This window comes from Varanus komodoensis, unplaced genomic scaffold (assembly GCF_004798865.1).
Source record: "Varanus komodoensis strain SLA01 unplaced genomic scaffold, ASM479886v1 scaffold1, whole genome shotgun sequence".
In the NCBI taxonomy this organism is placed as follows: domain Eukaryota; kingdom Metazoa; phylum Chordata; class Lepidosauria; order Squamata; family Varanidae; genus Varanus; species Varanus komodoensis.
This window is the reverse complement of record NW_025335268.1, coordinates 7,725,977-7,798,065: the sequence shown is the minus strand read 5'-3', so window position 1 is coordinate 7,798,065 and position 72,089 is coordinate 7,725,977. Positions and strand designations below refer to the sequence as shown.

General features: G+C 42.1%; 1 protein-coding gene across 1 annotated transcript; it reads left to right on the top strand.

Moving 5' to 3' along the window:
* Window positions 1-21,078: 21,078 nt before the first annotated feature.
* On the top strand, window positions 21,079-68,838 carry PARP1 (poly(ADP-ribose) polymerase 1). The gene is made up of 23 exons (XM_044436141.1): window positions 21,079-21,289; window positions 33,826-33,988; window positions 34,371-34,489; window positions 35,672-35,886; window positions 40,963-41,059; window positions 41,816-41,932; window positions 43,101-43,277; window positions 44,034-44,175; window positions 45,714-45,854; window positions 47,762-48,004; window positions 49,383-49,451; window positions 49,767-49,899; window positions 53,336-53,531; window positions 54,763-54,891; window positions 56,824-56,907; window positions 59,422-59,544; window positions 60,682-60,810; window positions 62,180-62,278; window positions 62,952-63,104; window positions 64,558-64,685; window positions 65,036-65,097; window positions 66,767-66,881; window positions 68,320-68,838. The coding sequence occupies exons 1-23, from the start codon at window positions 21,170-21,172 to the stop codon at window positions 68,399-68,401; spliced, it is 3,036 nt and encodes a 1,011-aa protein (XP_044292076.1). The 5' UTR covers window positions 21,079-21,169; the 3' UTR covers window positions 68,402-68,838.
* Window positions 68,839-72,089: the final 3,251 nt, after the last annotated feature.

Below are 72,089 nucleotides of genomic sequence, written 5' to 3'. Positions count from 1 at the left end.
CGAGTTCTAAAATGATGAAGAATAAAACAATTTTTATTCAGCCAGAATAAAGCAGAAGGGAAGAAGACAAAAATTTTCAGATGTGCATGTTTCTGTATTCTTATGTTGAACACTAAGAAATTATCACAGTGACTGGTCGTGAGAAAGACCCTATTTAGGAACAGTGTAAAGACATGCTGGTTAACATGCTGGTGAGGCTGGGGTCAATTTTAGTCCTGGGACAAACCATAGATCAAATCATCAAATTCAACTTCAGACAGAGATCAGAAGCACAGTATTCCCATGAAAGGAAGTCCAAAAGCAGAATCTAAAGTAGGATTAATCAAGCACAAGCAAGCTGGCCAAATCAAGCCCAGTCTAAGGAACAGGATCTGGTCAGGACTCCAGCAGTTCGCCACAAAGGTGTGTGGCCAGAACTAGGTTGTGGGAAACCAAGGGCTGAAACAAATGTGTTGTTCTAGTAACCAACAGGTCTCAATTGGGAGCTTGAATCAGGGATGGGCAGTTTGTGATCCTCCAAATGTTTAGGCCTACAACTCCCATTAGTCTTTGATAACATAGCAATGATGAGGGCCAAAACATCTAAAGCACCACAGGTTGGCCTTGCTGCCTCATATAACGTCTCCCAACCCACATGTAGCTCATTAGTCCTTGCTTCAGAGTCCCCCAAGCTCTGGGGAGACCCTTGCTTTAAAGTACAGCTCCACTCTTAGGGGTGTGGTTCTTGAGAATCTGGAGTGCATCCTTCACCTCTGAGCAACAACTTGTGGTGATGCCTCCACCATCCAGGACTAGTGTGATCTAAGGCTGGATGGATGCTCAGCTTCCCTTTCTGAGGTGGCTTTCCCTCCCTCAGAGAGCAGCCATTATGGTTCCTACCACAGTAGTTGTGAGGAACAGGGGAGAGGGATCCAACTCCCAGCTCTGAGGTTGGAGTATCCAGGCTCAGAGCTTGGACTCTATACTATCGTATGGCTCCTCAGACAATGTCTAGGGTGCCATGGGTGTGTTTCCTCCAGTGCTGCTTCATACTTCTTAGAAGAATCAGTTAAAACTAATCCACAGCCCATGGATCCAAAAGGCTATTTATTGAACACAAATTCTATTACCACAAGTATTACAACATTCCAGAATGCAATGCTAAAATTGGTGTAACATCGATAGTTGTGCTATTGTTGTTGTGCGTCTAAGATTGAGAACAGGAGGAGGAGAATTATGTAAGCTGCCTTAAAAAGAAAAGAGGTGGGATATAAATATAATAAATAAATCCAAATGAGCTTGCACTGCAGATTTGTATAAAGGCATTACACAGGACTGAATGGATCACACTGTTTCTGTTCTTTTATATATATATCCATTTTGTTATGCTTCTTTCCCATTTTCAATCAACCTGTGATTTGTATTTCATATTAATCTGTATAATTTTAATTTCTTTCACAAAAATACACATTTATAAATATGCAATTCTAAATGTATTTTTATAGATGTTGGTTAAAACAAACATTTCAAGAGATCAGCACTGTCAAACCTCTTTCAGCCTGAGGGATGGATTCAGTGGCAGAGAAGCACTCCAGGACCAAATTCCAGTGTTTGTGGGAGGGCAGGCAAAGATGAAAGGGGATAAGGCCAAAGAGGCTGTTGCAAAAATGCAACCTTATTTTAGCTTAAGACTCTTACTCCCAGTAACAGTTAATTACTGCCTTGATAGAGGCTTTAAAATCTTTTCAAACAAGTAGGCCAGAAGTTTGATGTTCCCACCATAGATGGTGCTAAAATTTAAGGATTTTTCTGGGGGCGGATGGAGATTTTATTTGTAGACATAGAATTGGTCATGATCTCTTAAATTTCTCAAGTATAGCTCAGGAGCCTGAAAGGTTAAGCTTCTGGAAATGGAACTCCATCCCATTTTTAAAAGGAGTTGGCCTGCTGATGTAATATTGGTAACTAGAAGAGGAAGTGGAAGTAGAAAGGACATTTTCATATATTGCTTTAATTGTGTGGTTAGATTTTAATTGGATCATCTGGCTGATTTGGACTGCTTTCAGAAGTTTTAGATGTTGTGTGATATTTTAAAGGATGGTAAGAACACTTCCAGACGGCTGCTTCCCCCGCAATGGAGGAACCAAACAGGAAGAGAGGGGGATGCACCTTTAATCCATGATCCAATGATCCAAAATCCAGTAATGATTTCATTGGGTCTACTGTAAATAAGCCTAGAATCAACCCTCTGACTTGCACTTCAATTGATGTGTCACCTTGGTTGAGTCTTCTGGTTCATTTGGGCAACTGGTTATAAGCATATGGTTGATGCCAGGCTTTCTTACAGTACACCCATTGAAATCAATGGGATTTCAGTTACTGTGCCTAGCCTAATAAATGGGAATTAATAGAATCCAGCCTGTAGGACTTGCCATTGTCTAATTAAAGGCACTAAACAGGAGTCTTCTGAGTCTTCTATCTCTTGCAAAACATCCATGTAGAGGTGACTTAAGGAAAAACAAATGAGGCACCGATTGTCCTACCCCAGGGGGAAATGCATACCTTTTCCTCATTGGAATCCTCTGCTGCACCTTGGAAAGCCTGAAGGCTGGTGGTCAAGACACCAGGTTGCAGGTTGCGGGTATGATGATTCTTAGGGCATTTACCCAGTGCTTAAAAACACAAAATGGTCAAACTTAGGCCTGATTCAGTTCTAGCCACCTAATAGGTCCCAGGTGCAAATGAGTACTCCCAGGTACATCAAAAAACATGGGACTGAGCAGAAACATCCAGATGTGCATTGGCACCCATATTGACCTGAATCACACCTAGTGGATTGGGGCACCGCTGTTTCTGATATTGATAAAAATGATGTGCTATCTGTGGATGTGCTGGATGAAAAAAATGCAGGGAGTGAAACTGTAGGAGTGAGTCTCTCCCAGAGACCATGTTGACCCCTGAGAATGCAGAAAAATTTTGGATTGAGAAAACAAGTTCTACCTCTTATGCTAAGCCCAGGGGTGGGTGAGCCTTATGGGCCCTTCCCTTGGCAGCCAGGGGCATGTCAGCACATAGTTGCAGGGACTCAGAAAAGTAGGCCTATGTGGCAAGCCACCCGTGTCCCTTCAAACCTGGACCTGAATTATGTGCAAAGGGTGCACATGATCTTGCATGTCTGTTTGCCAAACTGAATCCCATCCTGTAGCATCATTTGACGAGTGAAGGACCAGGCCCTGATGGCATGCGTCCCAAGCCCAGTTCCTCCCACAGAATCCCAGGACCCTTTAAAGAGACAAGGAATGGATTAGTCTCAGAGGAGATGCTTCTCCGAATACAGTAACAGCTTTCTCTCTTTAATATATACATTAATGCATATAATAAGGCAAAGGGAACACCAACATGTATACATTTGTGAGAAACATGTCTTAAATGCACCTATTTGGGAAACAACATGTTAAAAAGTGGATGGGGTAAAAATGATTACAAAACCCATCTATTAGAAGAAATATCAACAGATGCATGAAATTTTTAATGTGAATTGAAACAAAAACTCAGGGCAAACTGAACTCAGGATTGAAAAGATGAGAAACTGAAAGGGACAGATATGTCTTTCTGTAACTCACCTATTCTCTGCCTCTATATTTGACTAAGTATACAGCTCAGATAGTACAAATCGTTAAGTCTGCAGTGATCTCTCCACCAAAGAAAGCTAAGTGGAGTTGCCCTGGAGATTCCCACACCCAGAAGTGGGGAGCACATCATGATATACTTGTGTTTTAGTCTGGGGCTGCATTTGCAGGGTCCCGTAGATCAAAAAAAGGGGAATGAGCCGTTCCTCCTTTTTTAATCCTTTCCTTCGTGGTGCCTCCTCCTACCATGTTCAGACTCACTTGCAATTCTACTGCTATTGAACTGTTCCAAGGAGCCATGCACAAATACTGGGCTCTGATTTAAGCACGCTAATATTTGAATATATGATACTAAATAGTTTTGGTCTTGGTACCTAATCAGCCACCTCCTTCCCTCTAAGAACCATGTGGGATCAGGCCAAGCATCTATCTAGTCCAGCATTCTGCTGATGCAGTGCCAGCCACTTGCCCCCAGGATCCTACAAGCAGGATACAACAGCCCCTTCCTGCCCGTGTTCTTCAGAAACAGGTATTGTTGGGCGACTCCAAATACATCTTTATAAAGGTTGCTTATAGGTGCCTTTGTGATATAAAACCAAACCTGGAGTGTCCCTGCTCCTTTTGCCTGGAAAGAACCAGAATTTTCAGCCAGGGTCCTTTTTCCCCTGAAGCTTTATTATTCATCTGTCCCTTTAAGAGACTCCTAGTCTCCACTTGCCTGAGGCAGTTGCTATATTTAGTTTCAAAGCTAAACTAGTTACATTGTTAGTGCCCCCATTTCACTGCATTGAGGCTTTTATTCTGTTGATCTGCTGGGCTGCAGCAAACAGCCCTGACTGGTTTTCTTGCATGTCAATACCCACAACCCAAACCTGTTATGACTCATGTGCCTTTCTCTTTGCCATATCAACACTCTGTCATCACTGATATTTATGTATTAAAAACTTTTGTATGCTGTCCTTTATATAAATATTTCAGGACGGCTTACAGCAATTTAAAACATCTAATAACATCCCATAGCAGATTGAAACAGTAATAATATGTGAAACAATAAGTAAACATCAGATGAATCAGATTGAAGCAAAATAAAGCAAAGCAAAAGCGACTGGAAGAATCATTAAAACTATTAACTTTTAAAATACCGCTTAAATAAAAAGGTTTTGACCTGGCACGGAAAAGAGTATAAGCTCTGCACCAGGCATACCCCTCTGGGGAGCGCATTCCAGAGTACTGTATGTCATGGCCCCTCTGCAGTTAACTCATACTGTTCTGTTTATAGATGCATTATCTTTATGTAGGAAATGTTCCTATTCTTCCCCCATCAACATCCCTGCTCCTGCGTACATGACTCAAAACCTATAAAACACTCTGTATATATTCAGGAAACTTGTAGCTGGTTTGTGCAGTTCTGCCTGACTGTGCTGTTGTAGATTTGTCTCTGCAGAGGGGTCTTTCCTGGATGTTCTCACTGATAAAACTCTGAGGTTTGTAAAATAGAGGTCTCCCTGTGGATCCGAGTGTACATTCTCATGGGCTGCAAACCCGGGATTCCCTGACAATGCACATAGGTTTACTTCCACTGAGACTGGCTGGCCTTTGCCTCCAAGAATTTGTCCAGACCACTTTTAAAGCCATCTGCCACTAATTTGGGTGGCTGTCTTAGGGCCTTCTCAGTGGTGGCACCTGCTTTGTAGGACGATCACTTACACACTGCTTTAAAAAAGGAGCAAAAGAAACTTATTAGCATAAACTATGTATATGCTGATTTATATGTATAGATGCTGGTGTCAGAACCTGCATGAAACAGACTGAATAGAAAGAAACCAACAATATTTATTAAGAATTCAGCATGCAGGGCTGTCAACATGTTATTACACGTGTTAAGGCAGAACTCCTTGGAATGGCACAGTAGACAGAACAATGCTTGTCTAGTTTACCTCATCCTCTGACAACTGTTCCATAGGCCCTGCTCCCTTCTCAAGGCTGGGACTTTTCCTCCCTCCTTTCATGCCTTATCTATGGACAACCTTTTCAAATTGCAGTTCAAACACTCATCCTTGGCCTGGCTATTGAGGAGCAGTTCTCCTACAACTAGATACACACACGCATTCTCTTTAATCCTGTATTTGTACAGCATCTTTTCCAACTCTGGGAAAGCAACAGAAACACATTTATCTGAGCTGAGGCATTATCTATTGAAATTAGTACAAGCTCAGTGCTCACCTCTGAGGGTACTTCATGTGGGTGTTTCAGATCCTAAGGAACAAACATGTATTTGAAATCAGGGGGTTCTGCTTCATCAAGAAAATCCTTGGGGCATCTGGGTTTTTCCACAGCAGGTGTTTGTATGAGTCAAGATTCCCTTTGTAAATTGTTGTAGAGAATTCTGAGCCTGACATTAAATATTCTCTTATTTTTTCAAAAAAAGGAAAGGCTGGGTTTGACTGATGATAGTCAATTAGAGCCTCTTGCCGGAAAATGGTCTATTAACTAAAGTAGTGACATTTCCTTTCGTCGAAAGCTGGTGTTTCCAAGACTCTGTGATAAAGACTAACAGACAGTAATCTAAGAATAAGAAGAATTGGGTTTAATGTAATTCTCTTCCTGTGAATTTAGTAAAAATTGCTTTGCCTTATGGTTGAATATCTGTGCTATCAAGTAGAAGAGGCTGGGCTAGTTCTAAAGTTATAGTCCCCCAAGGCCAGAATTTTGAAAGGTTTTTGTTCATTTGTATGCACAGTTCTGCATTGGACTGTCACTCCCCATGAATGCTACCGGAATACCTACTGGATACACGTGCACAAGGCTGCTCCGTGTGAGGAGATCCTGGCCTACTCAGGGCCCTCACTTGTGTGAAGAACAATATGAGCATACATTAGTATGTGTGCCAAACAGAGATAGGTGGAGGGAGCTCAAGCTTCTTTGCAAGGCCTTGTAACTCCCCTAATGCAATTTCAGAACCCTCTCTATATTCTGATGTGCATATAGGTTAAAAGATGCAACTGCCCACATTCTGTTCTCAGCTACATTTCTCACTGCATTCATACCTGGCCAGCCATGGTGTAAGAGGGGCTCGTACAATCCTTGCCCATAGTTGCAACATGTGAGTGGGACAGCGCTCAGAACCGTACGCAGTGCTGGCCACGTCTTTCTGGGAGCCAGACAACCAGCATTTGTGCGAATACCAGGGGTGCAGAACCTCAGGACTGGGGGCAGAAGCCAGCCTGTGTGCAGGAGTCTCCAGTTGGTCCTCTGGATATGCCCAGAACTGGCCCCTTTCTCTGAAATAGCAATCTCTAGTTCAGAGGTCCCCAGTGCAGTACCCACAGGCAGCATGGTATCCACAGGAAGTTCCAGTAGATCTCACAATGCACTCCATTCCCTGCTTTCTTAAAAATTGTATTTTTCTTTTTAAAAACAGCAAGTTTCACCTTCCTGTTCCTGATTTAGCTGCTGAGCTGCTGTTCTGTGGACAGGAATAGAAGGAACAATTGTTTTCTGCCCCTACCTGATCTGCCGTCCTTACAGACCTTTCCCCTTGTTTCCACCTCTGCACTTCCAGCTTCTAGCCTTGCTATTTTTCTCTGCCCAGCCCCCTTTTGCCAGCTATCCACCCCACAGCCTTAGTTCTTTCACTTCCTAGCCCCTGGCTTCACTTTCTCTTTCCCATTCACCTTTATATCTTGCCGTGTCTCCTTCACCTTGTCTCTATCTATCCTTGCTATTTCTCTCCCTCAACCCATTTTGCTTTGCTTTTTCCCTCTCCTAGACTTTTGCTTTGTTAAATGTTAAATAGCACTTTCCAACTACATGTATAAAAGCCCTATTTTGATTTGAATTGGCTCTAGCTTGTGTTTATTTCCTCTAATATTAAATGCTGTGCAATCATATTTTCTTTGTATAAAGCAACTCTGCAGTAAGTCACAGGCAAAGCCTGAAAATGCTTCTGCTAAGACCTAGTTACTGCCATTGCCTCTTTCTCCTCCAGAGTTCAGGACAAGAACAGTTTTAATGAACAAGCTGTATATGATAAACTGCAAGCAAGTGCAGGGTTGGGTTGCAATAACGGAAGAAACTAGCTGTATTCATTTGTTTGCTTTCTGTAGAAATAGTTCATTGTATTACCCAGCTGAAAGTAGACATCAGACTAATTAGAATTACCCCTTCCCTTCTTCCCTTCCCTTCCCTGTCACTGATATCCGCAAAACCAAGCCCTCAAGGCCATAGCCATTTCTCACAAGCTCCTAGAAGACCAACAACTTCTTGTTGTGGGACTTCCCTCCTTAGCTGGCATTCCTTCCTTGCATTTCATATCCCAATTCCCTCTTCCTCCTGCTCCTCCTCAGAAACACTCTGGTGACCCAGGATTTTAAAAGCAGCTTGACTCTCTCGTTCCTCTTCTTGCTCTATCCCTTCAGTGTTTGTTTCTTCCTCTCCATTCTCCCTACGCCCTCCACAGCTGAATCAGGTCCCAGGCCCTTTGAGGCTCCTCTGCAGAGTTAGTGGGCCCAGAGGTATTTTGGCCCCGACCACTTTTGCCCCATTCACCAGTGGAATGAAGCTGGAACAGAGCTGTGTTTCTCCAAGACACAGAACTCCTGCAATATAAATATGCCGTGCCCTATCTCATGCACAATGGTTAGGTGTGCAGGCAGCAGGTACATTGTCCCTGGGGACACAGCCAGTGGGTATAACCCCACTTTCCCTACATACATTTACTATATGCATGAAGGGAATATAGGGTACGCCGCCTGGAATTTTATGATAAATAATAAAATTATCCCTATGAGTTATCCCTGTGAAAATTATCCTTAAAGAAGAAAACAGCTGACCATGAGTTATCCATGAAACACTTCCAAAACTTTGGTCAATATTATTATGCCCTTATTTCAGCAAGGGGAGGAGCAAGGCTGAAAAAAGGTGACTGTCCTCACTAAATTCACACACGCAGTCCTGGTCTGCAGCATCTTGCTTTGGACCCACCTCATATTTGGAGAAGCAAAGAGAAAAAGATGAAAAGGGGAGTAGAAGGAGCTGAAGGAGCTCTGGCATTATGTGCCAGAGAGTGACATTTTAACATAATATCAACAGCTTCCCATACTGCAAAGAAAGAAGCAGGCCAAGACTGTGTCCTTCCTAGGCCTTCTCTCTCTCTCTCTCTCTCTCTCTCTCTCTCTCTCTCTCTCTCTCTCTCTCTCTCTCTCTGTCTACTACTGCTTTCTTTGAACAAGTCAGCTATGGTGGGTGACTTTGAGTGAAAGGGCTTTTCTATAGTGGCACCCTTTCCACAGAGGGGTGCCTGGCTTCAGCTACAAAGTCCTTTCAGTGCTTTTATCCTTAAGTTACTTACTTAAAGAATATTAACTCAGCCTTTCTCAGCCTGTTGCCTTCTAGATGCATTGGACAACATCTCCCAGAATCCTCAAGCAGGATAGCCAAATTGTTGTCTGCTATATTCAGATGGAACCAGGTTGGCAAAGGCAGATGTAACTTTAGTTAAACATGTTTTAGTTCTGATGATTTTCTTAATTCTTTGTTCTCTAATCTTTTATATATTTTGTTCTTCTTCAATTTCTCCCTAGCGATGTGTTTTATTTTATTGTATTGTTGTATTTTTAACTTCTTGTTTTTATCCCATGAGCTACCAGAAGACTTTTCTGGCGGATGGCCAATAAATAATGTAAGTAAGTAAGTAAATAAATAAATAAACCCAGAGAGCCTTAAACCATCTTTGAAAGGCAATATAATGCTGCAATTGTAAGGGATATTTCATTGCTTTGAAAAAGAGCAGTTTGAAGTCTGATTCAACATGTTATATGCCAATAAACCTTCAACGAACAGTAGCAAAGATAATGAATATTTGACTGAAAGGACTGGCAGTGTTCAGTTCAGTGAAAGGACTTGCAGTGTTCAAAGAAGGGTGGCTTTCTGTCACTTTTCTTTATCCACACTGGCTTTGTATTTTACCTGAAAAGCTTAGATGTCTTCCCAGCGGGTCTGCTAAGGCATTTCAACTTAATCTGATACATGGGTTTTTCACATTCCATGCAGTTGATGGCTTCTGAATCAAACAAAGAGAATCACACTGATTATAGTATCCAAAATCAGATAATTGGGAGCCAACACATGCAAATGATGCTGAGCACAGCCTCATCCCTTGCCGACAGTAATTTATTGTGCTTTTAATAAATTGTGAAGATTAGGTATAGTGGGTGATTAGAGAAAGGCTGAGGATAAGCCACTGTTCACCTGCAGAGATAAAGGAAGTTCAGCATCCTTTACAGAGTCTCTTAGGGCCAGGCTTCTGGAGCTTGCTGACCCACTGGAAAAACCCACTGGCTCTGCTACTCCATTGGAATGGGAACAAATCCCTCTTACCTGTCTGACTCTTGAGGTAACACAGCCTTCTCCCAAAATTAGTCCAGCTGAGTTTAAACTAGGGCTGGCTCTACCCTTAGACAGAGTGAGACAACTGCCTTGCATTGTCAAGTCTGCATGCCATGAAAAGACAGCAAGTTAATGATAATAATGGTAACAGTAGTAAAAATGAGAGTAATACAGTGCAGCAAGAACAAATTTTATTATTGCTTTACTGCCCAGGAGAGATGCTTCTAGGATTCTCTGTCTCAGAGTCAAAATAACTTGACCAGCTATGGGACCTGCTCACTGGATCTTTTTATTTTTTATTTTTATAGGTAAAAGGAGGGAAACAAAGAAAAAGTAAAATGAAAAAGTAAGAAAAAGATACCAAGAGACCTTACAAAAAACGGTTTACAGCACTAAGTGCTAAATGCAGGAAATTACACAAAAAGTCAATCCTTATGACTTCTATCAACTTTGTAACTACAATTTTGATATAATAATACTTGGTTATTACAAAAAGAAAGCTTTAATTATTTATTAAAAGCTTTTCTAACCCGTCTTGAGATGGCTTACAATAAAAAACAAGCAGAATAAAACAAAACACCACAGCATACAATAATTTGAAATAATGAAACCCCAGTTAAAATCAATTAAACATTAAAATGATAGGAAAATAAAAAGGGTTTTCTCCTTACACTGAAAAGAATATAATGTCAGTGCCAGGCAAACCTCTCTGAAGCGTATTCCACAGTCAGGGTGCCACCACAGATAAGGCTCTCCTCTGGGTAGCCACCCTCCTAATCTCTTCAAGGAGGGTTCCCGGAGCAGGGCCTCTGCCTCAGATCTTAAGGGGTGGGAGGGCATATAAGGAAGAAGATGTTCCTTCAGGGAACCTGCTCCCAAGCCATTTAGGGCTTTATAGGTCAACACCAGCACCTTAAATTGGGCCTGGACTTAAATTGACAGCCAGTGTAGTTGGTGACCAGTGCTATATGAGAATAACAACTGGTCCCCGTCAACAATCTGGCAGCTCTATTTTGAACCAATTGAAGTATCTGGACCATCTTCAAGGGCAGCCCCACAAAGAGTGTGTTACAATAATCCAACTGGGAAGGTACCAGAGCGTGTGTCAGCATTACCAGGTAATGCTCATCTAGGTAAGGATGCAGCTGATGGATCAGCCGAAGCTGAAGGAAAGTGCTCTTCCCCACCGCTGTTACCTGAGCCTCCAGAGACAGCTCTAGGTCAAGGAGCACTTCCAAGCTGCAAACTCTGTCCTTCAGAGGGAGTGCAAACCCATCCAGGACAGGGCTAAAATCACTTACTTGGAAAGCCGAACTGCCCACCAAAAGGACCTCTGTCTTATCTGGATTGAGCCTCAGTTTACTGGCCCTCATTCAGCCCATTACCTTGGTCAGGCACTTGTTAAGGACAGCCACTGCCTCACCTAGATTAGATGTAAAAGAGAAGGAGAGCTGGGTGTTGTCGTCATACTGATGGCTCCGCAGCCCAAACCTCTGGATGACCTCTCCCAGCGGTTTCATGTAGATGTTAAAAAACATGGGGGATAAAATGGAACCCCAAGGCATTCCATGGCAAAGTTGCCATGGCACAGAGCCATGATACCCCAGTACCACCTTCTGGAATCAGCCAGACAGGTAGGAGTGGAACCACCACAAACCAGTGCCACCAACTCTCAACCCAGCCGGCCTAACCAGAAGGATACCATGGTTGATGGTATTGAAAGCTGCTGAGAGATCCAGGAGATTCAATAGGGACGCACTCCCCCATCCCACTCCCTGCACAGGACATCATACAGGGCAACCAAGGCAGTTTTGGTTCCACAGGTGGTCTGAAGCCAGATTGAAATGTGTCTAGATGGGCAGTTTCCTCCAAGAGTGCCTGGAATTGTCCTGCCATCACCTGCTTGAGCACCTTGCCCAGAAACAGGATATTGGCCACTGGCCTATAGTTGGTGGCCATCTCTGGTTCCAGGCCTGATCACCATCTCCTTCAAAAGGGCAGAGACCCAGAACTCCTTCAGAGAGGCGTTGATGACCTCTCGGACCCAAGCACTTATCCCATTTTTGGCTTTGATGAGCAGCCACTATGGGCAAGGGTCAAGTAGACAGGTGGTGGGTCAGACCAATCCAAGCACCTTGTCCACATTCTCAGGCCACAACAATTGAAACTCATCCAACAAAAGTGGACCAGATGGCAGTCAGGACCAGATGGCACTCCCTGTTCTGGAACTGTATCAACTGTGGAGTCCAACTTGTGGTGAATCTGAGCAATCTTATCCTTAAAGTGCTGGGCAAAGTCATCACAGCAACCTATGACCTAAGATCCATTTTAGGGCCAGAAATAGGCCATGCACCACCCAACAAAGCTCAGCTGGATGGCACTGTGAAGATGCAATGGAAGTGAAGAATTCCTTCTTTCCACCCTCACCGCCACAGCATAGGCTTGATAATGAACTCCAAGGTCAGATTCATCCCAGGATTTTCTCCACTGACACTCTAGTAGTCTCCCAGCCTGTTTTATTGCCCGCAGCTCAGGTGTTTACCATGACATCAAGCGAGCTCTGCATGACAGGAGAGGATGTTTGGGAGCAATCATGTCAATTGCCCTGGTTATTTCCCCATTCCACAAATCAACCAGGGTATCGACAGGAGCACCAGTCTTATCAATTGGAAAATTCCTCAGAGTCCTCAGGACTGCCTGGCGACAGTGACCCACGTGTTGGTAACTTCCCGACTAGATTTCTGTAATGCGCTCTATGTGGGGCTACCCTTAAAGACAGTCCAGATACTTCAATTGGTGCAAAACAGAGCTGCCAGGTTGCTGACGGGGACTGGGCGTTGTTCTCATATAACCCCAGTTCTCCGTCAGCTTCACTGGCTCCCCATTGAAGTCCGGGCCCAATTCAAGGTGTTGGTTATGACCTATAAAGCCCTTAACGGCTTCAGACCTGGTTATCTAAAGGAACGTCTGCTTCCATATATGCCTGCCCACCCCCTACAATTGGCAGCGGATGCCCTTCTCTAGGAACACTCCATGAAGGATATTAGGAGGGTGAGTACCCGGAGGAGGGCCTTCTCTGCGGTGGCGCCCCACCTATGGAATGCACTCCCCAGAGAGGTCTGCCTGGCGCCATCGTTATTTGCTTTTTGGTGCCAGGCGAAGACCTTTTTATTTAAAAGTTATTTTAACTGTTAATTTACTATTATTGTATTTATAGATTTTAATATGTATAGCCGAGATGGCACCGGTTTTTAAATTATTGATTGTATTGTTATATTTACTTTGGATGTTGTGAGCCGCCCCGAGGCTTTGTTGCAATGGGGGCGGCATAGAAATGTTTTAAATAAATAAATAAATTCATCTGGATCCATAAGACTCCAGAAGTGGACCGTTTTCATAGGGTCCGCACCCTTACAGAGGGAGGAAATGGCCCACACAAGGAAGTGATCTGACTATGACAAGGGGGTTAGAGTCAAATCCCCCATTTCCAGATCACCATCTTCCTGTCCTGTTGAGAAAAGCAAGTCCAGAGTGTGGCCTCTTTTGTGTATTGGGCTAGTGACATGTTGAGACAGCCCCACGGCTGTCATGGTGGCCATGAAGATCTGAGCTGCCCTGGTCAGAACAGTCTTGAAGTGGAAATTGAAGTCCCCCAGGACCAACATCCTGGGGGTTCCCAACACCAGGTCTGAGATGATCTCCATCAGCTCAGGCAGGGATTCTGATGGGCAGAAGGGTGCACAGTACACCAAGAGAATCCCTCATCTGTCTCAATCACCCAGCGCCAGTACAAACACTACAGACCTGGCCTCGAAGGGACAGGAAGCCCTGCAAGGGAGATTGAGTCGTGATAAATTAGGGCCACACCACCTCCCCTTCCCTCAACGCAGGGCTAGTGCTGCACCAGATACCCAGGAGGGCACAGCTGGATGAGCAACACGCCCCCCTCTTCTCCCACCCAGGTCTCCATAATGCATGTCAGGTCGGCTTTCTCATCCACAATTAAGTCATGGATGAGAGATGTTTTGTTCTGGGCCAACCTGGCATTCAACAGCAGCATCACCAATCCTGAAAGCCGATTGATATTACTGCCTGGAACTTTAACATGAGTGTCAAGTAAATTATAATTCACCTTCTAATATATCCACAAACCCATCAGCTATTAATAATTGCCACACATTGTATCTTGAAGGGGGTTGGTCACCATCTGCTCCTCTGCTTCAGATAGCAAAATATCTTAGGCCAGCACTGGGAGTCTCTCTTCTGAGTGTTTCTATGTGAATAACATTCTGTTATGAATCTGGGAGAGGAGACAGTTTTCCTCCTGGTGCAGCCATTCAGGATTTCCTGGAAAAAGCCGACGGACTGCCACCAATCAGGAGAAACATCCTGACACTGTCCTCCTGACACATCCTTGTTGGTCTCTCCTTCAGCACAGCCCTGGGGCACAGGGGAGGAAACGAGAAAGGCAGATGCGGTTTTTGTGGCCAAAGCCCAGAAATACAGGTCTTAACAGATTTCATGTGAAAATGCTATGAACACAGGGAGGTTTTGCAACCATGTGATTATTCACATGTGGCCAAAAGGTTTAGTAAGCATTGTCTTTTGAACACCACGCAACCAAATGTCCAAATAAAACAAAAGGAATTCATCCCAGTCAATTGACCAACAGAAGAACTGTTGAACCACAGCAGAATATATAGGTTTATTACACATATAACCTATATCAAAACCCACTGCTACAAAGAGAGTCAGAGTGGCCCTTTGCCTTTAGGAGCAAGGTGGGGTATCTTTATGTGCAGACATAAAAGAAAATAATGTTTATTTCACTTGCTGATTTCTGCCAATCAAGCCACTGTTGACACTACAAGAGGAGGCACTTTACCCAACAGGAGGGGGCTTTCTCACATGACCCTGATGTTCTTAATACTGTTGCTTTATGCTCAAACAGTAACACAAGTCATGCAGTGGCCCATTTTCCAGATTTCTCAATAGATGGCAGGACACAGCATTATGGGTGGAACATCATGTAGGTGTAAATCTTGGTCAAAATTATTTACTGTTGGTCAAAGTAGTATATCCACCGTGCAGCACTCTTACTTGCACTTGCATTGGTCCCCCACTGGTCCTAAGATTTAGTGCAAAAAAGTATTGATACTGCAGTAATGCATGCCAAATTGTCCATTAGTTTCCAGGCTTTTAGCATGATACAAAACAGGTCTTGCTTTCCTTTGACTCTCATTTACTTCCCAGTTTGTGCAAACATATTGAACTGAGCGCAGGAGAATGTTCAGCACAGGACAGAGGTGAGCTGTTGGTACAGCCACCCAAATAAATGTTTAAAAGCATGACACACTGCAGCTTCCTAACAGCTAAGCAGCATTCAAATGGATCGGTTTAGCTTGTTGGCAAAGAAGTTTGGCTGGGAAGCAAAGCAGGAAGAAAATCATCACAGGTCAAACCATGTTAACTGAAGCTTCAGATTTTTCCCAACTTGGTGCTCTCCAGATGTTAGACTACAATTTGGCTGTGCTGAGGCATGTGGGATTCAATACTTCTGGAAGGCCGTGGGTTGAAAAAGGCAAGGCTGGTGGATGCTGCCTAAACTTTAACCAAGCCAATCATCAAGTCATCTGCCTGGGCATGGTGCAGATGGAGTTCTCTGCCATGTTGGAGCCTTTCCAGGTAGTGAACCTCTTTGCCAAGTTGTGGTTAGACTCTTTGATTGATGTTGACATTCAGTCAGTTCTTTTTAATTGTTTTAGAGATACTATTCTGATATGTTTATTTAGCTACTATTTAGCTACTATTTAGTCTATTTTTTTCTTACTGTGAACTGCCTTAACAATTTAAAAAGCATAATGCACCAATAGTTAGAAAAATGGTTATTGCTACAAGCATAAAATGAAGTTGGTTCAAAGACCATTAATTGCCCATCTGGGTTTCTATCCTCATTGTTGGTTTGTAGATTTGCAATCAAGCACAACTTGTAAAGTTGTCCTATATCTCAGGAAGGTCACAAGAAATATGACCTTATTAAAAAGTTATATTGAAACTTTCTTCCTGGGCTGAACTAAATAGAGCACTAAACCGTCTTTGGAGAGGGAGTGAGGGAGGGCGTGCATGTATGCCTTAAATCGTAGTCCTGTATGGTTCGGTCCAGTTCAGGACTATCATACAGGAGAATGCAGCAATGCTTTTTACTACTGTGTTGTCATCCTGTGCAAAGTCTCTACCTACCCCGTGTCTATTTGCCCCCAAAACTGCTATTTAAGCTGAGGGAGCACAGGCCAAAATGCTACATTACATGAGCAATTACTGTCCCCCGTTTCTCCTTTCTGCATCCCTTAAATGTGCTCTGAAGGGTGCCCCAAGCCTCTGGACCAGCTCTTGAGGGTTTATAGGGGGAAGCAAAGGGACGGGAGAACACTTCCTCCCGTTCTGTTCTGCTGAGGACAGCCATTCCACTAGCAGGAGGCTAATTGGATACAACCCATACCTGCAAATGCAAACTTACATGAAGCAGTTTAACTGTCTTCCATTTCTAGGTTTGGGAGTGTTGCAGCCTTTTAACTCTGTCTATGGTGCCATCTAGTGTAGAGAAGGTAAAATTTATGGCTGGCCAGATGCATCTTCTTTAAATTCCCAACAGAGCCCATATTTAAGGAATTGCCATCTAACCAGACCAAATGTCTGAAGTGGTGCTGCATTCACACAGCAGGGGCTTCCTTATGCAAAGTGGGAACGTGCATGCTAGCTCTGCCACTGCTCTTCTTGCCCTCCAGGAGCTGTCCTCCAGAAGCTTTCTCTGTTGGTGGAGGTTCCTCACAAGATGTAGATTCCTTGAAATTCAGGGGTTCCAAATTGCACGGAGAGCCTAAGTGGGGAGAAAGCCCACTCTGCTGCAGATGGACGTCATGCCTGCCCTGGACACATGTTTGGCTCACTCTTCAGGGGAAAAGCATGAACTCACAGGATGGAGGGCATCATGGCTTTAGCAAAAAGCTGGGCCCCTCTGGCATGAGTAAGGATTTGGCAAACACTTCTGCAGCAAAGGAATTCCCCAGCAAATCCCTGAGGACTGTTCTTCACTCAGGGTATCAGAGGAGGAGGCCAGATGTTCACATGACCCTTGAGCATGCTGGCTTCAGAGGTGGGGCACGGGCAGCTGCATGGAAGTGTGCGTCTTAAGAGCCATAAGCAGCCAGATTCCTCATGAATAAAAGTCTATTCAGAACTAAATGCTTCCTCATGAACAAGGTCATCTTCATCATACCTCCTGCCAACGTGACAACAGCCTTTGAGAAACAGGGCAGATCACATGTGCTGAATTTAGGTCACTTTATCCATTCAAATTATGTTCAAGCACCTTTGGGAACTGTATGTTTTTTTCAAGGAGAAAGTAGTTAATAGAAAACTGCCAATTAATGTGATGATATGTTCTTGAATTATACACAGAGTAATACAATCCATTACAAAGCCAGGGCAGGCCTATAAAGGGACACCCTTGACACTAAGCACGTTCATTAATCATTTCTATGTAACTATTTACTTACCCATTTTTTTCTTAATGGTTTTACTTCTATACATTAAACCTTTAAATTCAGGAATATTTGAAGAGGGGAGGGTAAACCTAAAGGGGAAGGAGGTAAGGGGGAAAGGAACAAAGAGGGACTGGCTAAGAGAAGTGCTTATTGCTTACTGAAAAACAGGTGATCCAAAAAAATTAATAGAAACAGGCTAGCTGTCCAAGGCAGGGGCAGTGGCGGACCAACTGACCCATTTTTGTCATTGCAGGTTTAAATTACTTTCCTCAAATGGAATGCCTTCTAGTAGCCACTGGTCAGAAATAACATAGTGGTATTCTGTGCCCTGGCAAAGTCCAGATTAGACTCTGTAACACACCCTAATCCTCTTGACTTTCCCTTACTTTCATTTTAGGAGAGTTCTTCTTTTGAAGTCAATTGGAATGTGTTGACTTCCTTGCAAATTTTCCACTTACCTATACTATGAAGATGGTTCAAAACCTGTAATAGATACCCAACAGGAAAGACGGGAACAGAAGCTGTGGCTTCTCAGCACTCAATTTACTGCAGAATCTACTTTTGTTGTATCAGGAACATTTCATTTACAAAAGATGGCTGACAATTTTGAAATACTAAAATCAAATGGAAGTTTTACAATATAGAACTGCAGAATTCTTTCAGGCCACTGGATGCAGATGCTTGGGTGTGTAGAACCTTCTTGACTTATTCTGGAAATGGGGGCGCAGAGATCATTGCTCTCAGAACACAGAGAAATGCAAAATGTCAGTTGAGGCAATGAAGCAGTGAGTTTGGCGGGGGGAAATCCTTCTCTCCCCCACTCAGAACAGAACAGAAGCTTCCTGGATCCCACTTCACCTTTCTGCCTTCCCTCAGGGAAGACAGATCTTCAGGTAGCTCATGGACAGGGACTGCCCCAATATTCCTCTCTGCCCACTGATGACCGTTCTCCACATTGTGCAGGATACAATGGCATGGGCTTTTTCACCTGGGCACCTGTCCTTCCCATTGCTGACTCTTGCCCTCATTGGCACCATTTGCCTTGCAAGAGTTTTCTTGAACCAGCCACACTCCCTTCTGGGCTGGCTTGTTTTGCAAAAGCACACTGCACGACTGCACGTGCCGGAGGCAAGCCTGCATCCTCAAGTATGGGCTGCTGCCAGATACCTGCAGAGCTGCAACACCAGCTCCAAGTGCGAAAGGGGCAGGCAGCAGGAAGCCAGTGCTGTCTTCCTATCTATTGAACTCCTAGGCGTGAAATAAGCAGCAGCGGGAGAAGCACCCTGAAGTGTTGCAGAGGGATGTGGCTTCAAGAAAAAGGTTCATCCCCTTTTACCCAAGGCTTCTCTCCTAGAAATTATCCTTTTACTACTTTACACTTCTCTGGCAGAGATCCTGTTTGAAAACCATTTCCCTGTGTTAGTAATGATATAAATAATGGCTCCAGAGATAATCTTGCATGGGAATGAACATCACCCTAGCTGTGTGAAAATCAGGAAACCTCTGGAGGGATTGTAATGCAGTGCAGGGAACAGCAACAGCTGGAGAGAGCTGGGCAGAAGTAGCACACCATTTGCTTTTCACCAGCTGACACCTTGGCCTGATCCTGAGTTTGCCCTGTGAGTACAGAAAGCTTCTATCATCAGGGATGTTGCTGCAAGTTTTGAAACTTGCAGGCACTTATCATGACAGTCACCATTGCTGTTGTCCTGGGGAAAGGCTAAAGATTCAGACAGCTCTGCTCAGACTAGATGGCCTGGGAGGCCCCTTCTGACTCACTCAGTTTCTATGTTTCTAAATCCACAAACTGATTCTAGTGATTCTCCTCTGGACCAGGAGCAGGTCTTCTATAAAGCTAGTGGATCTTAATTGCCCATTCAAGACCAGTCCATCCCACAATACTTTGCTATATGGAAACAGAATATTCTGAGGCTGGTTCAAGAAGAGGTCGGCATCCCTGTTAATCAAAGAGTTTCAGAACCGCATCCCTGTGAGATTAGGTCTATTATACTGAAGCTCAAGAACAAATTGGTTAATCTTAAGGTTTCACATGACATGTGCCATTTTGCTGCAATGGGCAAATAGCCCAATTCTATACCTGTTTACCTGGAAGTACTTCTTACTGGGTTGGATCCAGATATATGTCAGTTCAAACGTGCTGATGAAACTAGACTCCTCCAACCCCCTTCTATGGCAGCCCCTCTAGCTTTCTGAAAAAATTTCAAGGGGCAGATTTATATGATCAGAGGGGAAAATAAACCATGGTGGCTTATTTTTCCTGCCCACACATGCTAGTTGTGAGCTGCCTAGTCAGTATAATGGCCTATCCCAAAAATCAGGAATAAGGACCTTCCATTCTGATTGCTTGCACATCTGGAAGCCCAATCCTGGATCTAACCTGTGGTTAAATAACCATACTGTGTCATTAAATCTGCAGTATTGTACACAGCTGACCTGAAAGCAAGCCTAGAGTATGAAAGCTAGTGTGGCATGGTGGTTAACCGGCTGGACTGGGGAAACCTGGATTCAAGCCCCACTTGGCAATGAAACTCACTGCATAACTTAAAGCCAGTCACTGATTCTCAGGATTGTCTACCTCATAGTGTTGTTGCAAGGCTAAAATGGGAAGGCCATGTAGGCAAGCACGGAGCAAAACATGAGATATATTTGTAACAAATGAATAAATACAGCAATCCTATATATGATCCTCCCAGAAACTCCAAAGTAGTGTAGCTTCTTGCCTGCAATCTCTAAATAATAATAATTATTATTATTATTATTATTATTATTATTATTATTATTATTGGAACATTTCTATGCCGCCCCTTGCCAGATTACTAAAGAACATAAGAGGAGCCATGCTGGCACAAATAAAAAGTTCATCTTGGGCAGCATGCTGCTTGCACTGTGGCCAGCCAGCAGCCCACAGCAACCTACAAGCAGCACCTGTGGAACAGCAGCCTCCTGTGTATTACCCCCCGATACTGGAGATTGCACAGAGCCATCGGGATTAGTAGTCAATAATAGCCCTTTCCAAGGCTTAACTATGCGCTGTGTGAAGAAATACTTTCATCTGCCACGCATCTCCCACCAATCGGCTTCCTGGGATGACTCCTAATATTAGGAGAGAGGGGGTGGGGGGATGTATCAACTGCTTTTTTTCTTGCCCTTGGAAGCACTTGGATCAATTCCCCCCGAGAGCCGGTGGGCATGATCCGCTCGGGCCGGTGACGGGACAGGAGCGCTTTGTAGCTGCAGAACCAAAGACTTCTCCATAGCGGACGCGGCTTGACCACACGAGCGAAGAAAGCGCGGCAGCACGGGCGAAACCTTCATCTTAACCTTGCCGACGAATTCCGATTGCTCTCGAGACAGACCAATGAGCCCCGTCGACCCATACCGAGGTACGCCCAATCAATAGCCGACACCATGAGGACTCGGGCAGGCCTGTGCAGGGATCGAGTGCTCTGCGCTCGGCTCTGAGGGGCGGGAGGCTGCCAGCGCAGAGTCTTGGCGCCGGCGCCGCCGCTGCTGGTACTGCCACCTCCCCCTTCCTTGCATCAGCACCAGTCCGTTTAGCCTCGGCGGCGCGCAGTTCTCCTTGGGGGGCGGAGGCGGCGTGGTGCGGCCATGGCGGAGCCTTCTGAGAAGCTGTACCGGGCCGAGTATGCCAAGAGCGGCCGAGCCTGTTGCAAGAAATGCGGCGACAACATCGCCAAGGACTCGCTCCGTTTGGCCATCATGATGCAGGTACTTTCCCAGCCACCCGTTCATTGCAAGCGGGCGCGCCACGTTGCCTGCTGCAGCGGGTAGGCGCCTTTGTGGCTGGCTGGGCTCTGTGCATCGGTGGAGGGACTGCCTCTGCCTTTTGTGTCCGACACCCAGAAGCAACCGCCTTCCCGATCCCATCCCCACCCCCATTCTCGGCCATGTGCCTCCTGCAAAGGGATGTGGGGCGGCCAGTCGGAGGAGCCGCCCTTTTCGTGCATGACTTCGCTCGTTGCAGAGTCTCTGCTGGCTTCCTTCTTTGAAAAGGTTGCTCTGAGCAGGCCCCAAGGGCTAGGATGCACAGGCAGCTTGGGGTGCAATCCTGTGTCTGTTTATCTTGGGCGCAGTGGTTTTTACTTGTGAGTAGACCTAGTGAGTAGACGCTACTCAAGTACCCACACGCCCTCTTCTGGAGGGCAAGATTTTTCGTCAACGCAAAGAAGCTTTTGCTGTTGTTCGCTTGCAGGGGCTTTCCCGTAGGTGGCCATTCGCAAAGTGAAAACCAGAATTGAGTGTTTTTAAGATCTTGCTTGGCTTCTCAGTGATCACCTCGGCAAACGTCTGCATAAATGTCCGGAAGCATTGAACTAGATAGATCTCTATTACAGTGCATCCTTAACGGGCCTTGAATGCTACGTCTGCAAACCTTCGTGCATCTGCTTCGGAGTCCCATTTATCTATTTGGAAGCGCGGAATGCATATTCGATATAAACTGACATGAATTGACAAGGTGTGGCCATATGTTTTCAAGCGCCTCTGCAAAGATAAGGGACTAAGTTTATGTTTACTTAGTCTTCCTTAATCTAAGTAATACAGCTTTGCAACAGTGGCCAGTGTTTCTCTTTTCTTATAGGTATTTGGCTGAGGCCTGGTGCCTAGATTTGTTTTTTATTGATTTACTTCCATAGGAAAAAGCCTGGAGATTATGATTCTCTCTACCTGACACTGTAGTAAAATAGCACAGCTATTGATGATGTACCACTTTTAGTGTGAAGTTCTGAAATGATGCAACACTAGTGGTAATAGTGTATGTACAATAAATTGCTTTTTGGATCCATGGGTTATGGATCAATAAGTTGTAGCCCACCTTCTAAGAAGTCTGTAGCAGCACTGAATGATCCTATGGCCCCTTAGACATTGTCCATAGGGCCATAGGATAGTTCAGATTCCAGAGTTAGAGAATGCGCCATCACTGTAGCTAGGCATTCAAGTTCTCTCTCCCCTGTTCCCTCACAACTGCTGCACAAAGAAGAATGTTGATTGCCTGATGAGGTTGGAAGAGCAAACCAAAAATGCGCATCCTGCAAAAATGCATAGCAAGTCTCTGCGGTTTATCCTGTTCTGCATTGGAGGAGTGTTAGCACCTGAGTTTGGAGACTAACACTCATCTCCATAGGCGTTTGCATCATTGAAGCACTTTTCAATGTTGCAAGGTAACAAGAAGTGTACTTCTTGCTCTTGCCATAGAACAGTCTCTCTGAATCTGATGGCCTTGTAGGTGCGGGATGCTGCAAGTTGTAGTCCACCACTGGATATTACTGAAAGGGGGATGCTGCCAAAAGATTGCCCCTCTCTCTACTGGCTGTTGTAGGGCCTCCCCATTGCTGTTGTGAAAGCCTTAGAGTTTAGGTATCTGAATAGAAAAGGAAGGTCCAGTTTTGTTTTCAATCAGAGGTGTCATAAGTGACCATAAGTGAAATTGTAAACCTTGTTATGTTCATTTGTTTGAAGTGCTTTGTATGGCTTTGGGCAAATCATTCTCTCTCAGAGCACTGATCTGGTTGATTGGGAATTGTAACCAAGTGATACCTGACTGAGATAAATTATTTGTGTAAATGGCAGTTTAGCTTTTTTAATTGCACTTATGGTGGGATCTCACATAATTCTAGATATGAGGGCTCCCTGTGTCCTATGCATGAATGACATTCCCACCTTGACATGAATGTTCCTCTAAACACCATTTCCATATATGTCTGAACTGTGAAAGTGCTGTTTAATCTCAGATTACACACCAGGACAGTAAATTACGTTTCCTGCAGTGAAAAATTAAGGTTTCGAAAACCACCTAAATATTACAGCATGTGCAAACCCTGCCTATTAGATTGAGATGACATCTAAATCAGGGCAGTAACTTACCACCAACAATGAGCAGATGGATAAACCAAAATTTGAACCAGATTAGTATCCTCTCACTGTGCCCTCTGTGTGGGTTTATAAGAACCATTTTCATATACTGGTATATTTAGATGAGTATTATCATTAAAACTGAATGATGTAGAAAGAGATGTTAGCAGAACAATAAAATTGATATGCGTTTTGTGTGAGAGAGTGTGCATGCATGCTTGTCTCTGAAGCTTGATACTAAAATTGAATTACACAGAACATTTAAAATAATCTGATGTAACAGCGTGTTTGCTGAAATGGGGATAGCAGTGGGGCGTATAATGAAATCTCCAACATGGCATATGTTAATGAGTTTTTAATGAGCAGGAAAAAGATGCAACCACTGATTAGTTATTATGTTGTATTTTAACTCCTACATCCTATTTTTGTTGGAGAATTGAATGAATTACGATTGTGAAGAAACAGATGCAAGTTAGTAGATTAGGGGAAAAGATGTTCTCAACCTCAGTCTTGAAAACCATCTGGCCAATGCATTCATTGATTTGGTTCTTGCCTGAGAATTATTTATGGTCTTGAGGGTTTTGTTAGGGGTGTGTTTGTGTGTGCACATGTGCACACACATATATAGAAATGTTGGTTTCTGGAAACTTACTAGAATAACCCATCAAAGTCAAGGTGTTAAATGCACTGTTTCAGTTGTCTGAATATTCAGCATAATATTTATTTATTTATTTATTTATTATTTAAAACATTTATATGCCATCCTCTACGACAACATCTCAGAACAGCTTACAACATTAATTGATATCCATATATTTAAGCTATTATAAATCCATCATACTTATCCAGTATATATTTACCTAGTTTGCAAAACACAACAGCTCGTCATGGATTAATTTAGCCCTGGTGGCGCTTGTATTATGCCAAGTGACTGTGGGTGCCATTTTTGTGTGAACCCAGGCAGCCCGCTTTGTTTGAGGGTGACACAATCCTCAAGTAATCTATGGCTTCTTTTAGGGTTCTTTGAAAGTTTTCTGACTTTCAATCTATGAGTGTTTCCTACTACACATGACACCATAGGCGATGGCAAGTTGGGTGCTGAAGAAAAGGTATCTATCTCTTGATGGTAGCTGCAGCAACAATGGGCTGACATGATGTGCAAACAGGCCCTTTATTTTTCACTATTGCAAATGCTTAGACTTCATTGTTATAGGAACATTCCAAGTTAACTGTTATTGCCATATTTGCTTGGTTCAATCAAATAGGTTTTTCATGGATTGCCTTCCAGTATGCAAATTAGTGGTCGCTCGCCTTCATATATTAGTCTGGAACTTGAAGACCTCTATATGGAAACGACTCTAGAAGAGGAAATTTAGTGTTCCATACAACATCCTGCTGGAGGAATTTCATTTTGTTCTTGGTTCCTTTTTTGTATGTATTTGGTTTCTTAGGCTTTCTCTTAATAGATTTGCCTCTGAGATGCAGTTTTATGGTGTCCTGACCTCATCTAGGAGGTGCCTAGGATTCGTTGGTGTGCTTTTGGAGCTGTAGCTCCAAGAACCGAGCACCTGCCCTGTCCCTTCTCAGTTGGTGAGGAAAGAACAGTGCCAGCTGCTTCCCTGAGGTTTCAGCTGGCCCTGGGGGTGGGCATGCAGACATGCTGAATCTGGGTCCTGAATGAAGATGGCCAAAAACAGCTGTTCAGAGAAAATGCAAGATGCAGCAGTGGGTGACTCTGCCTTTGGAAGCAACCTGCCATGAGGATGGTAGGATTGTGCCTTCAGACAGTTATTTCTTAGTAACCTAAATCTGTTGTTAACTACAGCAACATGTGGCACATTGAATCCATTTTTAGCTGCTAATTTGCCTGTGAACAGAAGTCTGAATCATTGCCACTGCAAGTATGTCTTCACACCTCGTTCAGTCAGGCAGTTTCTGGCTAAGACAATCTGGGCTGTCATATTAGTTAGATCAAACTTTAATACACTCATTTGACATAGGATGATCAGGAGGCTTCTTAGGTGGAAAGCTGGGTCCTCTCAGCCTGGAAACTCAGCCTGTAACTCCAGAGGAATGGAGGAAACATCCTGTTCCTTCTGATTGGCAGCTGCTGAGTGTTTCCTTGGCAGTTTATTACTTGTACAGAAAAATCCTGGCTCACGTGTAGCTCTTATTCTAGAGCTCATATCAGTTTTTTGGAATTGCTGTTTACCCCAGGCTGTTTCAAGTAGTTGACCTGTTCACATGAACAGAAATTAAATTTACAGTTTCTGTGAGAGAAAACTCTTAGGATGCATAAATACTCTATTAATATCTAAATTTGCATATTTTGCTCTTGGAGGCCTGATGCTGGTAATGTAGTAGACCTCTTTTTAACATATTTATATTATTATTGCATTTTATATTTAATCCTTCTTTCTGTTGCAAAGAGCCCAAGCCAGCATCCTGTCCATTTTATTCTCACAACAACCACCCTGTGAGATAGGTTAGGCTAACAGTCTGTGACTGGCTCAGAGTCAACCACTGAGTATCCTGAGTCCCAGTCCAGTGCTCTAAACCACTACACCACACTTGTCCTTGGATCAAATCAATTCGAATATTCCCACACATTTTGCTCGCATCCCAGATGGCTCATACCCCTGCACTTACAAAAATCTATGGCATATACCAGCCTTCTCCAACCCAGTGCCCTGCAAATGTTTTTGAAAACAATTCCTAATGTTTCTGACCATTGTCTGTGCTGGCTGGGTGTGATGGGAGTAACAGTCCAGCATCATCTAGAGCAGTGGTTTTCAACTGCTGGTCTTTGGACCGGCTCCAGTCTGCCAGAGATTTCCTGCCAGTCTTTGTGGGGGGCTGCATCCTGCTTGCTGTGGACCGGTGCGGGGACTGGCTGTGCTCCACCACATCTTCCTTGATTGGCATTGCATTTGTGGGGGGTTTACCAGTGCCATGGGGGGTGGGGAAGGAAGAGATGGCTTGTTAGGAGCCATGCCACGCCATACCGATTTCAGTATTTTGTTCTTTTGTTGACATTTTTTGTTGCTTGGTTTTGGTTGTTTGGAGACTTTTTACTTTTATTTATTTATGGTATTGTGTTTGGAAACTAATACACAGAATACTGTATCATGTGTATGGTGCTTTTTGTTTCTGCCTCAGCAGTCCCTGAGGTGGTTTTCCTGTGTTCCCTGGTCCCCCCAGCTGTGGAAAGGTTGAAAACCACTGATCTAGAGAACAGAGTGGGCAAGTCTGGTGTTTGCCTATGAGTGAATGGTGTAATTCTCTATAAGAGATGTTGGCCTTTTCCACTTCCTTGTAGCATAGCTGAATGTCACCATTGTAAGCATCTTTATTTGCTCCCATTTCATATTAAAGTCTGTGGAGCAGAAACAAATGAGGAATTGCAGTAGCCTTGGGGGGTACTGAGATATGAATAAAGAATAACAAGAACCTGTTCATTAGAATTGCACATGCTATGGATGTATATGGTATTTTACCAAACGAATGTCAATCTCACTATTCCCTGTTTTTTTCTAGAGTAATTTTATTAAGCCTGTTTCAGCAAAAACAACCAAGAATCTTGTGGCTTCTTAAAGACTAACAAAGCAGAACCCACTTTCTCAGATGCATGGAATGTTATCCTGAGCTGGCAGATGTATACACACCTGGAAATAGGGAGGAAAAGTATGTTAGCAGTGAGGCTGTGGGAAATGAAATGTAAGAAATATGGACAGTGGCCAGGTTTGGGCACAACAATAATCCTGATCTTTTCTCTCACGAGTGGGGAGCAGTGAAATAAACCACATTGTCCATTTGCCAAGAGGAAGCCCCCCTTTTGGGGGGGGGCAAACAATACTCTCTTTCCGGAAGCAACTTTCTCTTTTTCATTTTCACTCTTTGTCTTCCATGGGAGAGAAACTGTTCCCCTTTATTCTGAACCCCTATGGATTTGCACAAGGGTTATAGTACTACTCCTCCCCTTTTAAAGGAAAAGGGAGCTGAACTGTCAGACTCATTTCCCTGTAAAAAGTTTATCAAGGTGTCCTAGCTGATAAGGGTGGGCAAATTTCCTGGACTGTTAGATCACTTAATTACTATGGATTTGTTGTGTGGGGATGAAAGGGAAGTTGTGGATATATTTTAGACTGTGCACCCACTTCTTGGGGCTTGAACAGGAATACCAGTGCTTTGGACAATTTTGACTCCCACCTCACCTGTGTCCCAGAATTCTTTGTAGCAGTTCTGTGGCAGATGCTCAAGTGCAGATTCCATTCTGTAGCCGACACATGCATTTCTCGAGATAGAAAGATTTTGATTACCTTGTTTTAAACTAGTGAATCCTTGGCTGCAATTCTGTGACCATATAATCAAATTGCAGTGGAATTGAAGTATAAGGAAATCTGTGAACAGTTTCATAATAGTAAGAAGGACAATGTTATGATTAAAAGTATATGAAATAGTTATATTAAGTAAATGAAGTATTCCTTGATTGTGCATTTTCCCCTCTTCTTATACTCTTCTCATGTTCTCATTAAAGATTCTGACTGCTTCTGTGAAAGTTGGCTGACATTTTCTTTGCTGTGATGGCAGGAAAAGTTCCAGTAAAAGAGCTCAGTGGCTGTGGTGGGTGTTTCCTGGTAGCCACTTTGTACACAACTAAGCCTTTTATATAGATTATTCCTACAATATTAGAATGTAAGCTGCTGAGGAATGGGTTGAGTAAATGCCTCTAATGAGTCAATAGGAGGATTGAGACTAGTTCAAAGAGATAACCTCTAATTCTTTTGTGATATAGTAAAGTAGCTGTGACCTCTTTGTGTTGCATTTTGCACGTAAAACCACTTGCCGAGATACAAGGTGTAGGCTATTGCACTATATGATCTTATTATAGATATCTGAGGATAGGAACAGCCTTGTGACCCTGAGGCCTAGCAGTTGTAATATAGGTTCTTGTTCATCCCAGCTTTGAAAGTGTTGGGACAGGACTAGGGAGTTTGGGTTTCAGAAGTGATAACTAATTCTCAAAGTGTCTGTTGTCTTCAGGAAGTGTAGTTCTGCAAGATTACAAGTACTGGCCTAATCTTCCACTTTTGAGCAGGGTTTTGAAACAGATGCTCCTAAATCCAGATAGTCTTGGAAGACATTGATTATTGGATCTATTCCAGTCTGATGTCAGGCCTGGCTTTTGAAGAAAAGCATCCTTAGTTGACCTGCTGGATGACTCATACCGGGAAATGGATAGAGGAGGTTAACCCTGTTAGTTTTCATGAACCTCGCAGTGGCTTTCTGTACCATTAACTATAATGAAATCATCTGATCTGAATAGAGGGATCCATTTGGTATTCAATGGGGCTGCATTTCCCCTGAAGCATTCATAAATGAGTGCTATAGTTTAAATGTAGTCATTGTTAAGTTAATCCAGCAAATGCATACTCTTAAATATAAATTTTATCCACTCAAAATAAAATGGTATACAGTAAATGTAATGTTTTTATTACAGAATATTTCTTAGCCTTTTTGGATCTGAACAGTGAGCTTGTATCTCATGGGAACATAGGAAGTTGCTTTATACTGCATCAGCCCATCTGCCCAAGTATTGTAAACTCTGACTGGCAGGACTGCCTCTCCAGGGTTTCAGACATTAGGTGGTAACAGAACTGCAGCCAAGGATTTACTAGAACAGAGTTTAAAATATCAGTAGCAATGTAACTGAAAACTTTCCTATTTCAGGAAACACTTTCAAAATGAATGTGTCTGCTGCAAAATGGACTGTTCCCCTTGTGCATCTGCCATAGAATTACTACAGTGTGTAAAGAATTCTGCAACCCAGTTGAGGGTGTAAGTCAAATTTGACCAAGGCACTGGTATGGCACACTGGGTTATTCACCTTCACACTGTAGGAGGAAGACCTCAGGACATGCTGGGGATTGAACCTGAGACTACGTGCAGGCCAAACATGTGCTCTGACACTGAAGCACAGTCCCTTCACCCTTTGGGCATGCCTGACACTTTAACACTAGAGCTTTATGTGGTTGATCGGTTTTGGGAGTTGTGTGTATAATTGTTTTTTAGGGAGCTGTGTGTTTAAAATATTCACAAATTAAAATGTATTGATATTTTATTATGTAACAATAGGAACTCTCAGAGCTTATATAACATGTTATACTGTGTTGTGGTGGCGGAAGACAGCTCATAGAGGTGATTTCAAAAGAAAAGTATTAACCATTCAATTTAATTTATAAATCCATAGGGAATTGCGCAACTTAACTATGGCTTATTTATCTGATGAAATGGTGTCAAAACAGAAGATAATTGAAGAAGATCGCAATATGTTAAATAAGGAGCACTTCAGGCTTTCAGTAGAACTTCAGCACTTACTAGCTTGCCTGCCCACATACTGCTTCATTAGTCATTTTGCGTTAAGTTGACAGCCTAAAAGAAAAGTTAGTAGCTGAACTTCCCATAGGTGATCTAACAACTGGACATTTTCAGGTCTGAGCTAATTTGTTGTTCCCACTCTAGGCAGGAAGAAACTGCTACTACTTTAGCCATTAATTAATTAGGTGTTATGATGGCTTAAAAACAAACAGATAGCCTAAACTTCCTCTCAGGTTTGTTTTGAGGATAAAATGAAGAGGAGGGTTATGTAAGCTGCCTTTCAGGAAAGAAGATGGGATATAAAAATAATTAAATATCCTCCAAGACTGGACAGAGTCCTGAAAGACCATTTTTGCCCTTCCCTCAAACATTCATGATATGGCTGTATTCATTTTTGGGGATGAATTTTTGAATGTCCTCATGACACTTCGCTGTGGTGGCAAGTTGAGCTGATTCAGAGCTTCTTGGAGGCAGGGATGTGTGTGTGCATGCATGCATACAGATAAGAGAGATACAAGCTTAAAATTACATGGGGCAGAATATTAATATGGTAAAAGATTGTGGGTTAGATTTACTTGGTCAGGTTCAGTGCTGGAGTGAATAAACATCATAACTTTGCCCTGTTTCAGGGCAGTGCAGGGAAACATGTGGACCTACAGATGTTGTTGGACTGCAACTCCAATCAGACCTAGCCAGCATAGCCAGTTGTGAAGGATTATTAAGTCCTACAACATTTGGAGATCCATAAGATTCCTTGTTTTTGTGTTCCCAGAAATGCATCATGGTTGGCTGTTGGCTTTGGTACTTGGGTTATTTACAGTCTGAGTCAAGTGATAGTGAAACAACCCCCCCCCCCCCCCCCCCCCAAAGTCTTTACAAGTATGAATTCTGTGGGTCCTGGGCAAATTGTACCTAAATGGCTGTGCTGTGTGTGGTGTTCACTTTTAACAAACTTTATCTTTGTATAGTAGGTCTGTTACTATATTGATTACATTTTTAATCACACCTTTCTACCTCTTTCAAGGAACTCAAGGCCTTTTACATGGTTCTAGAGAGCCACTGTAGTTTAGTGGCCCAGAGCATGGGTCTGGAACTCAGAAGATCTGGGTTGTAGTCCCCACTTGACCATGAAGCTCATTGAGTGAATTTAGGTCAGTCACAAACTCTTAGCCCAGCCTATCTCAGAGGATTATTGTTGTGAGCATAAGATTGAGAGCAGCAGGAGGAGAATGATGTAAGATGCTTTGATTTCTTAAAAGAAAAAGGCAAGCTATAAATCAGTCAAATAAATAAATAAAGGTTCTCTCCATTTTATACTCATAACAACAACCCTATGTGGTAAGGTAGGCTGAGAATCCACGACTGGCCCAAAGTCCCCCTGTGAGCTTCATGGTCAAATGGAGAGTAGAGCCCCAGTTTCCTGAGTCCCAGACCACCACTCTTAACCACCATGCTGCAGAGCTGCTTCCTCCTTCGCAGGAGAAAAGAAGAGTCTCAGTGTAGGGAAATGTAGCTGTGAATAAGCTGAGGGCTGCTTTTACATGAGCACTTGAAATAATTCTCTAGTTAGAATGGAATGTGCCACTACATTCAGCTGTAATACCCCAGGCTCTTCATAATGCGCCTAACTCCTGGCTGAAGAGTCATTTATTGGCTATATGAGATTACATTCCTGCAGAGAGGGTTTCAGTAGCTTTAATAGCAGATGGGATGTTTCAGGGGGCTTTAGGCGATCTGACTCTAAATGCATTCTGGTTACACATGATAGATGGGGGATTCTAGTTAGGCTGGACATTTATACTATTACGGCTTTCTTCTGCACTCACATAGTTGATGCAAGCATTTATCTTCCAATCTGTGCCATTTAAAGATGAGTATGCCTGGAATAATCCCAGAAAAAATGGCAGGCAAGGAAAGGGACTGGGGGAAAAAACATGAGAAAAGCTCCTCAATGTTGTTGTGGTTGTTTTCCTCCAGGGATTTTTGACTAATTTAGGGGAAAACATTACAGATGGAGGGAAACATTTTCCCCCATTTTCCCAAGCTGTAAAACTATTTCCCTTCATTTGCCCTTATACTGAGGTAAAAGCCTCCTTCCTGCATCTTTTATCTACCTGCTCATTAGACAACATGTGCTTCCAGATGACTCTGACTAGTAATCAAAGGGCTACTCAGACTTCTCTTCCTCTATTGTTTTGTTTTGTTGTTGGATGAAAAATGCACAGAAAGGTGATGTGCAAACATGTGAGGGTTCCAAAGTGAAGATGATGCCCTGGGCCCCAGCAGCCCTACATAAATGAGGCAGGGAGATGTGTGATCAAAAAGGGAAAAAAAGCCTTGATCACAAAGTACCCTAAAAACAAGATGGAAATGAAGGCTGTATCTTAGGGATGAAACTGGGCTCCTACCTCTCTATAAATAATAAGTAATCTGTCCTCTTAAGTTGCCAAGGAAATAAATTGCCATTTCTCTGTTTACAGAAATGGTATTGTATTCCCTGCAGAAGTGCCTTTCTTTTAAACTCTCAATAAATAGAGACACAATCCAGCGGGGATGCCTGTAAGCCTCTACACTTTGAGGATGATGGGCTTCCTATGCAGGGAGGGGAGGAATAGAGAATGCCTCTTCCTGTCCTGGAGGTCAGGCTGTCTAGAAACAGAGCACAGTCGGGACATGTTGCATCCTGCAGACCCAGTTTCCTTTCCCGCTGCCCTTGGAGGTGCAGCCAGTGTGGTTCTTTTGGTGCTGGCTGTGCAGGATCCCCAGCTCCGAGGCTGGAGCTCTTTTCCATCTTTGGATCTGGTCATCCAAGCAGTTCCGTGGCCCCATGCCGCTTCCTGGGGGCAGTAGGATTTCTCCGTGGGTCATTTTATGCATGGTGGATGGAGACATCCTGAAAATGCCTAGAGTGGCCCCAGTCTGGTAATGCTTGCATGAACAAAAGGGATTAGGTATGCATGCCTCACTTTTGAATAGAAATCTGTGCTCCTACTTTCTCCTTGGTTTTCTTTCCTCTAATTCACATCAGTGTGGCTGTTCTCAGTGTGTGAGACAACTTCATAGATCACAAGCAGTGGGTCAGGTCATACATCCGCCACTCAGGAAATCCCATGGGCTGGACCACCTTTCGTATGGCCTGCACATGGGTCAGTGGGTGCTTCCTGTTGTAGGGGTGGGGGAGGCAGCCTGGCCTCTTCTGCTGATGCTGCCTTTTTCTGTGTCCGCTGATAAACTACTCTGGAGGGTTGGGATCCTGTGGAACAGAGAAGGATGTAGCATGGGGAGAAGCTGAAATCACCAAAAATCAGTCCCGTCCAGAAATGGAAGGGACCATCTGGTTGGGACACTCTACATCAGGAGTGGGGAAACTCGGGATTAAGAGCTAAATATAATATCCAGGAGTTCCTGTCTAGCCCTTTGGATTTCTGCAGATGGCTCCACCCAATCTGTTTGATGGCTTCCCAGTTTTTGTGTAGTTTTTTCTCCATTCTAAAAGGTTGGCATATACTTCTGAAAGTTTATGCACTGGCAGTAGGAGCTTAAGGGAACAATCCTATGCATGTTTAGGCAGGAAGATGCCCCATAGCTGCCTGGCATGCTTTTTCCTGTTTAAATGTGCATTGGATATACAGTATGGTCATATGTGATATAAAAAAAGAGTCAATTTAACTGTAGTAATTGTTAATGTGAATGTGACCAAGTTAGTAACAACATATCCTCTGTGCTGCTTTTTCATCCTGTCAACTGGTAGGAACTTGCTGCCCTCCAGATGTTTTGGACTGCAATTCTTCTATCCTCAGTCAGCTTGACCTGTGGTCAAGGATTATGGGAGTTGTAGTTCAAAGTGCCTGGAAGGCACCAGGTTGCCTGCATTTGGGAGGTAGAGATGCAGTTGGGAGGCAAGGCAGGAGTCACCATTAGCAAAGGCACTGTAGACTTGGACATAATGTCATTGTTTTTCTCTACGTATTGGTCTTTATGCCTGAATTCTCCCCCTTTTTGTTATGCCTTCTTAGTCCCCCATGTTTGATGGCAAAGTACCACATTGGCACCACTATGCTTGCTTCTGGAAGCGTGTGCGACTGGTGTCCCACGCAGATGTGGAGGGCTTCTCAGAATTGCGTTGGGAAGATCAGGAGAAAATCAAGAAATCCATAGAAAGTGGCAGTGCTGGGACAGGTAGGTGAATTACAAATGATGGTGAAAAAAAGACAGCCACACTTGCTATCTGAGCCAAGGTGATGTTGGGGGTGTAAACCTGTGGATTCTACACTGAGGACTGGCTTTAAAAATTGCAAGACTCTCTTAAAGAGGTCTCTGAAATTCACTTGTTCATGAGAGTGGTTTACAGAAAGGGCTTATTGCTGCTTTCCCTAATATGGTTCCCTCTAGATGTGTTGGACTAAAATGCTCGTCATCCTTTTTACTAATGCCTGGGCTTGGGGAACTTTACATAGTAAAACTGTTTTATATTTGATATGCCTCATCTGTGTGTTCTTCAGTTCTCCAAGGCCAGGAATGAAATCCGATTTCAGAAGTCAACCTCTCTTCTCTTTTTTAGGCAAGAGTGTTGAGCAAGAGGAAAGTAGCAAAGGTGAGAAGAGTTTACATGATTTTGCCGTAGAATATGCAAAGTCCAACAGAAGTTCCTGCAAAGGCTGTAAACAGAAGATAGAAAAGGTATTTAGAAATGAAACACTGTGTGTGAAATACAGGGCTGTTCAGTTTATTGAGCCTATCATGTTCTGTATCTTGTTTTCTTCACAACTATTTAGAAGTCATGTTAGAGGTATACAACATAACTCATGATGGAAGAAAGTAGATAGGGAGAAGTTATTCATAATACCAGAGCCTGGAATCATCCTATTTCAGCTGATTAGTGGAAGATTCAGGTCAGATAAAAGGAAGTGCTTCCTCACACTGTGCATGATTGCTTTGTTCTTACCTTTGAACAATACCTTTCTCTCTTTCTTAAGACTACCCAAGGCACCTGGGATGTTCCAGCTCCCATCTTTTGTCCACATTGGTTTCAAATTCCTTTTAGGTGTAAATCACTGGTGGTCATTCTGAATACAACATAGAAATTGGAATTACTATTAAGACCAAAATATTCATATACTTGTCAGATCTAAAGTTCAAGCATCTGCTTGTCTAGAAAGAAAGTGGCAATTGCACCATCTCCCTTCTCACACTGGAGGGAGTGTGTGAAACAGGAATAGTACATACAGTTAGTACCTACCAGTAGTACCTGTAGTACCTACTAGTTGTAGGTCATAGAGCATTTAAAGCTCCCAGTATAAAAAAGCAACCTTTACCTAACCTTTCCCTCGATAATGCTATTATTCTGTATTTTGGGAATCATCAGTGCTCCTGTCCTTTTTTTCTCATTTCTAATGAGATAGATTTTAATCTGCTCAATCGGTCAAGTACTCGTATCACTTTATGGAATTGAAGAGCTGATGTGGACTTCAAAATATTTCTTTTATCACAGTATTTAACCAGTGACTTTTTAACCACCCTCAAATTTTCATTTCACTTAACACAGTTTTCAGAAATACTATGCTTTTGTTGCAAAACTGCATATTTGTCAAGCAAGAGGGATATGCAGCCTAATTTACTTGGGAGGTGGGGGCAAGAAGGATGGATAATGGTATTAAAAGAGTAAACCGAAAACATCATTGCTGGATGATAAATATTGTTAATAAAGAAAATTTGGGAACTAATCACTTTAACTATCACAAACCTGTTTTGTTTTTGTTTTTTAACCAAAATGTGTTACTCTGAATTGGTTTGTAAAAGTTTGCACTGAAACAGCAACATACAGAATTTCAGGGTTTCTTTATATCTTTTTATCCACCATAGGGGCAAATTAGAATTTCAAAGAAAATGGTGCATCCAGAGAAGCCCCAGTTGGGGATTATAGATAACTGGTACCACCCGACTTGTTTTGTCAGCCACAGAGCAGAACTGGGTTTTCTTCCTACCTTTAGTGCCTCTCAACTCTCAGACTTTGTCCACCTGAAAGCTGAAGATAAAGAGGTTCTGCAGAAGCAGCTCCCTGCAGTCAAGAAAGAAGGGTATGTTCAATATCTTAAAAGGAAGCACAGTGTACATTGTGGAGCAGCGGCACAGGTGGTTGTGGGTCAGGCTGCTCTAAAACACTGAATTATTGATTTACAGATTGATTGGTAAAATGTTTGTAGTGCTCCGTATCTAACAAGGTTCCTGAGCAGTAAACAATAAAAAGGAAGGGAAAAGAACCAAAACACAGAATTGAAATGCTTGCAATCTGATTATGTAAGTGAGACTGTGTGTAAATAAAAATGCCTTCAGCAGACTGCCTGCCTGGCATCAACGGCTATGGAATGCGCTCCCCAGAGAGGTTTGCCTGGCACCGACATTAATATGCTTTTCGGAGCCAGGTCAAGACCTTTTTATTTACCCGATATTTTAAAGTTTAAATATTTTAATTATGTTTTTATCCTCAGTGGTGGGTTATTATGATGTATTTATTGGGTAAATTATTGTAAGCCACCCAGAAATGTACAGTAATGGATGGGTTAGAAATATTCTAATAAACAAACAAACACACAAACAGATGAGGAGTTCCATGGACAGAGAACTGGTTCACTGAAGCCTTTACTCCAGGCCAGCTCCATTGGACCACAGGGCCATGTGGGGCCACCGGAAACACCCCATCCAATGATCTCAATGACTGGACAGACTAGTAAAGGAGAAGGTGTGCTCTCAAATATCCTGGTCCCAAGTTAGTGTAGGGCAGGGGTCCTCAGACTTTTTCAGCAGGGGGCCAATTGAAAGCCGGCAGGCATGGGCCGTGAGGCGGGGGTGCCTGCGGGTGCGGGCCGGTGCAGCAGTGGTGGATGAGGTGGCGGCTTGCTCGCTCGGAGATCGTTTTCTCCAAGTGAGTCCAAAACGATCTCTGAGCGAGCAAACCGCCACCTCGCCACACGCATGGCAAGGCAGGCACGGGCGTGGGGATCCAAAACCTCTTGAGGCGGGCCAGATAAATGGGCATGGCAGCCCGGATTCAGCCTGCATGCCGTAGTTTGAGGACCCATGGTGTAGGGATTTGTGCACCAGTGACTCAGATTGTCAAAAAATCTGCAACACATTCAGAGGAGCTCAGATTTCCATGAATTCAACTGCAGTTTAGCTTTTTCTGAGTTACATGGGCTTGTAAGCCACTTTCAAGGGGGATTTGTGCTAATATGCACTTGTGCAAATGTGCTAGTGCACATTCTTTAATATACAGTACCACCGATTTACAGTAACTAATGCAGATTGATGCTAATGTGAATTAACATTAGAATGGAAATCTGGTTTTAAATTTTGATATAAGGAAACAAATCAGTGGGAAAAGAACAAAAAATGTCTGAAAATCCACAAAACACGAACAGACTGGATTTAACAAAAACTGTGATGTCTCTGTCAGCAACAAACCCTTTTTAATAGTATTTTCTGTCTGTCCAAAGAAGGAATATTCAGGGATTGTGGCTGGGACAAAGGGCACTAATTAAGCAGGCTCAGCAGAGCTTTCGGAGAGTCTGTAGCTTGCAGCAACTTAATCTGCCTTGAGAGGCAGTTTGCTCAGACTGAAGAGACCAAGCTCTGTACAGGCTTCTCCAGTCAGTGGAGAAGATGGTTGCGTAGTCTTCGAAGTTTCTGTAGTGAGAATGCTAAGAAGAAAACTGCAAAAAAGGGCAAATGCTATTTTAGGCAGCATTAATAGAAGTATCACTTTGAAATCACATAAAACACTAGTTCAGCACAGGTTAGGCCTCACCTGGAGTACTGTGTCTATTTCTGGGCACCAGGATTTAAGAAAGATGCAGACAAGCTGGATAAGGTTTGGAAGAGGGCAGCAAGGATGACTGGAAACAAAGTCCTATGAGGAGAGATTGAAAGAAGAGGGCATGTGTAGCCTTGAGAAAAGAAGACTGAGTGGAGATATGATAGCACTTTTCACGTACCTGAAGGGCTGACACAGGAAGGAAGGACAGGATCTCTTCTTGTTCCGTCCAGAGCGCAGGACATGGGATAAAGGCTCATGCTACAGAAAGCCAGATTCCGGCTAGATAGCAGGAAAAATTTCCTGACTGTTAGAGCAGTACGTCAGTGGAACCAATTACCTAGGGAGTTTGTGGGCTCTCCCATAGTAGAGGCATTCAAGATGCAACTGGACAGACATCTGGGAGGGATGGTTGAACTCGGTGTCCTGCACTGAGCAGGAGGTTGGACCTAATATTTATTTATTTATTAAAACATTTCTATGCCGCCCCATTCGCCGAAGCCTCGGGGCGGCTCACAACATAAAATAAAATACAAAAATAACAATATAAAAATAACAATATGAAAGAAGTTGCCCTGGCCAAATAAATAAGCAAATACTGTTAACAATTAAAATGACGCTTAAATAAAAAGGTCTTCACCTGGCGCCGAAAAACAAATAACGACGGCGCCAGGCGGACCTCTCTGGGGAGCACATTCCATAGATTGGGCGCCACCGCAGAGAAAGCCCTCCTCCGAGTACCTACCCTCCTAATTTCTTTCACGGAGGGTTCCCAGAGGAGGGCCTCTCCCGCAGATCTCAAGGGGCAGCCGGGCATATATGGATGTATATATGTATATATGGCCCCCTGACCCCTTCCAACTCTACTATTCTATGATTCTGTGAATGTTGGCGGGGAGAATATTGGCAGGGAGAAAGGGAACGTTTAGGGAAAGTTTAACCAATTTTATAATATCCTTCGTTATCAAGCCACAGCTACTTTCAGTTGGTAAGCCAGAACCAAACCACAAACGTGGGGTCTGCCAACATTCTTCTTAAAAGCATGGGGTTGTCAAAACTTTTCCTGTGTTCTGAACTCCTGGAAAGTTTTGTGGAAACATTGCTTTGGTATCTGGGCAGTTGCATGGCACCAAACCAGCTTATTCTCTGCTGGCCTCTTGTCAGAGAAGCGCTGCTGAATCATGTTTGCACTTGTCAGCTGTTGCTTATGGCAGAGAGATGTGATTTGCCTGCATTCCTCTGTGTGTCAGATTGTTTGAGACTTGTTCTTTGCTATGCTCAGGGCAGATATGAAATTGAAGCTGCATAAAACATTTGCTGTGGTGTCTGGATCTCATTGGCAGATTGACTGTGTAAATGTTCTCTTTTACCTATTTTGCTTTTACTTACAAGAAGATAAATTTTAAATAAACCTGCATTGCATGAAAGACGTGTGAAATTGGACTACCATTGTTTTGCCCATGGTACTTTTTTTAAAAGGCCAGTACAAATCATTGTGTTTGTTATAGGTTTGGGGGGTTTAATTTACTGTTTTTTAATTTATTATTTGTATCCTTTTGAAAATCTTTATAAACTGCCCTGAGTGGCTTGCAGCAAGACAGCTGTAAAGCAGATAAGCAAACTAAGCAATCACAGTGGAAAACAGCTTTAGCTTGGTGGCAGTGCTTCAGCAGTCTCATTTGTCATATCTTTGCTGGTTTGAAATTACCTGGATCTGTGGTTTTTGCTCAGGTAGCCATTAAAAACCTCGAGCACATTGGTGACATACACAGGGCTTAAAAATGCTATACTGCGTAAGCAACAGCCTTTCTGATAGGCAACATTTTGCATCCAGGACCAGATAAGGCATTGAGAGAGACTCTGTTGCCCTGGTCACCTCCTTCTCTTTACCCTCAGGTCTGTAGAACAAAACTCACATTCCCTAAATTTTGGTGGGTTGCTCAGCCTGTTGCATTTTGATTAAACAAGAAATGGTTATAGTCTATTTGGCAAATGTTTGTAAGTGATAAAAATTTGCGGGGACATCTTTTGATTTCACTAGCAGAGAAGAGACTTCACACTTAATGGAAATAATTATTTTATTTATTGTATTTATTTATTTAAAACTTTTATGTGCCATCCTTATGCATGGCATCTCAGGATGGGTTACAATAATTAAAATCAGAATATAATAAAACAATCCATACCAGTAAAAATAATTAAATAAAAAGCTACTGTTAAAACATTAAAATTCTAATTTTTAAAATAACGATTGAATAAAAAATCATGGTTTGAAAGTGACAAATCAAATAATGCTTTGAAGGAAAGGGCAATTTTGCTGAGAAAGCTGGTTGTGAGATTCACTAGAATCTGATGCCTTTTAGGTATTGTTACAGAATCCTTCCAAGCACATGCCTGGACTGTAACTTGGAGGAAGGGAAGGCACCAGTGAGGAGTAGAGTTTCCAAAGCTGCATTTCAGAACTCTTTTCATGAAGGCCTTCTGTTCTTGCAAGGCTGGCTTGTTTTGAAAGTTTTCCTTCCAACTTTAGACTGAAAGAAATACTCTCTATTTTCTCCACCTGAAGCACACATGTGTACAGCCACACTGCCTTTTCTTGGGGACACCTTTGCATAGAGAATGTAATATGTGCTTTATGACTGGAGGCTTAGAAAAGCGCTTCTGCTCTTGAAAATGTCATAGCCAGGAAATTATGGGTTGTATCCCATGTTCATCTAACTTGAGTAACATTCATTTTAATGGACCCATTCTTAAGCAGCACTAATTGAATTCAACCCAGTGACTGTATCGACAGAAGGAACATGTTGCATAATGCGTTCTTACACAAGGTGTTCCTGGGGAAACTCATAGTGCACTGTAAGAAAAGGAATGTCTGAGCTAGCTATTACATCTGCCATTTATGAGAGCTTTCAGACCTTGATTGGCTCAAATTTGAGAGCTTTCAGACCTTGATTGGCTCAAATATGAGAGCTTTCAGACCTTGATTGGCTCAAATACAGGTCTTTCCCAGTGTGATCACCGCACACGAGGCATTGATGAGAGTGACAATGTTACTGCATCCTCTGATGACCATCCAGTATGATATTCCTAGTTTGTACATTTTAGTTAGTCTGTTCTCTGTGCCTCAGGGTGTTCAGAATATGATGCTCTTCCTTGTGATGTGAAGGAATTGCTCACAGGTTAATATAAAATCTTGCAAGATAGAATGGAAAGAATGAACATGGAGGTGTGAAAAACAAAAAAGAGCCAGAGCTTGAGTATTCAGTAGATGAAGATCTAGGAAATGTAATTTACAGCATAACTTTGAGTAAGTACTTAGTGTATGTTTTTTTTCCTCTTTCAGAAAGAGAAAAGGAGATGATGTAGATGCCAATGCGGTTTCAAAAAAGAAACCGAAAAAGGAGAAGGACAAACAGATGAAACAGGAGAAGCTGCTGAAGGTTTGTTTGTTGGTGGCTAACCAGCCTCATAAAAGTTTTTATTTATTTATTTAGCGTCTTTATATGCCGTCCCAGTTGCATAAGAAGTTCTTCTGTGCAAAAAACGTGACGTGTCACAACTTGTAATAAAAAACAAGTGACCTCTGCTTGAGCGCCCCTGCTGGCATCCCCTTTCAGCAGGTGCAGTTCAGCAAACCAAAGAATCTCCATCCAGGGTTTGTTTGGTGTTGCGTCTCGGTCAAAGTGTGTTGCTTTCCTGATAGCCAGAATCATAAGCCAGAGATTGCTTTATTAATGTCAGGTAGATGGGATAGAGATGGGTTTCACAAGTACCTTTCTCTGACTTTTTAGTTTTCTAAGCTAGAAACCTTCTCTCCATACTCATGCGGTGGGGGTTTTGGATGGAAACACTAGCATTTAGTGTTTTGAACTATAAGCCGTCCTGAGACCCACTGGGTATTGGACATGGTAAAAATTACCCAAATAAATAAATTTAGTCATGCAAGGGTTGATGAGGAAGCAAGACCTTTACTATTCTTGTTGCAATCTCTGTTTGCCATGTGTATTTCACAGAGCTGGCCTTGTCTCCCATATCTCTGTTTTCCATCTTTTTTAAATAATACCTTACATATCCAGAAAACAAATATATACTACATCACTTGTAAGAGTTCACATTACTGAACATGTCACTCACACATGCAGCTCTTAACTAGTTCCATTAAGAAGGAAATTGAAACTGCTATTTTGCATCTACAGGAGCAGACAGAATTGATTTGGAACATCAAAGATGAGTTGAAGAAAGCCTGTTCCAACAATGACTTGAAAGAGCTCCTGATAGCCAACAAACAAGAAGTTCCTTCCGGGGAATCTGCTGTGAGTTGGACCTGTTCTAGGTGACATTTTGACCAACTCAGTGCGGCACCTTTTTCTTGTCAACATTTTTCTGAGTGTTAATGCTCTGTGCATGTTTAGTTAAATTTAGATAAATGATCGTGGACATCAGTAGGGCTTGCATCCACAGGTAGTGAAGTTTTAATTCAGTTGCATAGTTCTGATTAAAATAGTCAGACTTCTATTGAGCTTCAACAATGGCGCATGGGAATGGGGCGTAAAACAGGGAAGAGTGCAGTGGTGAACAGTGCCTGATCTAGACAGAGTGTTGCTGATAAACTTACATCCCACATGTCAATGGACTATAGAAAATTTAGAAAACTGCTACATTTCTTAGATATAAAGTACTAATGCAATTGAGTGAGAAGAAACTGCCCTCCATCATTGGATTCTTCTCAGAATTGGCAGTGAACCAATTGGCAATGATCCAAAGCTTTTTTTAATCACTGGTGCTAGGGTCAGTTGAACCATTAACTCAGTGGAGTGCCTTTTTCTTGTGCAGATAAGAGGATTTTAAATCAGAAGTGTATAGGACCCATATAGACAACATGTTTCTGCTGCAATAGAACATGGGCAATAGTTACAGCCTTCCTTCTCATAAATGTGTGTTTCACATTCTGAGAGAGAGAATATACTATCCTGAACTCTGGTCACGTCTTCTCCCTCATGTGTCCCAAATATAGAAAGAAATGCGTGAAGTTAATCTTGCTTCTGATGAGGGTGCCCCTCTAACCTGAGAGTCAAATGGACTTCTGGTGAAGCATTCCAGTGTGGAATATGCTAGCTTAGTTTAGCTTAAAGCACTTTAGCTTAAACTCTCTAAGACATGGGAGAGGGGTTTTAACCTTTTACAGTGGGGTAAAACTATTCAAACTCTGGAAACACACTGAATGACCAGGAGTGTGGTCTAGGAGAGGGGACATGGCCATTTGGGGAATACCTTAGAACTAGATTTGGATCCCAGGATATCCAGTTGTGCCCCATGGACCTATGGGTCTTCATCCTTGTATTACAGGATGAGGTTCTACGATACTTGGACAGTGGCAGTTCTGTGAATGTATTTCTTAGTGCAGTGGCACAACTACTGCCATGCTACTTGCAGGAACCTTTCTTATTTTTTATTGTTATATTTTGCATTTTGTTACTTTAGATCCTGGACCGTGTTGCTGATGGGATGGCCTTTGGGGCTCTCTTGCCTTGCGAGGAGTGCAAGGGGCAGTTTGTATTTAAGGGTGATGCCTACTACTGCTCAGGGGACATCACAGCTTGGACTAAATGTGTTGCCAAGACACAGACTCCCAACAGGAAAGAGTGGGTAACCCCAAAGGTAGGGAATGCAACATGCGTGTCACCTGTTTGTTATAAAAGGGTCTGTGAAATTACAAAAGTGGGTGATGGGGGCACATTTTAGGGGAAGGGAAGCTGTGGCTCCGCCTTTCCATGCTGGATGGAAATTGTGGGAGTTGAAGCCCAGCGCATCTGGAGGGCCCCATCTTGGCAAAGGCTGCTCTAGCCTTTGTTTACCCTAGTGCTTTGCACCTCTTTTGCCCTCAGCATCCTTTCTCTGCAAAAAGCCCCCGTTCAGCAGTCCAGTCCCCAGCTTCTGTCTCCAGATTGCTCAGCTGTTCTTCTTGCTCTATGACCCCCAGCCCAATGAAAATAGGTTAGGGTCAAAGCAGAAAACTGGGCTGCCTTTGCCTAGCCTTGCCCTGCTCCACCTGCTGCAAGGGCCAGAAAGGATGGAAGGCCAAGGAGGTGGGGAAATTCTTCTACCTCTCCATCAACCAGTTTGAAAGAAACATGAAAAGTACAAGATCAGCAGTGTTGGTGATGTTCCTTTTTTTTACCTACAGTTTTGCTGAAATTTGTAAACTCTTTTGTATCAAAAACCCTTGGAGATCACTCAGATCTACCTGTAGGTCCCAAATTTTTAATTTTTACCAAAAAAACAAACAATCCCACAACTTATGAGCAGTAAATATTACTATTCTTTAAAGCTAGTGTCTCACCTTTTATCATGGCAGTACTGTTGGATGTTTTATAAGTTGTATTAATTTTTCCTTCATGTGTTGTTGCAATGCAGGCTTTTCGAGAAATCACATACCTAAAGAAATTCAAATTTAAAAGGCAGGATAGAGCATTCCCTCCCGAGGCTGTCTCAACAAACTCCGCACCTCCTCCCACCGTGTCTGCTCCTATTATGGAGAATGCAGAGGCTCCAGCCGGTAAATGACCTGCAAACCAAAGTTCATACTAAAGAGAGACAGTTTTGATGCAAGAAAGCATACCACATGAAACGTTTGCAAAATTACCTCTGTACTTAGCAAACAGTTTTATTTAAAGAAGATCAAACAATGTTGCATTTGCTCATCCTTTTTCTTGCCTCACCGTATCCCCACTCATAACCTGTGGTGTCTTTTCTAAACAGGAATAGGCAGAGCTAAAGAAATTAACTTTTTGCTGTCATTTGTTGCCACCTACTGGCTTGTTACCAAATAATAGCATTAACTAATAACAGATAACTAGTTTTCCAGTAAGGTAAGGTACGGACACACCTGCATACATCCTACTAATCACATGATCATAATTGTAGTTACTGTGCCTAAATTAATCTCGAATGAACTTGTAGCACACTGATGTAACATATTGGACAAGTTTATATGATCAGAAGAAGCAGTTCTGGCTTATTTATTGAAGGTGCAGTAGCATATTGAATCATGGATCGTGCTGAGTAAGATTTCTGTGAGCATTGCCCAAGCATGGCTTGTCATGTCACCTGAATCTGTGGATCCAAACCTATTTCCCTGTTGGATGGAGAAATAACCTTCCACTAAATAACCCTATGGGGTTAAATTACATTGTGAATTAAACAATCTACTACTGGAGAGAAAGTTTTCAGTGAAAAACCAAAATAATATTCTCAGTAACCTGGTTTGCACAGTCAGAATAAGCCACAGCAATAGGCTGTGCTTCTGTATCCTGCCTTGGTGCATTCTCCAGTTATGTACAAGAGCTGAATATGGAAACAGTCATAGAATTTGAGAGCCCAAGAATTGCAACTTATGGTAAAAAGAGAAAACCAAGAATCCAGTACTCTATGATGCAGGTAGCAAGTTTGGATGTGCAGTAGACAATACGTACAGAAATCTTGGAAGTTATGCTTGCTCATAATCTGAGTTTTAAAAATTATTGATTTAATTTGCACCCTACCTTTCTACCAAGAACATGGCTTATAATCATAAATAAAACTTGAGTGAAACAAGAATAAAACAATACATTTAAATACAATAAAAATACAGCGGATACAGAATGAAAATTGCACTCAACCCAATAGACCTACTTACATGCCAAAGGCCTTCTTAATTTATGGGACAATAGAGAGGAAATACTGCAGTTTGGGAGCAAAGGGAAGGCCATCACCACCAAATATGCCTTTGAAGTATTGAAGGAAGGGCCTCTCCTGAGGATCTTAAAATGGAGACAGGCTGTATTGGAGAAAATGGTCTTTCAGGTAACCTGGTCCCAAGTTGTAAAGGGATAAAAGACACTGAAGAAACCTTTGCCCTTTTTGTGACCCTAGATGCAGAATAAACTCTGCTTGATAAATCAAACTGTCTTGGCATATGAATTGCCAAGAATTATCTTGGTGTGATTATCTAATTTTGAATGTATACACTGTTTGGTCTCCCTTCTGATTTTATTCTCCCCCCTCCCACTTTCCCTCATATGATCATGAGTTTTGCATTTGTGTTTGACTTAACAGATCAACCGTTAAGTAGCATGAAGATTCTGATCCTTGGGAAATTGTCAAAGAACAAGGATGAAATCAAGTCTGCCATTGAAGAACTTGGGGGAAAGGTGACAGCTACTGTGAATAAAGCTGACTTGTGCATCAGCTCACAAAGTGAGTAACTGTCTTTGGTGACATGGAGAAACAGGGAAACTCTACAAAAGAGATGCATTAAATCTGATTGGGTTGGAAAAGGAAAGAGAGCTTGCTATTTGGCTCTGTATCAGAATGAAAACAATGGTTGGCTAATGTGGGAAGGCCAAGAAAATGCAAGCACCTTTCTTTTGACAGTTGAATGCAACATGGATAGGAATGGCTTTAACTGTGTATACCTATTCTTCGATTTGCTCTGATGTTCCTTAATCTATCCTGCATGTGCCAGTGAAGTTGATATCTTTTCTTACCTTCTGTTAGCCGTTTCGAGTTTTTCCCATGTGGGACAATTGAATTTCATTGTTCCTGCTCTGTTCTTTTTCTTAAAATGGTACATGCTCTCTAGGACAAACATGTAACATTGTACCACCTTGGTGCATCAGGAGCAGAAACTGCTTCTCTTCAGGGTATTCACCATGCTGCCTTCTAGGATACCTCTGCCATCGAACATTCGGCACAGCATATCCATTGAGTATGCTCAGTCCTCATTCAGATATGTGGGTTTGAATGTGTTTTCTCCTCTGTTTCCTATTAATATGGTTTTTTGCAAACATGGAGGATCCCCTATGTTTGTTGATCCCTCCCTATTCTGGATGGATGGATCTCTTTTACGCTCAGGGAATGAGCTTGCTATTGTTTTAATGACTGATTCCTCCAGTGTGATGACTGTGGGCATCCATGCCCCTGAAGGCCTCTTCGCATCTGCTGGGATTCCTGCCCTTTCTGATTTTCATTTTAATTGCTTTTTTTCTCAGCTGAGAGACTGATGGAAAAGGAATGGGCTGCTCTCCACTGTTGCCTTTGTTTGAATTCAAAATAAGATAAAATCTTGATACAGTGTATAGAATTGGATGTACACTCTGTGATTTTATTTGTTTAATTTCTGTTCCACTCAATAGCTGAAATTCTCTAGCCCTTGAGGGTATTTTTATAGTACCATCCTTTGGCAAAGTTATCGACCAAGATAATAAAACAACAATATGTAGGATTATGCTGAGATGAAAAATGGGAGGGTGAGGGGGTTCTCACAGCAGTCTGGCTGAAACCTTTAGTCTAATTTGACAAGACTTCTCCTCTGGCCTTGAAGGGCCCTGAGATTAAGCCCGCATAAGATAAAGCATGCAGGTGGTTTACCTAGTTTGGGCAGGCCTATCTTCAAGAAATGGAGTTTTTCCACACAACTAGTGCGTGCGTGCGCGCACACACACACACACACACACACACAAAGTAGATGGTTTTTTTGGCACCTGCCTTTTGATTACACTGATTCTTACAAGGTGGGTTCCAATGGATTATAGTAATGCATAGACACCAATCCCAAACCCCCACCACTTTTGAATGCTTGGAGTGGATGGAACCAGAGTATGGCCTGCAGTCCCAGGGCCCTTGACTGCTGAAGGTGAATGTTCTTTTCAGCAGGGAGGAGGGAAACAAGATTCCTGCAATAGCAGCTGCTTCTGCTTTGGTTAGCATAGTGGACAGGCAGGGTAAGACTTCTGTCTGAAACCCTAGAGACTGATTGCCAGTCTTTATAGACGATTCTGGATGGAATGGTCCAAAGGCCTGACTTGCCACAAGGCAAATTCCTGTGTTTGATAGTGCTGTATTGAACCTAAGATCTGAAAAGCACACACAGTATGCCTCTGAGCACCAGTTGTTGAAGAAGATCCTGCTTACTGGCATCCCTTGGACATTGGGTTGATCACTATGGGAACAGACTGTGGGACTTGCCAGGCCTTTGACCTGATCTAGCAGGGCCCTTCCTATATTCTTACTTTTATGGGCTTCTCCCCAGTTCAGGATGCTTTCTGATGCTTAGGTTCATAAGATGGACAGCTTTCCATGCTCCTCTCCTCTCTCTCTTTTAGAGGAAATTGAAAAAATGAACAAGAAAATGGAAGAAGTGAAGCAGGCCCAGGTGCGTGTGGTTTCAGAAGAGTTCCTTCAGGCCTTGAAAAACACCAGCAAGGGCTTTCAGGAGCTTCTGCCACTTCATATTCTGTCTCCCTGGGGTACAGAAGTAAAGCAGGAGCACAAAGAGGTGCCTGAGAGAGGAAAATCTGGTGGACACCCAAACACGAAAAGCACTGGAAAGAACAAGGAAGAGCAAGGTGAGCTAAAAAGTGTGAAATGCATGCCATCTTCGGTGCAGGCCTCCATCATGTGACCTTGCTTTGCAGCTTTGTTGCATTTAGGGTGGGGTTCCTTTTGGCCAGTTCCAAGGCCCATTGAAACTAACACGTTTATTGTGGCATAAACTCTAAGGCTGAAGTCCACTTCACCAGATGTCTGAGTTACTGGGCTATGACTTGATTTAGTCTGATAAAACCAATGATCTATTTTGAAAATGCACCTCATAATGTTACAGTATAATAGTGGGGTTAGACCACAGCTAGCTAGTGGGAAAACAAAATCAGAAATGGCAAGAAAGCTCTCCAGTCATGAAAAGGAAGCAAATGAGAATGTCACAACTTTTTTTTCCCTTCCCGACAAGTGGTGCAGCCCACAAAGAAGAAGGTTTTCTCCAAAATGCTGGGCAAGCAAAGCACACAGTACGCAGGCATTCTGTGTCTTTCTCACTTGTTTTTCCTTTCATGGTAGATATAGATTCCCCAGGTATATATACTCTTCTGTGCAGCTTTTTAGCCCTAAGGCAGAGTTTTCTTACCGATAATGAATCCAGCCAGGATAATTTTTCTCTTTCCTTTATATAGTTTCCATTGTTTTTCAGCTGTGACCAGAAAATTGCTATATTTTGGGTCATATTGAAAAGAGATGTAGGCTGCAACCTCATTAAATAAAGGACAGTGGTTCACTGAGTATGGCAGAGGCTATGGCTGCTGGGTTCTGTCTGTGCAGTAATAGGACCATTCAGAGTCACGGGGCTGCGTTCTTTCCATGCTGGCTGCAGCTGTGAGGTTGTGAGATCAATCTCAGGGCCAGTGTTGAAGGGGCGGGGAAGGGAGGAGAGGGGCACCGCTGTCCTGCAAGGAATGCCGGTGGCGCCAATGGCTCCCCTTCTTGTGAGCTGGTGTAATAGGATCTCTGTGTTTGAGAGTGCAGGGAGAGAACCAGGGCAGTCTTTGCTGTTCCCACCCTTCGTTGGATGTGTGTGAATCCAATTTGGGTTTGGAAGGTTACAGGCATCCCAACTGGATTGTACCTTAAAGACTGTAATCAGACATACATAGAATTGCCCTTTAAATTTGTACATGTGTAAAGTCATTTCTGAAGCAAGAAATTTTTTTTAAGGTGATGCACAAATCTTACCATCTTAGCTTGGAGAATGCCGCCGCTTAAGGTGGTTCTGGAGTGTTTATAAACATCTGTATTAAATTTATGTATGAATGTAAGGGCTATATTGCATGATTTATATTAAAAATTTAATATACATTTTTAAACTGTGCATGCCTACTCGGGGAACATTTTTTAGTTAAACAGCTTTGGGCAACAGTGAATACTTACGATCTTTTCCCATATCTTATACAGGGACAAGCAAATCTGAAAAGAAAATGAAACTGACGGTTAAAGGAGGTGCTGCTGTGGATCCAGATTCAGGTGATTTTGGAATCTTTCCACTATCCTGTGAACAAGCACTTTCTGCTGATTCTGGAACTGGGAATGTCTTTAAGTTTTAAATGTCTCCATCTGTTAAACATCCAGCTCAACACAGTTTGCCATGTCTTTTTTTTTTTTTACTTCATGTGCCCAGTGTACAGATTCCCACTCCAGCTGCCCTTTGACGTTTCCAGTGTATTTTGAGGAAGGCATCTAAGAAACCTGTTTGAAAACAATGAAATAATTTGAATATTGGCAAGATGCAGTTCTCCCTGGTACTAGTTTAGTAACACCCCTCCCCCATTTTTTTAATAGGTTTGGAGGATTCTGCTCACGTCTTTGAAAAAGGTGGTAAAAACTTCAGTGCTACCCTTGGCCTAGTAGATATTGTCAAAGGGACAAATTCCTATTACAAGCTGCAGCTGCTAGAAGATGACCGAGAAATCAGGTTAGTTTGTCTTCCTTTCTAAATAGGAGTTGTAGCTTGGCTGCAGCATTGAGGTTTGCATTTGTAGGGTTTGTTCTCTGTTTCAGTAGCGGGTTTGGAAGCTAAACAGACCCTGATATTTTCTGGGTTGGATCCAGGTTTAGTCATGCTAGAGTAGAGTACTGAAATCAGTAAAGTGTTCATGATTAACTTATGCCGCATTGATTTCTGTGTTTCTACTGAAAGTGTGACTAAGTTTGGGTCCAGTCCAGTGTTATTCTTACTTACTTGAAATACTAGAATTTCACAGAAAGTTATTTGCATAACTTTCAGCTACACTGCTTACTTCTCTCCTTCTCTGATTACATGGAATTGTATGTCATTTGAGTATAACACTTTATACATCTGGTGACCCAGGTTGTAATCTGTGAAAGCTTGTGTGAAAATATCTGTGTTATGATTTCAAGATAGTCATAATAGTTTGTAGAAGCAAGAAACAAAGTCTCCTGTGGTACCTTAAAGACTAACAAATTTATTCCAGCATAAGCTTCATCTCAAATTGCAAGAGGGAACAGGGCAGATGTAAATTTTTTGCAGGGTGGGGATGGAAAAGCAGAAAGTGCAGAGCATACTGATTACCTTAACATAACTATGAATAACACATAGTCATTATCATACTAGGAAGCCCTTTGTCATTTCTGAAACAATCTTATCTGTCTTGGGTGATGTCTAGGAGAGGTACTTTAATTGCCTCTGCCTTTGTTCAGCATCCGCCTTTCTTCAACATCATTGTTCTGCATGCTCAGAAGGCTGAAAGCATGCAGTTTCTGTTTTGGAGAGAAACACCCACTGAAAATATATTTGCCTAATTTAACTTTTTGTGGGTGGGTACAGGAATACTGCTTTTGTTCTGTGGCAGTGTTGGTTAATTTTGGAAATTTAGTTGATCAAATCATCCTTCACTTGCGTAACAGGCTGCAAAGGATAGTGCTAAGGGTGCAAACCTTTACAGACTTCCCAGGAGTAGCAATGAACTCAGTGGGATTTAGGAGCTATCATATCTCTTTGAGGAGATATGAATAGGATTGCTCTGTAAATGTCTGTATTGCCAAAATAAATCTCCGCACAGATGCTTCTTTAGGAATAGTGAAGCAAATGTAGCTAATAAATTAAAACTGAATTGTTTGTTAAATGAAAGCTTGTTATTAAAACAAAGGTCATATTTAATATTTGCTTATTCCTTCATTGTTAGCAATAACATACTAGAACTAAAATAACTTTTAGTGCTTACCTGCAACTGCTTATGAGTAAAATGAATCCCCCCTGGCTAGACCTTTGCTCTGCTGGATTTTACTGAATTGTGGTCCCTTTAAAACAAAAATTGTCTCCCATTTTTTTTGGTTTGGGCTGAAGTATTTAAGACATGGTGTCATTCAGAATCAATGTGTCCATGCTTGCAGTAGAGGGGGGATGGGCTAATATGGTATGTGTTTTGGCATTGCCCTGTGTGTATTAGAACAGCCTTGCCCAACTCGGTGTTTTCCAGGTGTGTTAGGCTGTAACTCTTAGCCTCCCCGGGCTTCTGTTCCAAAGGGAACGTACTGCAAGGGATTGTAGTCCAGCACATCAGTAGACTACCATGTTGTGGAAAGAAGGCTGCATTTAGAACTGCATCCAGGGTCTGTGTGGCTTGGGGTTCACAGATACACAACAGGCCCCAGCATCCTTGTAGGGGATGGTAAAGGAACACAGAGCCTTCTTCCCAGCCCACCACCCACCCCTGGGATTCTGATAGCAAGTCTCTTCTCCTTGCTGCCAGGAAACCAGTGATTCTGAGGCATTGAGTTAGAAAGCACAGGCAGTGGTGGGGTTTGGGTACTCTTGTCGGGACTGTAGGAAAGTTCTCATCTTGGTACCCTCAGCAGTTCAAGAAAGGCCAGTTCATTGCTTCTCTTGCTGGGATTGTTTTGCTTTGTTTTTCATTTCAAGGAGGAGCAGAAAAAGGCTCCGCTTAAGTGAGGCAGCAGTTTCCAAACATGGAGCCAGGGGAGAACTGTTTGCATTCCTCGGGAAATGTGTTGAATAAAGGCTCCTGTGCTCCCAAAGCAGCAAACCCAGAGGAGGCTGACTGTTGTGGGCCTGCATGAGTTAGGGCTCTTCCTTTGCATGCTTTAAATCAGCCTTTGTGAGTGGCATTGGATCATTCCCAAAGCAGAGCTGCAGCCAAATGGTCTGCTCTTGAAGGAGGCTGTTCCTGGTATCTCTGTGGGTCACTTTGCTGGGTGTCTCCCTTTGCAATATGGGAAGAGACAGAACATCCAGAATGGAGAGACTTCTGCAGATACAAGGTAAGAAGGAGAACCTGAGACCAGGAAGAATGAAACATGTCTCCCAATTTCCTCTGGCAGGAAAAGGCTCTCTCGCTGGAAAGTTAGAAACTTGGACTCATTGAAGAAGTGCTGTGCAGCAGCTACATGGGAGCCTGGGGCAGAAATGTGGCCAGCAGCTGAGCTGATCGAGACAGACCCTCCCTGAAGGGCTGGCTCTGTGGATAGGCAAAGTGCTGCAGCTGCTGGAGGGAGGCTGGAAGCAGCCAGAGCTGCTTTGTGTCCCATGGCCTGCCCCTTCTAGCATGCTGCATTCAGGTGCGGGGGCAGATCTCCAGCTGCCCGTGCAGTTGGCCTCTGTATCTTATCTAAGGCAGCAAAATGTCTTGAGCTGGCCCTGGCTCCCTAGGAAAGCGTATCACTCCAACTTCAATGGATTTCAGTACTTATTTTCTGAACCCTCAAGCAGGGTCTCTGGGTCGGTCGGTTGGTCGGTCTGTCTCTCTGTCTCTGTCTCTCTCTCTCTCTCTCTCTCTCTCTCTTTCTTTCTTTCTAACATTTATATCCTGTCCAATACCAAGGGTCTCAGGATGGCGATAAATAGGCAGCACACATAAATAAAATATAAATCTATGATAAAACCATCATTAAAACATTAATTCTTAAATGTAAGGAAAATTAAAAGGTTTTGGTCTGCTGCTGTAATGAAATAAGCATCAGTGCCAAGAGCACTTCCCTGGGGAGCAGGTTCTGAAGAAGCCGGGGTGCTACCACAGAAAAGACCCTTCTCTGGGTAGCCACTCTTTTGATCTCCTTGAAAGTGGGGTCCTGAAAAAGGACTTCAGACAAAGATCTTAGGGTTGGGCAGGTGTACCTTTCTTGGTACTGTGCCTAAATCTACGAATGCTTGAGGGACTTCCATTCAGCTTTTTTCTGAATGTCTGTATTCCACTTTGTCCTAATCAAACTGTGTAAAGGGAGCACTGGGCAGATGGCTGCTGTTCAGCTGCTTGAAGTGGGTGGCACATGTGGGCTACGGGAGTCAGCTCAGTACTTTGTGTAAGCCTGTTGCCCCTGGGACAGCCTGGCCAGATTAATCCAAACTCTGTATGTCTCCCTTTTGCTTTTAGATACTGGGTTTTCCGCTCTTGGGGTCGTGTGGGGACAGTAATCGGAAGCAACAAGCTGGAGCAAATGCCATCTAAAGAAGAAGCCATTGAACATTTCTTGAATTTGTATGAGGAGAAAACAGGCAACTCATGGCATTCCAAAAATTTCACCAAATATCCCAAAAAATTCTATCCTCTGGAAATAGATTATGGTCAGGTAACTTGATGGTCCTTTTCAAAAAGAAGAAGCCATTTGCCCAGTTCATGCAAAGAAAAAAATTTTGGGTTGTTTAGGAGGATACCAAACAGCAGATATAGGTTCCACTACAGCTCAATCCTGTGCATATTTATTGACTCTGAAGTGAGTAAAACTCAATAGGGCTTAGTTGCTAGTAAACATGTATAGCCAGGATTCACATGCAGCTAAGTCACTGTTCCCTCTTCTGCCACAGCTGCTCTCCTCAGATGGTCTTCAACTGTGTGCCTAGTTAAGATGGATATCAGGGAAACTTGCAAGACTGGCCTGCAAAATTTAAGCTCTGTTATTGAAGCAGTAATACTCTGCTATCAGGATTGTTCTGCTTTGACACTCTTGAACACCAGCTTAGCAGCAGATGGTTGGAGGGTGTGTACTGGAGCTGCTTGAGATGGTGATATATAACAGTTAATATGTGCATGCCAGAATCACCTTTGAATAATGCTGACAATTTAGTTCTTGATTTTTTACATGTCTCAATAGATATATAGCAAGGGTACAAAATGTTGTTGTTTCTTTTTTGGAAGGGCTGTGCAAATAGTTTTATCTAGGGCAGATGGTGCCCCCACTAAAAATACTTTACCAAGTCTGACTGCCCTTCATCCCCACTGTTACCACCACCCCATATTGCAGGTAGCAACCAGAAAGGGGTAGGGACAGACACTGGGACTCACATACGGGCTGGAGGTTCTGCATCCTGATGTACGGTGTTTGGTCAGATGTTCAGAACATGTGTGAAAAGCAACTAGTCCTGCAAAAAGAGATCTGACACTTTTCTAAGCATTGGATCCCTACATGTGGGGAAATGAATTTAGATGCTGGTGGAAATCAGTTTGTTTCTTTAAAGAAAATAACATTAAGCCTTAACTCTTCCAAGCTGGTGAACCTAAAATAACATGGTAAAATAATCACCATCATCTCTGTACTGCCCCATAGCCTGTAGGGCATGCTGGGCAGTGAACACATAGAGAACAAGTTTGAAACATATAACAGTAAAATGGATGATCCCAGAAGAATAAAACCAGATTTTAATTTAAATGCTGGAGGAAAGTCTAAGATCTGTAAGCTCTGTTGTGAACTGCATGGGTTCTCTCTCTTTCTCTCTAGCCAGGACAGTTCAATTAAAATGCATTTTTGTTGCCTAATCTTTGCACCTATGTTGTTCTCACATACATGCTTTTCCTCATGTTAGGATGAAGAGGCAGTGAAGAAACTGACAGTGAGTGCAGGCATCAAATCCAAACTTCCCAAGCCAGTCCAGGATCTCATTAAGATGATCTTTGATGTGGAAAGCATGAAGAAGGCCATGGTGGAATTTGAGGTTGCTAATCATCCCATTCATGTTGTCATTTTGTTAACCGTAAGGCAGTGGCAGCAATGCCTGCTTATAATTGCAGCCTGGCAGCCTGATAATTCATGGTGATTTTCCATTGGCAGAAGAAAGGTAGCTGCACATGTGAACTGTATGTGGTTTAAACCAGGGACAGATAGACTTTAGGCTTCTGGGATCTAAATTTTTGTAACTAGAAATCTAAAGCCCATCAACTAGAACCAGGTACAAAATAACTGCACTTTGAATTAAAGCATTCTGAGGGCAGTGATCAAAACTAAATAGAACTTATAGTCCTTCTACACAAAAATCTGTTCAGGTTTATTCAAGCTTTGTTCATTTCAACACTATAATGTGGGTGGGGGGAGCTTGTAGTCATTTTGTAGCTATTTGTTAAACCATTGGGCATTAGCTGCAGTGGGGCCAGGTTTGCGGGAATGCAGTACTAGCACTTTCTGATCAGCAGGGATGTTAACCCTCAAAACTTAGCTATGCATTTCATGGTAAACTAGTGGCAGCAAGATGAATTTTCTGAGCCAGATTGTTCCGCCTTGACATACTGCACAATAGTTTTGGGTCTTGAATGAACAATTAAGACCCATTCACTTTCTCTCACTTTATAACTACTGGTGAGAGGTCCTTACCAATCTACTACAGACTAGCTTGTCATCTCCCAGTAGTTCAAAACTGCCTTCTGCCTATTCCTGTTCTAAATTTGCTTAGATCTAGTAAAGCTTTGGCTGGTTTCTGTGGCAGTAAATTTGACATTGACCAATTTTATTGTGCAAAACCTTTGGGCTTTCTTGTGTCTAAGGAAGGGAGGATGTTTATTGATACTAATCCAGTTTTTGTAGCTTACTACAGTCAGTGTAGCATTCAGTAAAACTGATTTACATCTTGAATTGAACAGCTAAAAATCCCCCCCCCACACACACACACACAGATGGCCTCCACACAACTTTTCTCTGGTTTGAGAGGATTTACAAGGAACTGGATTTTTAGACTCCTTAAACAAGCAACTCCCTACTGTGGAAGTAAAATCCTCCTGGAATATTATGCCCTCAGAGGACATTAAGCAGACTAAAGAAATTTGTCACAGGCAAAATCAAATAAGGTAAGGTTGAATCTGGATAAAGGTTCTTATCAGTTGGCTCCTGTCATGCCAGGATGCATTGATATCAGTAACAGATGCACTGTGAATAATCCCTGTAATGATAACAAATTCATTCTGAAGTGGAGTGTCTACTGCATGAGAAGTGAAGTGTTATGGTCAAATTAGCATATCTACTTCCTGGGGATGGTGGAGGGCAGGAAGGCCTGGAGGAGTGTTGTCCATGGGGAAGCAAGCAAGATTTTTTTTTCGATTTTTTTATATCCTGCCTTTTCCTACAAAGGGCTCAAGGCAGCTTACATCTCCTCCTCCATCTTATCAGTTGGCATTAAAATGCAACAAAACCGGACAGTGCTAGTTACCTAACAGTCGCCCTTTACAAAACATGGTTGAGTGTACAAATACAATCACTGTCAGTAGCATCCTGAGGGTTGCTGCTGCCCCCAGCTGGTGCTCTGGAGAGCTGCTCTCATGCCATGGCATTTGCCACAGCAAGAAGGCTGCCAGCAAAGCACTCTGGAGCAGCTGCCCACAGGAAAGCTGCATTAACTGAAGCGGGTGGCTGAACTGCCTTTCTCAGAGGAGTGCTCTGAGAGGAGGCTTGCTGTTTGTCTTCAATTAGCCATAGTCCTCCATCTTTGTACTGGAATAGGCAATTGTGGTTTCCCTCTGCAAACATGCCAATGCCTATCCATATTCTCTTTGTGTAATATGCTACTTCAGTTAAGTGGCCTTTTCTGCAATTGGTCTTCTAAATGTTTTAACATATAATGAAGTCCTGCTTGAATTATTTCCACTTGTCTCATTGTCAGATTGACCTCCAAAAGATGCCTTTGGGGAAGCTAAGCAAGAGGCAGATCCAGAGTGCATACTCCATACTTAATGAGGTGCAGCAGGTGAGCATAAAAGAAAGAGCTCTTGTAAGAGAGAATTCCGAAGGCATTCTGCGCTGAGGGTTGATTGCATTCTTAGCATTCCCCCCTCTATAAATTAGATTTCATTTTGTAACACTCTATTTAATTAAAGGAGCATATACATCTTGACTGTAATGAAAGTGTTGCATTATTCCATTTGAGTCCTTCTTGCTGGAACAGGTTGTTAATGTTAATCAGAATGGTGTGTTATTTGATGCTAGAGTGACTTCTGCACAGAGAGGGCAGCAGAATCGTTCTAATTTGGTTCTTCTAGTATTTAAGGTCTTTTAATGCATGGTAGGGAAAGCGGTTAAAGTTAAGCTAGTTTAATACCTTTTATAAACTGATGTTCTTGTTGAGTTTGGCAGCACCATGCCCAAATGTTTAGAATTATAGAGAAGAAGGGGCCAAGAAGGCCACTGGGTTCCACCCACCTGCTTACTGCAGGACTCCAATTAAACCATCACTCTCAGATGGCTTTCCAGTTGCATCTTATGGTGGTGTGGATCACTATGCAAATTGAACTTGAACCCAGATTTATACCTGGTTTGTTACTTGCCTGTTCTGAACATGAGAGAAGTCTTATGCAAGTATATTAAGAATTCTAGTTATTAAAGCTATTTTGGATCTGTTTCTCTAAAGAGTTTACCCTTGTAAAATGGAAAGAAGAATTATGCATGCTGTTTTGACATACTTGGAAGAAAGCTGGGATATAAATGAAGTAAATTTGATCAAAGGTTGAACGGAGTTAAAAATAGATGAGAATGCCCCTGCATAACTGGGGATCTTGGATCACCTCATCTTTTAGGGCTATGTTACTGGTTACCATACTGGTTTATGGGTCCATTTGGAATGCTGTAGAACTTGCAGGCACCACCACTAGTCATTGGGGTCTGTCCAGTGACACTGTGGCTTGCTTCTGAGTACAATGGTCTCTGTCTATCTCATGAAAAGAATTTCATGGGATTTCAAAGACTAAATTCTACTGTTTGAATGCAGATTTCAAGCTAGTTGACAGGAGCTCCACAGGATTGGAGTTTATCAGAATACATGATGAAATTCCAATTATTTTGGTACACATGAGCCTTAATTTAGGGCTCTCAGAAAGGCCCCAAAAACAATAATCAAAATAATTCAGTAAAGGTTTCTGTTAGAAATGAATAAAGTGGAGGATATTCATTACATTCCAGTTAAAAGACTCGTAACTATTCCAGATTGTAAACCATGATTTCTCACTAAAGTCTTCTAAGACTCAATCCCAAACACACTGGTAAGCAAGCTCCATTGAGCTCAGTGGGATTTCATAAGAACATAAGAGCCCTACTTGATCAGCGGAGGGGTCCATCTACTCCAGCCAGCTAGCTGTGGAAAACTCACAAGTAGGACACGAGTGCAAGAGCGAGTGCATATTTCCCAATGACTAACGCATAGGCATATTGCCTCTGATATTGGAGCTGTCATATAACCATCCAGACGAGTAGCCATTGAAAGCCTTCTCTTCCATGAATTTTTCTGATCCCCCTTTAAAGGTATCCAAATTGGTAGCTGTTGCTGCATCTTGTGAAAGTGAATTCCGTAGTTTAACCATGAGCTATGTGAAGCATTACTTCCATTTATCTGACCGGAGCCTCCCACCAATCAGTCAGCTTCTTAAGATGACCCAATTGGGTTTTACTGTTAGGTGTAATTTTGTGCACTTCTATCATGCCTCCTTTTGCTTGGCCCTTCCCTCTGATAAACAATTCCAGATAATGTAATAGGGTTGTGGCTTGAGCCTCTAAATCATTTTTGCTGCCCTCTTCTCAACTTTATTTATTTATTTATTTATTTATTATTTATTTATTAATTAAAACATTTTTATGCCGCCCCATTCGCCGAAGCCTCAGGGCGGCTTACAACAAACTTTAAACATTGTCTTTTATTAGGTGCAATACCCAAAACGCCACACAGTATTCCAAGTGTGGTCGCAGTGTAGGTTTGTATAACAGCAGTATAATATTGGTGCTTTTGGTTTTGATTCCTTTCAAGAATACTCCTTCTATTCTATTACTTCAAAGTAAACACAGGTGCATTTTCTTTGTCTTAACCATGGCTCTGTAGTGAGCTGTAATAGAAACTGTAAATTTTATGTTTTAAAAAAATAAAACACAACTTTCATGGTGCAACCTGGTATGTGTTCATTTTGAAACTAACTCCATGGATTTCTATGGGACTTCTTCTCAAGTCAGTATCCCTGGGATTGCAGCCTTAATGATTTTGAAGTATTAGCACAACTTTCTCCAGGGCGATGCCCTGCTGGTGTGTTGGACTGCAGCTTCTATCATCTCTACCCAGTATGGCTCCAGGTTGGAGACACCTTTCAGAATGTTTGATCTACTAAAGTTTAAACTGCTAGTCTTAGCTAGGTCTGTTTTTTCTAAATCACATAACTCAGGCGCATGAGCATGTTGCTGCAAAGGCTTTTTAAAAATGTTGCTGCTTTTCTTCTTTGAGTAGGCAGTTTCTGATGGTGGTGCAGATGCACAAATACTGGATCTCTCCAATCGCTTCTACACTCTTATCCCTCATGACTTTGGGATGAAGAAACCTCCTCTCTTAAACAACGTAGACTACATTAAGGTACTGATGAGGAACGTCAAACGCCAGCTGCTGAATTTGGTTTTCACACATGGGTACTTAAACACAGAAATCTTATAAATCATGTCGCAATATACCTATTGCAGGACAGAAAGACAAGGCTGGTAATGGTACACAGTATTTACTTTCTAAGGGTGCAATCCTATGCTCATTTAGACAGAAAAGTGCCATGCGAGTCCCCGCATGCTCCAGCCATCCATACTTAACGATTACATCGTAAGCCACATTAGGGCAATGGGTGGAGCTGTTGTTTTTCATTTATTTAGTGTCTATACCACCCAGTAGCTGAGAATCTGTGTGGTTTACAAGATACCCAAAAATGCAGTATAAAGTACAAAGTATTAAAAACACCATTAAAAGTTCACCATGCAAACATTTAAAATCAAATTAGTTGAAATTAGACTAGAGAGTTCAGGTGCAAATCCTTGCTCAGCCTTAAACTTCACTGGGTGATTTTGGGCCAGGCTCCATATATCACCCTCGCTGAACCACACAGGATTGTTATGAGGATAACTGGAGTGGGGAGAGGGAGGAAGCCATGGCCACAGCCCCCAGCTCCATAGACGAAATCTGGAACAACGTAGGAAGCTGCCTTGCACTGAGTCTTACTACTCGTCCATCAAGCCCAGTATTGCCCGGTTCATCAACACTGGCTGATGCTGCTCTTCTTGCGAATTTAGCATTCTTTTTGGAAGTATGGTAGAACTGTAAAGTTCAAAATGATATTTTGCATGAAGACATCCTAAGGCCATAAAATCTGTATATTACCTACAATTTATTTTTACTTGTAAATTTAACACCCCCTCGCCCCCCGGCCCCCCAAAAAAAAGATTGAGGAGAAAGAAGGAAGCAAAAAATGGCGATTGCATAGGTTTGAATGTATCAGTTTCAGTGCATGCATATGAAGTGGGTGTGCTAGATATCTAAGTATCCAATCAAGGGTGGTGTCTGGGCTACCCATTCAAATTTAAACAATGAAATAACTTTAATCCATTACTTTATGGAAGGTGAGCATTTATTCTCACCTTCATTTATGTTGAAATAAGAGTCTTTTAGCAGTCAGATGGGTGTGGTAGCCAGTGCATTGCCAAGTATAACCACAATTTTTTGTTTATCCAGTCCAAAGTGGAGATGCTGGACAATCTGCTTGACATTGAGGTTGCCTATAGCCTACTCAGGAGTGGTGGTCAGGATGGCGATAAAGATCCGATTGATGTGAATTATGAAAAGCTCAAAACAGATATCAAGGTAAGAAAGGTGGTAGGAAAGAAGGCTGTCATATATGATGCAAAGGTCTTCTTCCTGATCCCTGTTTAATTTCCAACTTAAGCAGGTAGGGTTTGATGGGTAGATCTGAGGAGTGCATTTTGTTACCTGCATAGAGATACCGGGCAGGTGTAGCAATTTCAGCCTGTAGTTGTGTCTAGTGAACCTCGCCCCATTCTCACCCAGAAGCTTATGCCCATTCACTTCATTCATGACTGACAAAAAGTAGCTTTCAACATTTTTGTCCTGAATGCTAAGCTAACAGTTTTGCCTTCTGTCATTTCATTTCATTTTATGTTTTGTTCTATATATCTTTCCAGACCTGTGATTATACAGTTTCACATTAAATGTATTACATTCAACATCTCATAAGTGCAAGGCCAGTTCAAGAAATTTAGCCGTTCTAAAAGTTGCATATTTATTAATATCACACAGTAAGAAACATGATTTTTCAAAGGATGATTGTCCCTTCATCCAGGCCAACAAGGGGAAGGGTATGCATTTTCCTAACATCAAAGTAGACATCACTTTCTAAACTAAAATGAGTAATGTCTTCCAGAATTAAAGATTTACAGAAAAAACTCTGCCTTCCTTGGGAATACCATTATGGTGCCCCCATACAAGCTGCCGAAGGAAGTACATTTAGCCTTGCCAGGAGAGTAAATCAACCAAATATTTTGGAAGGTTAAAAAAGGAAGCTACTAAATGCTTCTACATCTTATTGAACAACTTGAAATGTCAGCCATTTGGGACTACATTTCAATATCAACAATACTAACTATGCTCTGTTCTAGCCCAGAGACAGCAAACAGATATAGAAAACCTGATACTTGCTATAGTGGAAAAAATCTTTTGCTTACAGAGGTTTTAAAAAGGCTAGCTTCCTATGGCAGTTAAGCTTCCTTTGGGACTTTTCTGGCCATGTGGCTTTTCTTAATAAACACGATTGCTTTTGAAATAAAAGTTCAGAGAGTTCTCTTCGGCATGGATTGAAGTCTCTCCTCAAAGATTTTATAACAGTGCTATCTACATTTACTCACAGTGGAATTTTACAGCTGAGAAAAATCATATAGGGTTAGGTTGCACATCTTTGACAGAATCCTGATGATTGTGCCTTAAATGTAGTGAAGAGACCTCCTCATGGCCAGAGCCATTCTAGGTCTTTCCAAGATACAACAATTTTCTGTTTTCTGTTCTTTGGTTTCTTTCTTATTCAGGCTGACTATGGCTGAAACCCTGTATACCCTTATCCGAGAGTATATGAAAACATTGCTAAATTAGTATTTGTAGCATCCTGTTTTGCTTCATTAAGTTTCCAAGATATTTTTTTTCCTTTTAACTTCCTTCATAGGTAGTAGACAAAGACTCAGAAGAAGCAAAGATCATAAAGCAGTATGTTAAGAACACTCATGCTAGTACCCACAATGCATATGACTTGAAAGTCATGGAGGTAGGTTCTGAAGACGTTTGGAATTTAAATCAGTCTCTCTCTCTCTCTCTCTCTCTCTCTTTTCTATCCCATCCCCTACAAACGTCTTGGGATGGCTTACAATAAATAAATAGACTAAAACAAACCCCAGAACATCGACCTTTAATATACCAAAACCCCTGCTAAAATCAATTAAACATTAAAATATTTTCTTTGTTACTTAATGCAGAGTGTTGAATAGCTAATTTTGGTGGTATATGTGTGAACTCACAATAAAGCAATGCAAGCACTTCTCTGATTTGATCTTATCTTACACTGGCCTGCATCTTGGATCTAGTGCAAGCCATGCTTCTTCCTCATACTTAAGGAATAGGAGGTGGGTGTTTAAACTTCCTCCCCAAGACCTGATGCTACAGGTGTGCAGGAGAAAACATTAAATATGGCATCAGACATTTCCATCTATCAAGTTCCCCTTGCCAAAAACAGTCTTAAAAACCCTAACTTTCTCAAAAGAATGTCTGAATTTAAAGTTTTTATCTACAAAATATGAATTTGTGTGTGTGTGCGCGCGTGCGCGCATCTGTCCGTCTGCACATATGAATGGCTACTCAACACAGTTAAGATACATGGTTCTGGGGGCTTTTTACACAACAACTAACAGCATATTCTCTTCTTCCTATGACCCCTTCCAAAGATTTTCAAGATTGAACGGGAAGGAGAAGGTCAGCGTTACAAACCATTCAAAGAGTTACACAATCGTCAGTTGCTCTGGCATGGTTCTCGTGCTACCAACTTTGCTGGCATCTTGTCACAAGGTCTTCGAATAGCTCCACCTGAAGCTCCTGTGGTATGTAAAGCACTGCTTTTCTAACTGTAATGAGGCTGTTGGAAGTAGGTTTCCCCACTTATTAGCCCCCCCCCCATACTGCACAGAGGACTGGGGGACCTTGTTGGAAAGGGTGGGCTGTGGGAGTAGGGGAAGTTCCCCTAGACTTAGGCAGAGGCACCTTCTCCACTAATGAAAGGTGCTCTCGCCTCCTTTGGTGCAATTTCCCTTCAGCCATCCTGCGGCACAGCCCACCTCATTTTGCAGTGTCCTTTGACCTTTTGTGTAAAATTGGGGAGTGAGCTCCAGTAACAAGCTTTTGCCAGTCCTGTCCATTCTGGATCCGACTCCATGTTTGTTACTGCAAACATTATCATTGCAACTTTTCACTGAGAGTGCCTAGTTACTTACAGCAAATAAAAACACAGAAACAATGAACTTAAAAGCAGTAACATAAAATAACAGCAAATAAAAGACAAATGACAAACTGCTTAAAAACAAAAAGTGTCATGGACTATCAAGCAGACATAAACCTACAAAATATTTTATCTTTCTGCTTTTTATTTGCAAGAGGGCCTGATCAAGAATGCACTCTGCCCCTCCTATGAATAATACGTTTTCATCCTTTGAACAAGAGCTTTTCTAAAAAGAAACCTATTCTGTGGTATTTTCTTTGTCACCTAAATCCTGCTTCCTGGAAAACTGATACTCCTTTCTGATGCATCCTGCAGTACATTCCACTCCTCTACCTTGGACTGTTCCTTTCATATTTATAGACTTGCAGGGGTTACCTCATCCCACCCCCAGCTGTGAAGCAGTCACATTTTTTATCAGTCTGTCTGCCAGACCACAGCACACCTCTCATCAAGACCCAGATTACTGAATCAAGAAAGCTGAGTTGCATGCTGCAGGTTGCAGTGAAAATAAATACAACTAAATGCATGGTCACTGCCTGATTTATGATGGTAGGGATATCTTGACTTCCGATGCAGTGATCCATTAGATCTCCAAAAATGAGCAAATCTATCCTCTGTAGCAAGGAATGCTCTTGGGCACAATTTTGTGTTGCCTTGGATTCTATTTATCTTTGTTTTATATACAAGTTATATAGTTTGTTTTCATGTGTTGTCCTTATGTAATCTTTTATTGAATTTGTTATTTATAAAGATCATTTTATTGTTTTTAATTGTATGTATTGTGAGCCATCCTGAGATGCTAAGGCATGTGGTGACAGCATACAAAAGTTTTAAATACATACATACATACATACATACATACATAGTTTCAGCTACATTTCATTAGACAGGGATATGCAGTCAGTTTTTAAGTTCCATTTTCTCATTAGATTTCTCACAGCAATTTTTGAGAAAAGCTGTTTAACAAACTTATGTGTACCAGAAAAACGAACTATACATGAAAATAATCGTAACAGCAATAAAAACTTCATGCTAAATTGATTTTTTTTCCCTTCTAGACTGGCTACATGTTTGGTAAAGGTATCTACTTTGCAGATATGGTGTCCAAAAGTGCCAACTATTGCCACACTTCTCAAACTGACCCAATAGGCTTAATCTTGCTGGGAGAAGTTGCCCTTGGAAACATGTGAGTAACATGTCTTCAAATCTTTATGTAAACTTGCAGTCGAAACCCATAATTTCTAAGTTTCTTAATCCATGATTAGAACTTGATTTATTTTTAAGGCAGTTTTATTCTATATATATATCTATACAGGGCATTATTTGAGAATTAGAAATGTTCATACTGACTTCAACAAAATTCCACTTTTAAAATGTAGTGTGTTGCATTTTAAAGCTGTGAAAAGTAACAAACTTCATTCATTTAAACCTGTTTGTCAACTGTAACTGTGCAGTCAGTATTATCTGCAGAGATCCTATTTTGTTTAAATTTTTTTGAAGTGTGGAATTCTAATTTTCATTTTCTCTGTTTGCTAGGTATGAACTGAAAAACGCTTCCCACATAACCAAGCTACCCAAAGGAAAACACAGTGTTAAAGGTAAAAACTTGGTCAGAGAGAGACAAACTGCAGTATCCAAGGCTGGGGTTGAGCTTTCGAATAGGTTATTTAAGCCTTGTGAGAAAAAGAAATGCCTTACTATGTACCTTTCAGTGATTTCTCTAATTATTCAATTTAATATGGTCCTGATTTAATATGACCTCTCTGCTTGACAGTACTTGCTGCTGCTGGATTTCATTTTTATACTGCCCAAAACTCTCTGGGTAGCTCACAACATAGTCATTTTCTGTTGAGAGCAAATCAGCTTTAACTGAAGACATGACAAAAATGGAAAAGTAATACTATTAACACATTAGAGCTAACACATCAGATGTGGCAAATTGAATGCAGAAAAATCCAGGCTTGAATCCCCTGCAGGCTACAATGATTGCTGGGTATCCTCCATCTGATCACTTTTTAATCTGAAAGTAAAAAGAAATAAGAATATACCATAACTCAACACTCTTCTTTATTAGACAAATTCCCCAAAGTATTTAGCCTAATAATTAAATATTTATTAGTCTAGCTCAAAGGTCACGGAATAGCATGCAAGTTTTTGAGTTCTTCAAAAATCTAGATCAGGCTAAGAGGCAAGTGGAGAGGAAAAAGGTGCCAGAGTGTCTGCACTGAGATAGACTTAAGGTGGGACGTGGGAGGAAGCTGCAGGCACTCAAATGAGGCTTTACCAGCTGCTGTGATGGTTTCAGGTTGTGGCTAGGACAGTCTCTAGGATGAAAGACAATCCATGGTTGAGCCCCTGCTTTTGAAAATATAAACACCAGCTGTTACTTGTAACTGTCTGTCTCCATGCTTAGATAAAACATACACATTTCAAGAGAGGAGGAAAATAAAAGCTTCCCTTTTTAGACAGAGGTGGAAATAACTAAAAACCAATCCAAGTGAATTTTGCATGGACTAATTAAATAATGGTTGCAATTTAATAAATCAGTCCTAATTGCACTAACTAGGGAGCAAGACCAGTTGGAAACAGCAAGGCTTTCCTCCATGCAAACCTGCACATTTTTTTCACTGCAAGTGTCTCTTTGAACAATTTTTGCTATAATCCATTGTACTCATGTTGAATAGTGCTTAAAGTGCTTGATCAGCAGCTTCCATGATAGGTGAAAAATTCCTTTCCAAATGCATGTGGAGACCTTGTGTGTTTGTGTGGTTTATTTACGGTATACGCATGTGAAGAGATGTAGTGGTTATCTACTAAGATTACAGCCCTAGTCAGGCATGCCACAGCTGAAGATAGCAAACCCATCAGGGAAGAGAGCTCTGTCCCTTGACTTTGTGAAGAGGAGTGATCTGAAACACTGAAAAATCTATGTTGAATTGTGTAGAGGTTCTCATCTTCAAAAAGTTGCCCGGCACATGTAGAGTACAATGAAAAGAACAAGGATGGAGAGCTTAGTTCATATGCTTTTGCTCCTCATGTATTTACAGCCTCAGATTTGAAGCACCTGAACAGGACTTAGATTGGCTGGGTAGTCATTCAGATTCTGTCATAAATCTCTGGGAGCAAGAATATACTCCTTTCCCAATGCCCTTCTTATTTATCAGAATAATAGATGCTACTATAGAAATCAGATAATTTCCTAAGACTTTTAATGCAAGTATGACTTTGATAAGTTGGATGTTGTTTGCTTGCTTTCCTCCTATGTAGGTTTGGGCAAAACAGCACCAGATCCCTCAGCCACTGTCACTCTTGATGGTGTAGATGTTCCTTTAGGCAATGGAATTCCATCTGGAGTTAGCAATACCTGTCTTCTGTATAATGAGTATCCTTTGAAAAACATCTTTCTAAGTGTGTGGATTATACTGTTATCACTACCATAAAGCACAGCTTGCCTGTCTGCCAGACGTGGGCTGGTTCCAGACAGCTGAAGGCTGTCATTTTTAAGAAATATTAACCTTTTAATGTTGGTATGTGAGCTTTTATGCAACTCTTGTTATGAACAGCTATAGCTTTTCTAGCAGCTGTAAAGATTTAATGGGTAGGTACTCTTTCCCCACACTCATGCCTGTGCCCAAAAGGAAAACATGTTCTCAGTGGGTTTCGTCACATAACACAATACACCACCATGGAGACCCGTGGGGAACCTACAGCACATGTAGCTCTCATTTTGAATGTTACTCTCAGGAAGGCGCTGAATATGCAGGGTGGTGCCCACGGGCACTGAGTTTTACCACAGGGCCACAATTTGTTGTCCAGCCCTGGTTGATGGGTGTGCGCCAGACTTGGCTGTGCTCCTAGATTGCCAGGTAGCAACTTGAGGGGTGTTTATCAGTTATGCTGATGCATTAAGTCTCCTCCTTCCTGAAGTTGGTGGGGACTATCTTGCCATCAACTACTCCTTAGTACTCATAGATGGACTTCGCGACATGGTCTACCTGGGACTCTCTTGGTCACAGTTGAGAAGCTACAGCTTGGGTAGGAATGCAACATCTTTCAGGAATATAAGAAGTTGCTTTATACCAGTCAAACAACTGGCCCACCTTGCTCAGTATTGTCTATGCTGACTGGGACCCTTTCTCCAGAATTTCAGCCTGTATCTTCACTGTAGTTTGGGTATAGGGAACACAGAATACTAGCCTGAACCCTTTTACAGCTGTGAGTTTATTCTTTGTAAATACTGTGGTCCAGTATTGAAGGGAATATATTTTCCCATTCCACTACTGGTTTTTCCCTATCCCAAGAGAGCTGTTGTTCTGCATTCCATTCCTTAGGATGACCATTTTTCTATCAAGCTAGAGAGGAACATTTTCAGTTATGATACCAAAAGTTATGGAATGGCCTCCTCATGGTACCTCAGCCTGCCTCATTTCCCCAATTTCTAAATATTAGTAAAACACATTGGTTTTGTCCAGCTTTGGGGAGTGGCTGTGTAATAAGACTTTTAATGGATTTCATTTGTATTTTTAGAGGCTTAATGTTGTATATTTGAGCATGCACCATTTGTGCATGCACTGCATGAAAGTGATTAATAACACAAATGAAACACAAAATTAAGGGCAGGAAAACACATCAGAAGTTCTTTGGAGCAGTGGCCTGTGTGTGAATTTGACCATATATGTGGACACACAAAAGAAAATAGTAGTTAAAGGTAAGTAATTATTTATTTGGTGCTGCAAACACTTAAAAGCATCCACAGATTTCTAATGCCTATCATAAAATATCCTCTAAAATGATTTTCCTTAATCTGCTGTTTCCTTCAGATATATTGTCTATGATATTGCTCAGGTAAATCTGAAATACCTACTGAAACTGAAGTTCAACTATAAGACATCTCTCTGGTGAACAACAAATGCTTTTTTGAAGAGTTAATAATGCAAAACGTTTTGAAATACCTAAGCATTGATTCCCACTGCTGGGATTCACAAAAAAGTTGGAGGGCTTTGTTGAATCTAAGTTTAGTCAATCACCTTAGTAGGGCTTTTTAACACACATGTGCAACACATGAAACTGAATACTATGAGAAATTTTCTTTTGCCTCCCCCCATCCCTCTTTCCTGTCAAACCCACTCTAGATTTGAGGCTACTGTATTCCTTTAAATGACAGACCAAAAAAACCCAACACCCATGATGTTAGCCTTTTATAAGAGAGGCAGAGAAGAGTTGTTTAGAACTGTTTACAAGCATTTGCTTTTGTTTTTTTAATCTTCCTTAGTTTCTATTATGAATAAATGTTAAACATGTTTATTTTGAAGTGAAAATAAAAGCTAATTTCATACTAACCTTTTTATATTGCAAAACTTCAGTTGCTCTCCATGTAGTTTTGTGACCCTGTTATGTGTTCAGTTAAGAGTTACATAATAATACAAAAACTGATAGGACAGTGCTGACATGCTCCTCACAGTGTTTCAATGTCCTGCACCCCATAGCATAGGGCACCTGCCAATCAACACAGGGACCCCATGACATCAGCCAACCCGTATCCCTTCTACAGGTCACTCACAAAGAGGATGCTAGGGAAAGCTCTTCCCCTTGCATAAGCCGCTGAAACGAGAACTTCCATAGAGCAACAATCTGACCAGGCAATTGCAGGCCCTGATGTTATGGCACCTTTGTGGTCCTGCAGGAGACAGGTCAGCCTATCTATGCATAGGTGATCCCAGAATCATAATGGAACTAAGTTCAAGAAAGGTTTGGTTCTCAGTCAGTTACAAAAATGGGCTACTAGGAGGAGCATCCTTGTATAGCAGCCATTCTGAGTGACTAACCTTGCGCCCACAGATAGGGACTCTCATTTTGACCAACCTACTTCTTTCAGTGCAGCCAAATTCCCACCATCACCAACCCACACCCAGTTTCATTAGTTTAATTGGCTGTTTGCTAGTTACTGATGCAGAGGAACCTTGTGATCATACATATCAACTCTCCACTTGATAGGGTTCAGCTTCTGGATTTATCTTCATAACTTGGAGCAGAGAATCTGAGGAAATTGAACTGTTCTAGGGTTTTCTCCCTGCCCACATACACTCATCTTGTACTCTAGCTGCAGTATCCCATGGTGCTTTTCTACCTCTGCCAGTTCCTTCCTGCAAGTGGTGGTTCCACAGATTATGTTGTGCGTGTAGGACCCACTGGTTCCACATGGAAAATTTAGCACTTCCTAGAGGAAATTACAAAATAAGCAGAAATGCTCATTTCTGGAAGGAGGCAGATTGGTGAAGCTCCCTTATGGAAGCTGCATTTAAGAAAAAAAGGGGGTTGCTCATTTCGGGACTTCCTCACTTATGCAAACAGCAACCCCAAGTGTTTGCAACAGAATGAGGGGGATGCAAGAGAACCAGCAGGTGCATAAGTACCCCATTGGATAGTGGCCTAGGCATGTGTGACTGAAAACTGGCGGGAAAAATACCATTCTTGATAGCACTTGCCAAAAATAAAAAGGGCATAATAGTATATACAGGAATATGGTTATTCTGTTTTTCTAATGGGCTACTACTGAAGTAAGCTAACGCATGCTTAGGGAAAATGGCATGACAGATGAAAAAGTTCTAAATTTGAGCACCCTGTTGTACTTTGTTTTATGCTGGAAAATATATACCTCAGAACTGCTACCTATGCACAACAGAAAGACTTCAGAGCATAAACATTTAAATTTTATCAAAGATGACAGAAGCCAGGGCTGTGTGCTACAAAATATTAAAATTCTGCTTGAATGGGAAGAAAAGCTTGAATGGTGAAGCATGTATAAACTACAGGCATGGATAATTTCTCTTATTTTTTTTCCATTATTTCTCAAGACTTTCTTAACTCTTCCCTTCCACATGTGTAGCTATAGCAGAAAAAGAACTAGGCAGTGGAAACTGAATCCCACTGAAAATATTCCAGCTTCTTAGATTCCACTAAGCATTGCACACGGACTTTAAAGCATCTGTACAAGTAGAATAGCAAAACAACTTGTGTAGGAAGAACAACCATCCTCTGAAAAGAGACACTCCCCACTGAGCAATTTACACAATTTGGTTTAGCTCACACTCAGCAACTTTTTGAAGCCAATCCTCAGTTCTAGCTGACTGTATTCTCCCCTACGTAGTGGCCAAGGAGCTTGCTCAGAATGTCCCCTTAGATCAGCGCTGTGTTCTGCCTCAATCCTATATATGGGCATGAAAAGCAGCAGCTTTATACTTTGGGAAATAGATGGCAGTGAAAAGTACCCATAGCCCTGTCATCTGTGTTTGTTTTATTAAACTACTAACCATGGCCTGCACAGAAAATCAGAGGAGAACTAATGCAAAAGTAAGCAGCCAAATCCAGTGTTTTCTGAGTGCCCTCACTGTTCCATTTAATTTTTAAAAAGTTTAGACAGACTTTTTTAACCCGGTGGCCTGGATTAATGGGAGCAAGTGAGGGAGTCCAATTTAAAACTTTACTGTAACTTTCCATCCATATTATTTTTCATGTTTTATTAATCCTCCCATGATTAACTATTTCTGTTTAGTGGGTTCCTGAGCTGAAGCGGAAGCAGGGCAGTGACTCCTTGGTTTCTCCTACTATGAGCTGGCCTCTGTCTCACCAGCAGTAATTGGCCTTAGCCACCATGGTTTACGACCCTGTGGACTTGAAACTTAAAAATAAATGCTGAGTTTCTGATGCTCTTCAGCAGAACTTCAGAACATACAAAGACATAGACTGCAGACAAAAAGTTTTGAGAGCTAGAGAAATAACATGAGATGGATACAGCATGGATAGCCAAGTGTATCTTTCTTGAGGTCCGGATCCAACCTTATTTCAGATTCAAGGATACTCAAAAATAACCACTTGTATCAAGCCTATTTAATACAATAGTGAAAGAGGGGTGCAGAATATAAAGAGACTAAAGAAATCTTATACATCCCTTTTCTGTGACCATATTGGTTGCCTGAACAGGCAGCCAAGGTGGTGTTTCTACAGCCTCCAATGTTGCATGGGCAAGCAACATGTCAGTTCCCTAAGCCAAGTACAAGAAACGCTTCTTGCTATGAATTTTACTGAGGGGCATTTAATGTATTCTCGGTATCGGGTTGATTTGCTATTGATGTGGGTAATTTAATTATTTCATTAACTAATGACACTATCTGAGGGTATACATGCAAAATTTCAAATAAGTGTGATCATTAGTTCCCTAGTAATCCTCAGTGAAAGACTAACATAATGACTGACGCGACAATGTTGAAGAATATCGAGCACCACACTGTGATTAAGTTCCTTACAAAACAAGGAAAAAGTCAAAAAATCATTCACGAAGAGATGGTGGTCATTTACCAGGACTCTGCACCTTCATATCTACTGTTCAAAAGTGGTCAAGTTAATTTAAAAGGGGCAGAGAAAGCATTGAAGACGACCATCGCTCGGGCGGGCTGGTTACTGCCACTACGAAAGAAAATGTGAAAAAAATTGAGAAACTGGTATTGGAAGATGCCTGAATAAAAATCATAATGTTAGCAGAGATGACAAACCTATCCGTTGGTACTATATTATTTTTCATGACCATCTTAAC

Excerpts from the sequence above, each read along its gene's own strand:
- PARP1 (XM_044436141.1), top strand. The coding sequence starts at position 21,170 with ATGGCGGAGCCTTCTGAGAAGCTGTACCGGGCCGAGTATGCCAAGAGC. Across the intron at positions 34,490-35,671 it reads GTAAACAGAAGATAGAAAAG|GGGCAAATTAGAATTTCAAA; the intron begins GTATTTAGAAAT and ends TATCCACCATAG. Across the intron at positions 44,176-45,713 it reads GAATGCAGAGGCTCCAGCCG|ATCAACCGTTAAGTAGCATG; the intron begins GTAAATGACCTG and ends TTGACTTAACAG.